Source organism: Coenobita brevimanus, chromosome 29 (genome assembly GCF_032717465.1).
Source record: "Coenobita brevimanus isolate Jiangsu-jjx chromosome 29, ASM3271746v2, whole genome shotgun sequence".
NCBI classification, from domain to species: domain Eukaryota; kingdom Metazoa; phylum Arthropoda; class Malacostraca; order Decapoda; family Coenobitidae; genus Coenobita; species Coenobita brevimanus.
Window position 1 is genome coordinate 44961796 of NC_136982.1, and position 54325 is coordinate 45016120.

Below are 54325 nucleotides of genomic sequence, written 5' to 3' on the forward strand. Positions count from 1 at the left end.
GTGAGCTCTTCACAGTTTAATTACCCATATACTGTACTCAGTACAGTACATACATTCATACTGCTCATTCTGAACCATACTATATTTTGTTAAAATACTGCAAAAAATTTAGCACAACTTACTGCAGGATACACCAAACCAAAAAATTAGATAATTATCATTAGAACTTTTGTCTTACATTATCTGACTGGAGTATCCTCTCAGTTTCTTGGGCCAAGCATCTTCCCTCAGCTGACTGCTGGAGGGTCATGGCTTTACCAGGTGAGTAAACTAGGTGAGATGAATCTTCTTCATACTAAAAAATGCACTTCTGTACACCTTTACTGTCACTGAATCAATTCAAAGGTAGGTTAAAACATTTTCTTAACTTTTAAGAGGTGGTCCTGTGTCTCCTTAAGGATTACAGTAAAAGTCCAATTCTTCGGCATCCAATTCCCCGGCAAATCTGACATTTCGGCAGTTTTGAGAAATAGTCCCATTTACGAAAATCTCTGATCGTTCGGCAGATTTTCCGATTTTTTTCGTCAGTCTTGAAATTCTCCATGAGGACCCTCTACTGCTGTGGACTTCTTCCAGCAGTAGCAGAGTCAAGTCAACCCCTTCTATTGTACATATGTAATTAAGGAACCTACTATAAGTTTAGGTAAGTGCATGTGAACTTGTAGGCCTACTGTACCATTACATTTATATACAGTATGTTCACTAATTTCTTTATTTTCCATATTCATGTATAGTACTGTATTCATTACAGTATTGTACAGTATCAAACAGTATACAGTACTCTCTCCAAGGACATTTGTAATGATATGAGTAGTGATGATAGTGTTCACCGAAACATATAAGGTATTGAGTGGGTAGGGTTTTTGATAATTCGGCAATTTTGATTTTTCGGCACTAGCCTGGTCCCATAGATGCCGAAAAATAGGACTTCTACTGTACCTATGAAATACATTGGGCAATTAAGGGGAAATCTCCAGATTCTGTAGTGTACTTGTATGGATGTGAATATTTACCTTCATCCAAAATATCATGTATAAATTTACTTATTCAATGAAAATATGATGTGGATCTTCTTTTCTTACTTTGCTCAAAATGTCTGCCATAAGAAGATATCAGTTACTCAACAAAATATTGTACCAATAAGAGGTAAAGGAAACTGAAAATATTTAGCAGACACCACAACTGGAACTGAAGTACTTTGAAGTGTTTCCTGTTTATATATCATCATTTGCTTACACTTTTCTTCTATGCAAATGACCCCTGGGGTTATCAACGATCCCCAGCGAAGATTAAATAACAAGGGGAGGAAGGGATTAATCAACGACAAGTGTAACAGAAGAAAACTGTCAGCAAATCGTGATTCAAACAGAAAACACTTCAAAGTACTTGAATTCCACTTGCGGCTTCTGCAAAATATTTACCAAGGTTGCAGCCTATTAATTACTACAAAATTAAAGCAATAGTAAATATGGTCATCTATCTATCTATCTATTGCCAGACGCCTCAATCCCGTTTGGGGTGGCCACAAACAAATCGCCTCCAAGTCGCCCTGTCCCCCGCCATTTCACTCCCCTCCCCTGCTCCCAACTCACACCCCCCTCTCTCATATACCTCTCCACCCCATCCCTCCATCTCATCCTCGGCCTCCCCCTCCCTCTTCTCCCCTCCACCTCACTCACATACACTCTCTTCGTCAGTCTTTCACCCTCCATCCTCTCCACATGGCCAAACCACCTCAGTGTGTTCCTCATAACGCTTCCTATCACATCCACATCCACACCACAATGCTCCTTTATATCCTCATTCGTCAGCCTGTCTCTCCACGTGACTCCACAGGCTCCTCTTAAATAACTCATTTCCACTGCTCTCACTCTTGACTTGTGTCCTTCCAACAATGTCCAAGCTTCACTTGGTCATGTTGTAAATATAATCGACAGAGATTCACGTTGTTGTTCTGATATCAGTTCTTACACCTATCTTACTACAATCTGCACAATATAACAATCATTTGTTTCGGCACTCCTCCGGATCGTTGTATAGTTCTACCCAACGAGACAAGCAAGGATGCTACAGTTTATCCGAAGATTTTCCTTACCTTTGCTACAGCTCTACTTCAATGCAAGTTATCAAGTTAACAGGATTCTCAAATAAACGAACAAAGTCTAACTGCTGGATGCAATATGAACTGCACACCAGGCCTACTGACTTCACTCTACTTACGATAGTATAAGACTGGCTATCAAATACAGCGTCCTACACGAAGCTCCTAAACAGCGAACGTAAACAATCATGGCCACTACACATGGATGACTTAAGGTGGAGTTACACTACAATTAATTTCCTTAAACGGATTATCTGCATTATTGAATTTGATAAAGAACTAACAATGGTCATATTCAATTTACAGATAAATATTCAATGACTTTAAAAAGCCAAGAACTTACCGCAACAATCACAATGTTTCCATACTCACATCGACCTGGGCCAGCTGGTAACCAACAACAAGAATTTCGGATTGAATAAAAGTTCGGCTCTCAAACAAACTTCAATACTTATATAAGAGAATAGAGAGTTGTCTTATACGATCATTATGCCAGTTTCTATAGACAAAGAATCAGAAAGCTAATGGTCTAAGAAAATTCTGCATGGGGCAACTCTAAGTCTAAACCATGTCTAAAAAAAAAAAAAAAAAAAAAAAACTTTTTAATTCACATTATTTTCAAAATGTGTAAATATATGAAAGAATGTGGTATATTTTCAAATGGGTTACTTAACTGTACAATACTATACCAAATGGTGACAATCGTCCACTCGATGCAGCAGCAGTCGCCAGTCTGCCTCGTGCCTACCTTTTTCTACGAACAGAGGGTTAAGGATTATAGGTGACACGGAGAGGTGGAGGGTGGGAGAATGGAGAGGATTAGCAGAGGAAGGTAAATCCAAATGAATAAAAGGATTTGAATACAAAGAACACCCATAGTGGTTTGTTCTGTTGACTTATAACGCTAATGTCATCAGTTAAAAAAAAAAAAATCTCATTGGCTGTTGAAATTTTTTGGAATGTTTATATGGAGAAATGAATTCTCCGAGCTAGACCTTCAGAACCCAGCTAGGCGACGGGAAAGTGCTACTTCTCCCAGCAGAGCGCTGCTCTGGCGGGGCGCAAACTCTCGACCCTTTTTCTAGTCTGGTGCTCTACCGCTACCAGTGAGCCACACTACCCCCTCGTCATTGGCCGTTTGTAACGGGGAGACGTATGAAAAATCTTAGATTTTGCTCAGTTGCTATAATAGGGGTCTTCATGACAGTTATCACAGATATCCTTCAGCACAAAAGACCTTTCCCATGTCGGATAAGATCATCTAGAAATAGCAAAATGCCAGCTCAATAATGTCATCAGATTCAAAGGATAAATAACGACTGGCCCGCTTGCGGTTAACTTCATGACTGAAAACAAACGTTTATTAATGCTGTAAAATACTGTAGTCATGATTATCAGTTTCGGACTAAATGGTGTAAACATTCAGTATTAGTAACTTAGCACTTTTTGGCTAGTTCTGGAGATATCTGTTTCTATTTAACAAGACTTGGCAACGCCCATTTATAAGAAATCTAGCGCTATCCTAAAGATTATTTTACACTTTTAACGATATTCTAGACATTTTTGCATTATTTCTTGCAATCGGCGGGAGTATAATTTGTATCAAATATTCTAGCCCTTTTTGCGCAAGTTTAGCAACTCCTTGTGGAGTTGGCTTTGGCAATGCTAGGAACATGGTGTTTGTGCAGGTGCAGGAGAGGTAATATAAGTAAGTTGGGAGTATAATATGTAGTGAAATAGAAACTAGGACTTATAACATGGGATGAAACTTAAAATATCGGTAACTTCATATTGGGGATGAGAGAAATGTGTTGCTGGTTGTTGTGGAAAGGGACGTACTAGTGCCACTTCGATCGCTAGGGTGAATGAATCTTGAGATAATTATGAATTTTATTGGGCGGTTCTTAGATGATATTGCAGTTTCAGAGTGACTGTGATAAACCCCTCATAATGAGCTCTTGATAGAGTTTTTGAATACCTACTTTCATGCTTTTCTTTTTTCTTTTTAGGAGTATTATTTCATGCTACTGTTTTCCCTGTTATTCTCGTTCTTTTATATACTCTTTCAATCACTGTGGGTGAGGACTCATGCTGATATCTGCATGGAAGCCAGTTACATGCTAGCCAAATCTTTACAACTCAAAAGTCAAGTGGCCACCCCTTATGGGATTATGGCGTCTGGCAATAGATAGATAGATAGATAGTCAAATCTTGCCCAGGTTGTAACAAATTCTGCTTTCCATGTAGAGGTAATGTAAAGGCCCAAACTGAAACTTAAGAAATTAATCACAGTGGTCTGGCCGGGATTTGAACTCAGGCACTGAGCAAAAGAGAGGATCCCTGCTCTGCCTACAGGCAACGCGGGCTTTTATACACCCCATTACAATAAGAGTGAATGGAGATTTGAGTGATGAGTTTTCTGTATATGTTGGTGTGCATCAAGGGTTAGTTTTGAGTCCCTTGTTGTTTATCAAATGATAGAGAAACACTCCTGCTAACCTAAAATCATTAATATGTGTTTATGTCTTCTCAGCTGGATTATATGATACTCAGGAAATGAGTAAATATCGAGAGAAATACTGATAACATTCACCAGCTTCTCACCACAATTTAAAATCTCCCTCACAAATAAGCAAGTCACGATCACGGCCAGGAGGCTTGTACCCACAAAGCCACGATTGTGGCCAGGAGACCTCAAGGGGTTAAGGCTCTCTTCTTATTTTTTATTTTTTTTATTTTTTATGACAGGTATTGATAGTGGCGTCTGGCAATAGACAGATAGATTGATAGTACCAGTCCTTACGCAGTCAGTGCATATTTGAAGGCAGTGTGATTTTTGTGGGTATATATAAGAACAGATAATGAATTACAAATACAAAACACCTTATATTACATGATACTGTACTGTACTCTTTATTACATGATTTTTCTCCTAATCATCATGCTTGTGCACTCCAAAATATTCTGTTATCCATGAAGCTTTTGCCCCAAGCATTTTGGATTGGAGTCTGTACTGAACCTAATAATATAATACAATGACATTACTGTAATGTGTTACCCATTTTTGTCTTCCAGGCTCTGAAATACCTCTTGATAAAGCACAGAAGAAAAACATTATGATGCATACAACAGGAACTCAAAGACAGACTTTGAAAACTCTAAAAATAATGTGCTTTCTATAACTGACATATTATGACAGGGTTCAGGGGTTGAATGTTCAAAAACCCACATTTTTTATTTGTATTTTTAAGATATAATTGTGGTGAAATAGGAAAGCACTGTATTTTAAGAAATATAGAAGCTTTGTATTTTCTTGATTGTGGAGAAATAGAAAAATCGTTGTATTTTAAGGTTTGATTGTAGCGAAAATTCTCTGGAAATGTACTTGTAGAAAAATACTTTATAGGAATTAACTATGAGAAAATACCCCATAGAAGTTAACCAGCGAGAAAAATACTGTATAGGAATTTAGACATTTCGCAGTGAGAATTTGCTCTATGGAAATTTACCAGGGAGAAAAATACTGTACTCTGTAGGAGTATACAAGTGAGAAAAATACTCTGTTCGAATAAACCAGTGTGGTAATACTCTATAGGAATTCAGCAGTTAATCACAATGACTTCCATACAAGGGCTACCACCATTACCAAAGAGTTTAAGTGGGCTGTTATCGTTTACTGGAAAGCAGGACATTGCAAGTGCTGGTGGCCTTGGAAGCACGGTTGGTGGGGAACACTTTAGTACAACAGTTAAATCAGGTGTGGAATGTTACAGCCCGCCAGTCAAGCTAACCTCAGATCGGTACAGCCCTACAGTGAAATCCAGTTATGATCCCTATATCCCCCCAGTCAAAACTGGCACTGGTGCTGAACGTTACAGCCCGCCTGTCAGGCCAAATACAGAGCGTTATAGCCCCCCAGTTAAACCTAATACAGAACGCTACAGCCCACCAGTCAGGCCTAATACGGAATGCTACAGCCCTCCAGTCAAGCCTAATACAGATCGCTACAGTCCTCCAGTCAAACCAAACACTGAGTGCTACAGTTCCCCCGCCAGGGCTGAAATTCGAGGGAACCAAACAGATTCTTCACGTTCACACTACGGAATTGGCTACGGTGCGAGCGCTTTTGAACCATACTATGCCAATGGAGCTATTCAAGGCTTCACCCCAAGGTCCTCGCCACGGAGCCACTCATCCTCACCTCGCACGCAGAGTGCGGGAGGTGGAAGTGGTGGGGGAGGGACTGGAGGTGGAGGGGGAAGTGTGGTTGGGGGTGGGTCAGCTACCAAACCCCACAGCCCACGTGCCAGCCCACCAGTCCCAGGGTCTATTACTGGCAACAACCCCAGACTCAGCCCTGCACATGTCTCCCAACCCACACGCCAACGAAGACCATCTAACCTAGACTCACAACTGGCTGTGTTAAGGCGGGAGATGGTGAGCAATTTCATTTTATGGTACATCATTACCTTGTCCATTTGCTAGCTGTCAGCTGCTCGTTTGTGTCATCTCTAGTGGTCTGTATCAAGTGCAATTTCTTCATTCTGTGCAAGTCTTTTCATCTCTCTCAACTCCATCCCTCCATCTAAAATACTATCATCCTTGAGATCTTCCTTTTCGTAATATGGTACAGGGGATTCAAGAGTTTGCCTAATATTTCATCACTCCTACTTGTCACACACTTATTCAAGCTAATAATCTGTCATTGAGACATGGTATGTTTGTGTGTCCATAGATGATTCTCTGATGAGTCAGGGAGGAACTTGTCAAACCAGCTTTAAGTGTGAAGTAGACACAGAGGAAAACTGGCAGACTTTTGTCCCTGGCTGTGCAGAGAATGGAGAAAAATAGTCTGAGATTTGAGCAGTACAGGTGAGTTTCAAAGACCAGTACTTGGGGTAAAAACTGATGTTGAAGTAAGCACTGTAGGTACAATAAATCCTTGTTATAAATTGATCCTTTTTTCATACTAAGACAACTGTTTAATACAGAAAAATTGCCTGTTCCAGCCTCATTGTTGCTTGTAAATTAGATATGCCTGTTTCCTCCAGTGTACAACACTATAGTACCAGTTTTATTTGGTGGCCTGTATTCTGATGAGTTTCCTTATCAAGTAGCTACAGTTATAATTATGGTGCTGTACTAGATGCTTTAAAGACTGGTGTGATCCTGTTAGGACACAAGTCAAGGATGAGAGTAGTGGAAATTAGTTGAGAGATGCATATGGAATCACCTGGAGCGACAGACAGTTTAGTGAGGAAATAAAGGGATGTTTTAGTGTTAATGTGAAAGTGATTAAAATTGTTGAGACATACTTTGAGATGGTTTGGCCATGTGGAGAGGATGAGGAATGAAAGACTTGACTAGAAGAGTGGTGAGAGAGGTGGAGGGGGATAGGTGTGGGATGCTGAGGATGAGTTGAGGGATGAAGTGTAGAGATATAAAGAGGGAGGATATGTGCTGGTTGGAGGGAGGGCAGCCAAATGGCAGAGGACAAAGCAACATGTGGCTACCCATAATGGGATTAAGGCATGGCCATAGATAGATAGGAATACCTTCAGTGGAATTATCAGATAGATTCTAGCTGATTGATGATATAAAGCATATAAGTGTGTATGTTTAGGTCTGTGAGGTGGATTCAGGATTCTGGGGGCTTGAATGGTGGACAAATGAATGTGTGGTCCAGTTTATTTGGCAGATTTTTTATTAGCTTCTCCTGTCAGGTTTTTTCTTGCTGCCTGGATGCTGCCTCACCCTATCTGCAAATAAGGGTGGAGGGGGAGAGAGATTGGATGATGATGGTAGTTTTTCTTTTTTGTGTGGTAGGTTGGTCTACGGCAGTTGGACATGTCTCTGCTGTGCCAACTGTGGTCCCTGAATGAATCCATACAGGAGGTGAAGCAGATAATCAACGATCGTGCCGCCACGGGTTTGGACTGGGGAGGGGGTGACACGTCAGCAGAAGACACTGATGATTATTATGGGATCCCTATAAGGAGACCCAACCCTTATCTACACCCTGTTCCCGAGCAGTACCCTCAACTTTCACCATCATCGTCAGAATCCAGTTTGGAGTATGGTAACATTTAGATGTAGATTGTTTTGAAGTCCTACAGTGGGACACCTTCTTACAGTTGCATTGGTGTGCTGTAACTGGGTGGCTCTGGTACTTGGTATACAAATATCCTTCAGCTCCCTCCCTACCTCCCCCTAAAAAAAGAATGGTGAACTGCAGGAGACAGGCAATTAAATGACTCACCTAAGTTTGCACAAAGGAAAGAATAACAGTGACCCCCATGATTATTACGGAATCCCTCTGCAAAGACCTGACCCATACCTACACTCTGTTCTAAAGCAGTACCCTCAGCTATCACCAACATCATTGCCAAATCCAGTTTGGAGCCTGGTAACATTCAGCCACTACAATACAATACCATCATTTTTCAGTTTATTCTTGCTAACTCCAGATGATTCATTCAGCTTAGGAAAGAACTCTCATATTAAAAGCAGTAATAAGGGCAGTATCTAATCCTTCCAATTTGAAAAAAATTTGACGAATAAATTCATGTGGAGATTGTAAGGATAGAGCATAAGAACACATCATTAGACTGAAGGGGTTAACTTTTACAGTGTGATGAGGAGGTGTGTGGTTACTTTAAGATGTAGAGATACTGTGTTAATAGAGATCTGGCTAAGAAAATAACTAGATAGAGGGGTTGATATCAGGTTGAATTCATCTGACCAGTTCTGTACAAAAGACAAAAATAAAACCGAAAATGATAATTGTTTAGATTAATGGAGCGAAAAGGGAGATAAAAAAAAATGGGTGAAAAGATCTGTGAATGTGGAACAGCACCAAGAGGTATGGATAATCACAAACTATGGTAGGTTGCTAAACAATTTTTCATGTCAGTGTTTTTTGAAAACTGAAAAGGTTTCATCAATCTAATGAACGAAAAAGAAGGATGTGTGAAATGCCAGCAAGACACTTATATATAAGGTAAAGGTGATGTGCCAGGTGAACTTAATTTTCTTATATTAGTGTTCATATCTGGAAAGATGCCATTACAAATTATTACTAGTCCACTTATAAAGTGTTATACAATAAAAGTCCTCTGATCCGACCACCAATAATCCAAATATCCCGATACTCTGAATATTTCAAGGCAAAATTCTTTGTTTTTCTGGTCTTTTTCTGAATTTTTTTGGGCTTTATCTAAGGATTTATCTGGCTTGGACATGCCATGGACGTGGATGTACCTGCCTGCAACTATGCATTTCCGGTCAGTAACACAATAGCCCATATCATTTTAAGTGTTTATTTAATGGTCATGTACATATTTCTAATGTTTTCAAAGGTCCCTCCCAATAGTCTGAAAAAAACAATAGACCCTCGGTCGCCGGCCATTCTGATTACATGACTTTTATTGTAAATAAATCTTGTGGTTGGTGGGGGTATTCACCATCCACTCACTTCATTTACTGCAGCTCTCAGGTGTTGCCCTTTCCTCTCTTCCTTCTTTCCATCCTTCCTCATCTTTCTTTCCTTCATTCTTTCCTCTTCCTTCTGTGTATGAGTAACTCTATACTGAGTGACAAGCCACATAGTTTCCTGTAACCAGGAAACCATTTATGACGCTGGGTGGTAACCATATACCGTAACCAAATTCTGGTGCCTGGTGGTTTAGTGGGCAATTAAGGTTTCCCAATCAGATTGAGCCAGCACAGGTTTATATCCAAGGGATGGTTGGGATTTATTGTTCACATAATGCCATTCGGATGACTGAGGCTGGTCACTTTCATCTTATATATCAGGACCAACTTGCCAAGCCCCGGGCTTCTATGCTTCGCGTGGGGCAGCACTGGAGTAGATGATGAATGAAAAATAAATAAATAAATCTTTCCCTTATGTCTGATGTAAAATATGGATTTTAAATTTTCACATAATTCACTGTCTTTCTGCCATGCACCACAATTACAGTATGCACAACATCTAAACACATCAGCCAACAGTGATCAGTTTTACACCTGAACTTGAACAGGCACCAGTATTATGAAGTCCAGTCATTGCCAGAGCTCATATTTAGTGCAATACTATATTATATGCTAGGTAAATCCTGTTAGTAATTATGGTATGTTTTAAATGCCATTAGGTCATAAATTACTGAAACAAAGAATACCACCCATACATTCTCGATGTAGCTGTCATAAAAGGCAATGAAAAGGTTATTGCTGTGAAGTACAAAACCGCTCCCTTTTATATTGGAGTAGAGATATGGCACTTGGGTGTGGAAGGTGAGAATTGTGAATATTGGGGGTAGGGTTGCAAGTGGCAGACCAAAAAAAAAAAGACCTGGGACAAGATCACTGAGTGTGACCTGAGGGCTAAGGGACTGAATAGGGAGGCTGCCAGAGATCAAGCAGCGTAGAAAGCCACCATGAGGTGACCAAGACCGACGCATGCAAGCATGTAGGCGTGTCCATAAACTGAACAAGAGATGTGGTAATTCCACCTCCTACCACTCATGTTCAAGGTAGCTGTATATACAGGGTGGTCAGTAAATAGCGCTCCACCAGAAACTTACCTGATGGTATCTTACTTGTTGTGAGGATGTCTCAGTCTGCTGATGAGGGCATGAGTGTGGCAGTGGGAGTAGGAAATGAGTATATGATGATGGGTAAATATTGATAAGACTCCTTGAGCCATCCCCACAGCACATGTGAAGTTGTCTGATGGAGTGGAAGAGCATTGTATTTGGACCATCCTGTATATCATGAGACAAAATTTGACCTTTGAGGCTTAACTACTGTAAAGTGAAATTCTCCCCAAACACAAGGTCCTCTTTTACCCTTGTATGAAATGTCATCTTTATATTGTTTCATTGTAAAATGTCATAGGGCCATTTTCTAAGTAGCATAGGAGGCTTTGTAGCATCTTTTCCACAGCAGTTTGCTTAGTCTGTTGCACTTAAACATTCCCCTCAGTTCGTTTTATATAATTTTTCTGCTTATATCATTTCATTGACACAGTTTGCATCAATAACTTAGTAGATATTCGGTTGTAGTGTGCAGAACAGTTACTATGGAGGAGGTGATAAGACATCTTCAAAGCTTCTCATAATACAAGCCATTGTATATTAATGAACTGGAATATGCCATCTCATTCAGTATTCATTACCATTACATTCTGCCCATTGTGCATACCGGTATATATAATTTCATGTGCAGTGTTGTTTATTTGTCTATATTGTACTTTTGTACTTTTTGTGGTTAGATTAGTTTAAATATGTTTGGTTATGTTTTTTCACTGGCTGGTTACCTCCCTTTGAGTGGTGGAGATTTTCCATACTGTACCACTGAAATATAATATACCAATCCAAGGTCTAAATCACTGTTCAGCATTCCATGTTCAGTCTATTCCAGAAGCATGTGATTGGAAGATTTTTTTTTTTTTTTTTTTTTTTTTTTTTTTTAAGTGTTAGAAAAAGAAAAGAGTTGATCTGTTGCTGTTGGAAAGAACAGAGAGTTAGAGCACATATTGTGCATATGATGTGAGACATCTTCCGTGAACATGAGATGGTGATAGGTAGATACTGCAATTGTTTGTATGTGTATCATCATTGTCATCATCATCATCATCATCCCAGCCTCTTCTTTAACCACCTAAAGATGGAATAAAGGTGTCTGTATACATGAGTAAATAAGGAATGTGGCAAATCAGTGGTCGATACATGCATTCCTAGCATTACATTTTTATATATCTATTAATCGTCTAGGGCTGGCACATGATGTGCACAGAAAATTATAATAAACTAGGTTTCGCTATGTTGACAGTTCTTGAATATTGACGTTTGTTGTTGAAAAGATTTCCCAACTAGCTGATGACCTTCACGTGCTTGAAGTGTGCTGAGTAAGTTAAAGAAAATACTCAAAGTATGGTGGAACCTTTACCATAACCCTTTCAATTGTTCAAGTGCCCACTGCCTGCAAGTCACTACTGTGACTCATAGTAGATAGTAGTATAAGGTGACAGGTCTCTGGCACTTGTATCATTTGTTCAAGCTGCAAGTAAGAATATTGCTTTGTAAGGTCACATTACCAGTATTCTATCTACTACTATCTACTGCCAGAAGCCATAATCCCGTAAGGGGTGGCCATTTGACTTTGAGTTAGTTGTTTTACGGGAAGCGGCCCTAACCCTCCACCAACCCACTTGTTGACACGTAGGGAGCACGTATGGTTTGGTTATATGGTTAGCAACCCAGCGCTGTGAATGGTTTCTTGGCTTACAGGAAACCATTAGGCTTGTCACTCAATGTAAAGCCACTTGTAAAGGAAAGAAAAGGAATAAGAAGTGACAGGAAAGATGGGAGAAATAGAAAGAGAGGAGGGCTGGCACACATTTGCATTATCTGTTCATTTACATTCATTCTTCATCATCATTTTCCACACCTATGGATCAGGTGAGGTACGTAAATGAATTGAAATATAGAGCAGGATCCAAATCAGGTATAAGAGGCAAAGGGATTTACTGGATAGGGCATCATTTTAAACAGCAATTATGGACATATGTGTGAACTTCAAGCCAAATGCATGAACTTCAAGCCAAGATGTCACAGAACATTTACAGTAGAGTATTAGTGTTCTGACAGAAGTAAATTGTAATATATTGTAGTGAAAGATGAGGATGGAATGGATGAAATACAGGAGGCAGTCTTGTGGCAGAATATCCACAAGACAGTCATATTTTAAATGGCTTTTATAGATACTGTTACACCTCTTCCTTTGTGATTTATTCTGCACATTACAACTCAATATCCTCTTGTATGTTAGTGATGCAGACTATTTCAATATTAAAATAGACAAATGAGGAGGTAGAGGAACATTGTGACATTGATGTGACTGAAAGTGTTAAGAGAAATACTCTAGAGATGGTTTGGCCATGTGGAGGGGATGGAAAATAGAGACTGACTAGGAGCATGTGGGTGAGGTAGAGGCAGAGAGGGGGGAAGGGTAGACCAAAGATTATTTGAGGGATGGAGTGGAGAGGCATATGAGAGAGGGTGTGGTTTTTTTGCAAGAAAGAAGGATCCAAAGATCAGGAGCCCGCAAACCGTTCCTTCCAAGAAAAAAAAACAACAAACAAACAAAAGAGAGCCAAATTCAAGATACTTTCATTTTGAGATGCCTGGACACACTGCATCTGAAAGACAGATCATAAGAAGTAGGAAATGCAGACAGAGGGAGACAGTTCCAGAGTTGGCCTGTTGCATAAATGAAGGACTGGGAGTAACAGTTAACTCTTGCATTAGAGAGTTGGACAGAAAAGGGATGAGAGTTTGTTGCCAGATGGGTGCTACGCACCTGTCGTAGAGGTGGAGGGATGCAAGTAGACAGTTCAGAGGAGCAGTGACCACTGAAGTAGCGATAGAAAAGAGATAAAGATGCAACAGCGCGGCGAAGAGACAAAGGTTGAAGGGAGCCAGTAAGAGGAGAAGAGTTAATGAGATGAAAAGCCTTTGACTGCACCCTATTGAGAGGAGCTGTATGTGGGGAGCCTCCCCAAACATGAGAGTTGTACTCTACACAGAGGTGAATAAAACCTGTTTATAAAGTCAACAACTGTGCAGGGTTGGAGGGAAGTCAGCCAAATGGCAGAGACAGGATGGCACAGACAGTTTGTCTGTGGGCCACCTGTTACAGGATTAACGCATGGACCTCAGCTCAGGCTGGGTAGCATTGCATTGCGAGCCACAGCTCAGGCTGTGCTGGCCATGCATCTCCGTAAACAACTTGACCCCTATGCAGAGTTATGCAAGGCACTATGCAAAGGAGGAGAGGGTTTTTTTTTTTCTTTCTTCCTTTTTTTCACCAGATGATGCCCTGGATGTTTATATTCTTTATAATAAACATTTTTTTTTTTTCAATGCTCCCATATGTAAACGTTCACATGGCCCTACGCAAAGGTGGAGAGAGAGATTTTTTCCTTTTTACCAGATGATGCCCTGGATGTTTCTCTTCAAGTTTATAATAAACAATTTTTTTTTTCATTTTTTCACAACTCCCATACATAAACTTATGCATGGCCCCATGCAAAGACGGAGAGAGAGAGATTTTTTTTTTTTTACCAGATGATGCCCTGGATGTTTATCTTCAAGTTTATAATAAGAAAAAATTAAAAAAAAAAAAAAAAAAAAAAAGTTTCCTTTGTTTTTTGTGCACCACGGGGTGAGATAAAAAAAGGTAATCGCACAATCCATGGGTTAAGGCATCTGACAACAGACAGACAGATAGAAAACAATACAAATAATATACAAGAGAATATCAAGGGCTAATATGCAGAGTAAATCACTACAGAAGAGTTTCCTGTTCTACCTAGGATATTGCACATACAGTGGAGCCTCGTGATTAGCAGCAGCATCGTTTGCCATTTCATGGTTAGAGGTGGCCTGCAAATGTTCCCAAACACCAGGTTTCAAGCAAAGACCCCTCCATTTGCTGTGAGAAAAATGTATACAAACTACGCGCATGGAAAACACTTGTCACTTGTTCACCACCACACATAATGTGTTTATACCTGCTCCCTGAGCCTCCCCCCTCCCCCTTTTTTTTCCCTCTTGCCATTTGTGTTCCAAGTAAGAACCTCTCTCTAGCCCTCCAAGTGAGTTTCCTTGCCTATTATGTACAGTACTTTGTATCCCTTTGAGATTTTCGGCCCTCCACCGATTGTGTGTCTGCCAGATTCAGCCGGGCGCACAAAGAGCGTGCCATCGTGCAGTGGTATTTGTACTTGATCGGCCACTGTACACTAACATTTTATGGTAGGCTAATGAATGTGGTACCATTAGTTGCTCTTTATCGTAGTTTGGCTGAGAAAGGTAAATACGATAGCTAAGGCCAATAGGACGAGTAGAAGTTAGCCGAAAAGGAAAAAATCGCACATCCTTTAGTAGAAAAATATTTGTAAAAAAAAAGTATTAGAGTTACATGAAATTTGATAGCACCAGGTCAATCTACAGTAAATTCCCTTTTTATTGATATATATAGGTTATGGCAATTTATTGTAGCATTCGCAGAGAAAAGCAAAAGCTCTTGCTGTCTGCACTGGCAAATATCCATGCTGGTAATACCAATATTATTCATGGTAAAAACCTGTTTATTATGCACATTTATCACTGTTAAAACAAATAGTTGGAAAAGGATAAACAGGATAGTGTATGTGTAACAAACCCAGATAGGGGATGGAAAACATGCAAAAAAAAAGTATTGTTTCGTATGACTTGAATTCGAGTCATCAGAATCTCAACGGTTGGATTTATGATGACGTGAAATCGCGTCATCAGAATCTCAAAGGGTTAATACTAGTTTCTTTTCAGGTGTAATCAGTAAATTTTACATTGCATAAATGGGTTTTAGGGAGAGTTGGCATGGGACCTGGAACCAATTAGCCTATTTCTCATAGAATCAGTGCCCCAACCTTAAGTGTTTGCATGGTTTGCGGTACTTTTCACAGAACCAGTTAGGTGCGAAATGCAGGGGTTCACTGTAAGTCTATCAGAATTGGTAGCTGTATGAACACCACCTGTTCGGGAAGCTCTTTAAAAGGATATTGGTGTCAATATTAGCTGTATGTAAATATTGTGCTGTTATGATTGTGTTGTAGCTATGTTAGACTCTGACATTTGGCAGTACTTATGTTTATTTCAATGATGGATGATTATAGGGTTTAATTATTGCCACTTTCATATTTTTTTACTTATGAAGTTTGTATTGTATGAGAGATGTCACAATTCTTGTAACTAAAAATACTGTATATGTGCATCAAGCGCTAGTGAATTCCCCATGGAAGAACTGGCACTTTTGAGAAACAAAAGACTAGATGATGATGATGATTATTATTATAGGTATTGATTAAAAAATGGAGAAGAATACTGTATGCACATTTCAAGTTATATTACAGTAGGTATTTACTGAAAGAAAAAAAATTCTATGTGCACGCTTTTTTTTTTCTTTCTTTCTTTTTGTATGTTATATACGGGATGATTATTACATGTTGAGTGAGGGAGATTACAGTACATTGTAAGTACAGTACCACTTTGTTAACTTGGATTAATTGTACACAGTATCAGTTTGATCACCAACTTTTATAAGATAATTTAGTCAGTTTATTTTAATGTGGTAGAACAGGGCATTCCCACAACTTGCATAATTGTAGTTGCATGGATTTCAATGAGCATTAGGTGTGAGGTAGGAATGAGTCTCCTTGGTTAGTAGTCAGATCAACCCTCCAATATGAAAAAACTTTGCCATCACCTGACCTGAAAAGCTTTAGGGAGCTTTGTAATGTTAGATTAAACACTATAGTAACCAAGGACACTCATGACCACCTCAAAAATTATATGGTTCATTGAATTTCATGCAACAATTACTTAGAATTCAAGTGATGAGGGTGGCCATTTATATTAGATGAAAATGAACTGGCTACAGTTCTTTCCATGGTAAAGCCTGAGGCTGCTGAATGAGGTGTTGAGGTGTTTCGTCTAAAAATATCTTACTTAAGTTGCATGTGTTGAGTATTATCTTGTAGACAACATACAGTTTTCTCACTGAAGTTCACTTATTTATGCTGATATTCTTAAGTGTACTGACAGGTAAAATGTACTGTAATTTTGACAGTGGTAAGACACATTGTCACAGCAAGACCTCCATCATCCAGTGGTTATGAACTACCGCAGTTAAGCACTAAAATGTACCTGACAACTTAAATATTTGCTCTGGCTAACATAGTTGATTTTACTCACCACAGGGAAATTGCCTTCATTCAAGGATTTAAAAAGTTTAGTGCATGTTTCACCTCTTACTAGTAGTTCATGACATAGGTTTGAAAGCTATGACTGGAATAATCCAGTCAGTCCAAGGACATAGGTTTTATTTTATTCTGATTTATGTTAGAATCTGCAGTAGTCAATCATGGTATCAAGTTTAGTTCACATTAGCTTAGGACCTCTGTGGTAGCTGAGTGGTTAGCATTGCTGGCTACAAAACTGCCAGGTCAGCAGCTAGGGTTTGAATCCTTGTGCAGGCAGCTGGAACTACTGAACTTTTAGTGTCCATTCATCCTCTGTGGGTTGGTAGGTAAAATGAGTACCAAAGGGAAACATCCTGTGGAGGTAACTGTGGTAACCTGGATGATGCATTGGCCTTGTATCCCAGGACACTGGGGAAAGTAATCTACCACAGACTCAAAGGTCTTAATTACAGGGATGAACACTGGCAAAATAACTCATGGTGTCTACCCTCACCATTACCTTTATGTCAGACAGCTTAAAGAGAGGAAGAGAAGTGTTCTAAGACAATATTATCACAATTGATCAACTATCATTAACCCCAGTCCAAGTTACATGCAGTTATAACCAAGATAACAAAGTGACACTTATTACAGAGCAGTATGTGTTCCCAATCACTGATTTTAATATAATTACTTTAAATAAGATTGTCTATGTTTTGTAAGATTGTCTGGCACAGGTTATTAAGCATTGTACCCTGCATGTCAGCACCTGAACCCTGTCATATTCTTAAGCAACTATTTGAGATATACTGTACTTGTGTATATTACATGTCTTTTAACTTTGTTGTCATAAAGAAGGAGTTACTTTTAATTGTTATGTGCATTGTATGGTTGCAATAGATATAGTATCACTGGACACTGTACAGTATATGCATTCTACAATTCTGATAAGTAAAGTATCATAAAATGGCTCACAGAAAGCGCTGTGTTCCTCAGTGGCTTGAAACCTTGGAGAATAAAAGCCCAGGTAGGCAGTGTAAAAAAGCTGCTTCATTTCCTAGGACTGTAGATTATGTTATGAGCCCTGCAGAACTTAGAGAAGCAGCTATTAATATCTTAGAGGGTGAGAACCGAAGGATTAATGTGGCTGTAATAAAGACTGAGCCAGTAGAGAATGATGATGAAAATACTCAAGGACATGCCACAAGCATTAGGAAGGATTTGTAGAAGAACTTGGACTAGTAACTTTGAATATTTTAGATGAGAGACAAGTATTAACAAGATTGTAATACAGACAGAACTAGAAGAGAATAATGATGAAAATACTCATAGACATTCCACAGTGGATGTGTAGCAGGACCTAGACAGGCAGCTTTGAATATAATAGAAGATGAGAGGCAAAGGAATCATGAGGTTTTAAAAAGTCTCGAGTTGCTAGAGGATGATAAGTTCATCAGGACACTCCACAAACATTAGCAAGGATGTTTATCTCTTCAGTGGGGAAGTTTGACTTAAGTGTTGTTATGTATTACTGTATCATGAGTAAAAGTTCAGCAACAGTTCCCTGTCAGCATTAAGTTTACGAATGTTTCTGTTCCTCACCGAATGTCAGTTTTGTATTGTATTGTTTATACGAGGTGCTACCCAAAAGTTCCAGTATTTTGAACAGAGGGAGTCAACCGTTTGCAGTTTTGCCTTTTGCCGCTGGGAGTCAGCAGCACCCCTTGTGCATCAGTGTGGCTCCAGCCATGTCTGTGAGCGGATGCGTTGTTGAGCAACTCTTACTATTGTAACGTGATGTGTAAGTGGTTTGGCAGTTTTGCAATGACGGACCCCACGGAACAAAGAACCTGCATCAAGTTCTGCTTCAAGATCAACAAGACGGCTGCAGAAACTCACTGGTTGCTTCAGCAAGCCTTTGGTGACAATGCCATGTCCCAGAGCAGAACATTTTTCTGGTACAAGCGGTTCAAGGAAGGACAAACATCCATCGAAGACAGTGGCTGTTTTGGACGACCGTCAATGGCAGCAACACCAAAAAAACATCAGAAATGTTCGTCAGGCTGTCCTTTCAGATCATAGACGAACTATTTACGATGTTTGTGATATCATTGGACTGTCATACGGGAGCGCGCAACGCATTTTGTCAGACGTGTTGGGCATGAGACTCATCACTGCAAAATTTGTGCCAAGACTGCTGAGTGATGAGCAGAAGGCACATCGCATTGCAGAGTGCAGGGAGCTCAAGACTCAGGTCAGAGATGATGCCACCTTCATCTCCAAGGTCATAACTGATGATGAATTATGGGTTTATGGTTATGACCCAGAGACAAAGCAGCAGTCATCGCAATGGAGGTCTCCCAATTCACCGAGGCCGAAAAAAGTGCGTCAAGTTCGCAGCAACGTCAAGTCGATATTGACTGTTTTCTTTGATGTCCAAGAGATTGTTCACAAGGAATTTGCCCCACCCGGTCAATCTGTCACCAGAAAGTTTTACTGTGAAGTTTTGCAGCATCTGAGGGAGAACATCCACCACAAATGTCCAGAACAGTGGAAGAACAAAGACTGGGTCCTGCATCATGACAATGCCCCTGCCCACAAATTAATTGTTGGCTGGCAGTTCCTGGCTTCCCCTAACACAGTAGTCATTCCCCACCCACCCTATTCTCCTGACCTTCCCCCCTATGACTTTATCCTGTTTCCCAAGCTGAAATTACGACTGAAAGGGCGTCGATTTCACTCGATTGAGGAGATCCAGATAGAATCGCAGAAGGTGCTCGAGACCATGACGCCTGAAGCCTTCCAGTGGTGCATAGACTCGTGGAAAAAATGCTGGGACCACTGCAAACATGCCCAAGGGGACTACTTCGAAGGCGACAGTGAGAATTAGGAGGTAAGGTGTCTTATTTTCCTACAATATTTAAATTACTGGAACTTTGGGTATCACCTTGTATAGGCTCCAACGTGCTTGCGTGTGTCAGCCTTGGTCACCTAATTGCATATATTTTTCTGTTGTCTACTTTGTATTATTGTCAATCCCATATGGTGTTGGAGAGGAATTTCTTCACACACTGGCACCAGTATAATTGGGCAGCACTAACTGATGTACAGTTGTCCCTCAGCTCCCTCCTTGTCTTCCAAAAGGAGGATGGTGGGCTGCAGGAAGAGAGCAGCTTAACCTTGCAGTCCACCAGGGGCCACATCATCATCTACTGTATATGCAAATTCCTCATGTAACACCATACATTACCACAACTACCAGGGAAGTGTCGATAAATTTTTGTTTGTGGTAATGTCGCACATTCAATTAGTGCAAGAGGAAATAAGTCCTGGTGTTATACTTGTGTGATATGGTTGTAACTTTTTTGGATGTGATTTTATCATTTTACATTTCTGTTATGCATTTGTAATTAGCTATAACTGAACAAAGCATTTATCATATTTATTTCAAGATGTATTTTAGATATGGCAGAAAATGCCATATGAAGTGCTGATAGTGATGACAGTATGGTTTACTAAGTTACTGATTGTTTATTTGTGATGCAGATTAACTTTACATTGTAGTATGATGAAAAAGAACCAGATGTACAGAGTGGTACATAAGCATTCCACTACAAACTCACAAAAGTATGTGTTGTGGGGATGGCTCAGTCTACTGGTGTGGATTTGCTTGTGGCAGTGGCAGTAAGAAATTTATAAATGATACAAGATTGACACTGATGACTTTGACTGAACCGTCCGCTTTACACACGAGAAATCTGCCGAGTGGATAAGAAGTGTTATATATGGACCACCCTGTGTATCTTTTTTTTTTTTTTATCATCAGTCTTAGGTTGTATTCATGTAGGAGTACCAGTAGGTTGTATGTTTCAAATTAGCAAAAGTATTGTGATAGCAGAATTGGGATGTTATTCACTTTGCAAATGAACATTCCTGTTGGTACAGTATTACACAATAGCTCAATACTTTAATGTTATTTTATTTTTTGTAATCAGCTGTTATAATTATTGCATTTTCTACATAATGGGATCTCACTTTCCCAGTAGGTTTGAGATAGTGCTTCTTCTGCATGTTTATCTTTTATTTCAGAGCCATGTCTAAGAAATATGGTTTTCCAAACAACCCATCACTTTCACATAGATCACTCCAAGATAAACTATGAAATGATTGCTGTTAAAGTATATGTTATTGTGTGAAACCATGGTATTGTAAAGAATGCCTGGTTATCCTATAGAATGTCTAGCATTTTTTTGACAAAGTACAGTATGAAATAAGCTTATTTCATTCTGACCTTATATACTTTACCTAAGGATTTTAACCCCCACACGCCGGGCAATATTTAACGCAGTTGTTGCATCACTACGGGCAATTTCTTGGAAACTGCTGAAAATTGCTTGTTTTCAAGCTTTAATATTTTGAAAAGTATAGCACTTAGGGAAACAAATTAACAACCATTTTACTCACCAACTCTTCCTCTTGTGAATGAAACCATCCCCAGGTCTGTAGACCCTTGCGATGATGAGTAATGACATGAGGAAGAGAACTAATTTTTGGCACGAGAGAGGAGCTGTTTATGCGTCTGCCTGTGGCGCCGACTGTGGCTTTGCTCTCAACATGATAACTTACTCCTACTAGATAAATTAGACATTGTTGCATCCAAGGCATGCCTTCTGGCACTATCACTGAGCCCTTTTCTAGTATCCATGGAAAAATGCTCGGCAGGGGTGGATGATGCAGTTGGCTACAAGTGGCACGGACAGAATCAGACAAAGAGGAACCTGAAGAAAGCATTGTACACCTGGCAAAGGCAAGGGACATACCTGTACTAACTCTCGCCTGTGTGGTATAGTGGGACTCCCTCCCTACCCTTTGGTGGTGAGATGAAATGGCAGCCGGTTCAAACGGTGGTGGGAAGACACTTGTGTGTACAGCAGCTACCCGGCGGCCCCGTGGAAGCAAGACTGTGACGTGTATAGACGTTACCCGGCGAATGGGGGTTAATAGATTGCCTAGCATTTTGGGGGGGGGAGGGAGGGGGGCAAAGTATAATATAATAGACAACAGGGGGTTAGGCTGGGATAATCTAGGTCAAGTTTAAGTTTGGTTAGGTTAGGTTAGGTTAATTTAGAACACTAAGTTATGTTAAGTGTATATGTAACTTAACTTAACCTAACCTAACCTAGCCTAATCTAACTTAAACTTAACCTAGATTATCCCAGGCCAACCTAACCACAGCCCAAATTAACCTAATATAAATGAAAAGACTGAATTCACAGTCTGCCTGTTTGCTGCAGTTTGTTAGTTTCACAGGTTGCCTAAAACAAGAGTCAGCAATCTATAAATACAGTGGAGTCTCTTTTATCCGAAATTCTTTTAACCATAATATGCCATTAACCTCAAGTTTTACTAAAACGTTCTCATTTCGATCAACCGCAAAAATCTGAAATCTATCCAAAAATTCAAACACGGCTGGCTTGTTCTGCGTCACTAGCGTTAGTTTACGGTTGCTCCGCTAGTCACTAGGGTGAGCGTTATTTGAGTGAAGATTAAGTTGACAGTTTCTATTACAGTTACAAAAGTGCAGTTAAATACATAGCTACTACAGTGTATTAAGTGTTTTGGTGATGGTTGAGTGACTTTTGGCGTGCTGGTGGTGGGCTAGACGTCGCCAGAAATGGGTGATGGGTGAGTACAATACTGTTCCCTTGTATCCTACATGTTATTACGGTATCTTTTATCCGAAAAAAATTGATTAAACGAAACTTTGAAAGTCCCATGATTTTCGGATAAAAGAGACTTCACTGTACCTAGGAAATGTGTACAGATTATTTTATACCTTGTCTTGAAGTTTTAGGCATTCTATACGATGACAGGTTTCCCCACTTTTGTGGTAACATATATACATACCTTGATGATTGAAGCATTTGTGGTGATCTCTGATCATTGATCCAGGACTATGGGTTGTATTTGAAGTGGTTTTGCAGATTCTGTGACTCCTCTTGCTTAGTCTTTTATTCTGCACATCACACTCAGTATCCTGTTGTATGTCATTGATGCAAACTACATTGATATCACAACAGTAAAAATAGCATGCAAGAAAATGTTAAGGTCTATCTATCAACAGATGCCTTAATCCCATATGGGATGACCTCAAATGAATTGCCTCCATGTCACTCTGTTCCCTGCCATCGGACTATTGTATCAGTTCAAGGCTGGTAGGCACTGGCGACCATAATTCACTATTTGATGTACTGCTGCCTACTTCTTCCTTCACCTTTATCATTATTTTTCTGTTGTCTGCCCTCCTCTCTTCCTGTTTTTCTGATCTCACCTGTCACTTTTCATTAATCATTCCTTTTCAGGTGGCTTTACATTGAGTGACAAGCCTAATGGTTTCCTGTAAGCCAGGAAACCAAATACAGTGCCAGGTGGTAACTAGATAACCAACCCATATGTGTCCTCAGTGTCAACAAGTGGGTTGGTCGAGGGCAAGTGTCCCTACCAATAAAACAACTAAATTAGAGACAAACAGCCACTCCTTATAGGATTATGGCATCTGGGTATAGATAGATAGCTGTATTTGTCTGTGTAGCTATCAGTACCAGTAATAAGAGAACAGTAGGGTTATGCTGTTATCCCATTTCCATGTGTAATATGGTACTGCAGAACTCAATAAAGTTAGGAAAAGTAAATATGGTGTTCTTACTACCTGCTTATAATGCAAGATAGTACTGAATAATTAAATAAGCATTATGAATAAATCCTACCCCACAAAAAATCATCATCCTTCCTATTCTCCTGTCCACTGGGGAGGTGAGGTAGCATTCAGAAAGTGAGAAAAAAGAAATGACAGTGGGGAAACCAATTAACGGCATGCCCAATGATATGGGCCACACACTCATTCACCCACCATTTAAGCCCTTGGAATCCTGAGTACCTCATGGATAAAAAAAAAAAAATATGTCCTCAACTAACCAACGATGCTTAGGTGATACTCACCCTGATGGTGAGCTCACTGAAGTTAATATTCAATACCAAGGCATCATCATACCTACTGCAAGCCTTATCTACAGACCACACTGCTTATACTGCATTTTACAAAAAGATAATAAAACAACGCATAGAAGATTTCGTAAATTCACGTCTTGCATACTGTACACAACCATTTAATGTTACATAATAAATTTGCAGCCAACTACCGAGTCTTGTTGTTTAGTCCAATAATGTTGAGACCCTGTAAACAATAAAGATTAAGTTAAAAAAATAAACTCAGTATTTAATGAGCATACCAATTATGCTAAAATATGTTGAGACCCTGTAAATAATGTAAAAAATTGAGAACAGCATTTAATGAAAGTATCAATAATGCTTTAATATAAAGTACTGAAACCCATAAATATATGAAACAGCACAAAACTAAACACACAAATCCTTACCGTTTTCATGCCTGCTTTGGTAAAATTTGCAAAATTTACAACAGCACCATCTACCATCCGCACACACTTGCCAAGCTTATGGACATCAGATAATCGTCTATTCATGAAGTCCCAAGTGTTCTGGAAAAAATAAAGTACAATAATCTACCATCCTCAACATCGAGACCTCTTTCTACCTATAAATGTGGTGAGGGAGGGTCCAGCGAGCAAGAAATAAACCAGATACAGTAGAAGGAAAGCAAGTAAATCTCCCAGAATTAACATGTGGATTGCATGTCACAGCTCAGGCTGGGTAGCATCATGTTGCGAGCCACAGCTCAGGCTGTGCTGGCTGTGCATCATCATGAACTACTCCACCCTTATGCAAACTTACGCATGGCGCTACGCCAAGACGGAGAGAGAGAGAGAGACTTTTTTCTTTTAACCAGATGATGCCCTGGATGTTTATCTTCAAGACTTTAATAAACAATTTTTTTTTTTTTTCATTTTTTCACAACTCCCCTACGTAAACTTAAGTATGGCCCTACGCAAAGATGGAGAAAGATTTTTTTTTTCACCAGATGATGCCCTGGATGTTTATCTTCAAGTTTATAATAAACAAAAACAAAAACAAACAAAAAAATCTTCATTTTTTGCACACCATGAGGTGGGATAAAAAAAAAAAGGGTAATTGCACAATCCATGGGTTAAATAGGCCACAATCTCATTCACTGGCTATTCAATCCCGTGAGCTCTACCAATGTTGCTACTGTCATATTTGTATGTACAGTACACACTGCATAGACACAGTATGTACTGTACACACAAATAAGGGGTCAGGTGTTACACAATCCTACACACTACACATATGCAGACATGGCTGCATATATACAGTACACTCAATCCTCGTAAATCGCATGTTTATAAACCAAGAATTCGTAAATCATGGCTAAGTGGCTGTCAGGCTGCCGACACCGTTAAATCGTTGTTAAGTCACAAAAATCGCGGACCTAGGCACCGAAGTGGGCCTTTTCCGAGGAGAATCGTAAACCGCAGCATTCAAATTGAAAATCGCGACCCAACAACCAATCACCGAGCGTCCCTGGTGGCATATGTGCATACTAATGCCGCCATGTTGTTGTTGTTCTTGTCCTGCCAGTCCGCACACAACAGACCGTCGCCGTGGAGTACGAGAGCTAACTGACTTTTTTGTGCAACTTCCCCCCGCCTCCTACTTGCCATGGCCTCTCCCAACCCCCCAATGAAGTGCTCTAAGCAGTATGGCGTCAAGAAGCTGCCGCAGTTGTTGTACAGTAAATGTTTGGAGCTCATTCGTCGTGTTGAGAGGGGAGAGAAGTTTTCAAAGTTGGTGAAAGAGTTTGGGAAGAACAAGTGCTGAGAAGTTCTAAGTTCTTCCCAACACCATCCCACTCCATTCACTTAAGCAATTTTGTCATAGGATTAAGGTGAGATCCCTTAACATTGCTTATTTCTATTAAATACATGCACTGAATATTCCTAAATTTGTATGTTTGTGTTTGATGGTGCCTAGATAGGTGTAGGTAGGGTGCTGTAGGAGGTGGTTGGCCAAAGTCCAGACCCAAATTCATTTTTCACATAAGAGTTATTATTTATAACCCATGGAATCTGTAAATCACGGCAGTGGTCCAGACCCAAATTGCTGCGATTTACGAGGATTGATTGTACAGTATATAGTATACTGGACATACAAATATGATAATGATAAAACCATCTCAAAAAAATACACGTGTTGTTGTGATAGACATAAGACTAAATTTATGGTGAGCTGGATGAGGAAATGAGATGGGTTCAACAGATGATGAGAGTATGGATATAATAAAACACTGGTCCCTTCACTAAAAGATGAATGTCCTAACTATAATAAAATCATGCAGCTGCAAAATATATATATGAGTAAAATTAACAATGCATCATCTTATTCACAGGGTTAACACTTGCAGTCTAAATAAGTAAAATTAACAAAGCATCATCTTACTCAAAGGGTTAACACTTGCAGTCTAGGTAATACATACACATTTATTTTTGCATAAAATACCTCTCAACCTGAAAGAACTAAATGATATTTCTCAATTCAATACATGTGGAGAGGATGGAGGGTGAAAGACTGACAAAGAGAGTGTATGTGAGTGAGGTGGAGGGGGGAAGAGGGAGGGGGAGGCCGAGGATGAGATGGAGGGATGGGGTGGAGAGGTATATGAGAGAGGGGGGTGTGAGTTGGGAGCAGGGCAGTGAAATGGCGGGGGACAGGGCGACTTGGAGGCGATTTGTTTGTGGCCACCCCAAACGGGATTGAGGCGTCTGGCAATAGATAGATAGATAGATTTTTATCAACACCATAAACTATTCGAGATTACAAGGAAAAAAAAATTACAGACTGTAGCAAAACTGAGGGTGTGAAGATAAAATGTTTAAGAGATACCGTGAGCGCGGAAACAAGGGAGGGGTTCTCCCAACACTCGGGCATGGCAGAGCAAGCCCATATCCTGAGTACAGTACTCATCTGCAGTTGGACGCAGCTGGCGTCGTCCAGTAACGAAAGGGCTAAACAGGGAGTCTGCCAGAGAATGAGCAATGTGGTATGCTGCCATTAGGTGACCAAGGCTGCAGCCACCTATCATTTATAAAGGCTCCAGCATGCAAGCGTGCTGAAGCCTTTATAAATGATACAATAGGAAATGCCAGTGAAAAGATGTTATGGTATGGTACAGAATATCCTTACTTATCAATGACACAGAATGAAGACTAAATATGAAGCACAAAATTTATTAATATCAAGATACCACTGCACTAAAGATCACAATACATCAGTGCATATTCAACTGATGATTAATCAAATACTAACCTGAAAGTCTTCACTCTTGTCTTGAAGCATACACAACTCTGTGCTTTTGTAAACTGCAGCCAGTAATCCTCTTTTGGTATACCAGTTGAACTATGGAAAAGGAAATACCGGTATAATAAAATATTGGTTTCTTTTACATTAATCAAGCACCAGTGGTTGTACTAATCAAGCACCAGTGGTTGTCAATATCAAAATTATAAGTTTCTATTGAATAGGATCCTTATTTGAAAAACTAAAAACTACTGTATAAATGTTTCACTCTTATGGGCCACTTCTAACATCCACATGAGTGGCATGAGCATGATTTCATAATTGTATCTATTGTTAAGAAACACGAGAGACTGTCTCATTCATTTCGATTTCTCATCAAAATCAATTGGACAGATGTAGAACTCCACTGCACTGTACTTACAAACAATTAAAAATACTGTATGTAAGTTTCATTGAAGAAACAATCTATGGTGGCTTCAGACTTCTTTTTTCCCTGTTTTCATGGTGTTCAGCATCTCTAACTGTTGTTTGATACCGGTTTCTGATTTTTTTACCATGTGCTGATTTCATCTAGCCTAACCTGTTAGCATGTGTTAGGAGTGCAATGCTGTATGGCAGTGAGACTTGGGCAGTAAAGGAAGAGGATATGCATAGGCTCTAACATACAGAAATGACAAGGATTAAATGGATGTTTAGTGTGTCCTTGAATATAAAGTTGGGGGGAGGGGGGGAGACTAGGATTGCAATTCATCCATCCATCCATCATCCAATTCTACATTGCCTCATGAAGAGTGTAGTAGCCCGGGGCTGGGCAAGTTGGTACGACATTTAAGATGAGAGTGACCAGCCTCACTCTTCCCTGAGTGGCATTAAGTGAGCAATAAACAACTACCCCTTGGATATAAACCTTCATCGGCTCAATCCAATTGGAGCGCCGTAATTACCCACTAAACCACCGATGCCAAAATTTGGTTATATGGTTACTACCCAGCGTAGTAAATTGTTTCCTGGTGTACAGGAGACTATTTGTAGAAGTCACCCACAGGCTGAAGGAAGAGGAAAGAATGAAGGAAAGAGAGACAAAAGAGGACGTATAACGTCACCTGTAGACAGAAGGACGAGGAAAGAATGAAGGAAAGTAAGACAGAAGAGGGAGTGTAAAGTCACCCGTAGGCAAAAGGACAAGGAAAGAATGATGTAAAGAAAGACAGATGAGGATGAAAAGAAAGAAGGATGGAGGAGAGGTAAGGGCAGACACCCGAGAACGGCGCTACACTGAATGAGTGGATGGTGAGTGCCCTCACCTACCACAAAATAATAATAATAATATTAATAATAATAATAATCAGCCGTGGCTCAGTGGGTGAGGGTGCTCCACTCTAGCTGAAGGGTCAGAGTTTCGAGTCCACCCAAGGATAATTGGTGGACATCAGGAAAAGCATCCAGACATACAGTTCTTCGTGCTCCAAACCTAAGTCCTCTACACATGGGCAACGCCTTAGTTCAGTGGTAGATGGGGACACTCACCATCTACTCATTTGATGTAGTGCTGCTCTAAGTAACTGCCCTTTCCTCTCTTCCTTCCTTCCATCTTCTTCTGTCTTTCTTTCCTTCATTCTTTCCTCTTCCTTATGCCTATGAGAGACTCTACACTTAGTGACAAGCCAAAATGGTTTCCTGTGCACCAGGAAGCCATTTACTATGCTGGGTGGCAACCATACAACCAAATTATGGCACCTGGTGGTTTAGTGGGTAATTAAGGTGCTCCAATCGGACTGAGCATATACTGGTGTATATCCAAGAGATGGTTGGGGTTCATTGCTCAGGTAATGCCATCCAGGGATGAGTGAGGCTGGTCACTCTCATCTTTAATATCAAGACCAACTTGCCTAGCCCCGGGTTCCTATGCTCCTCATTGGGAGACATAGGATTGGATGATGGATGGATCTGTATATTGCAGTTATATAACTTGGGGGGGGGGGGGAGATGTATGATATGTTGAACCACTCTGTGTCGGCACCATGAGAGAGCAGGGACCTACCCACTCCCATCAGAATGTATCAAGAGAGTAAATGAAGGCTGGGCATCCAGTGTTTCCCTGAACCCCTTCCTACACATACAGTAGTTTATAGGCAGGGTGTTTTTTGTTTTTTGTTTTGTTTTTTCAGGGTTTTCTTTGTGTTTATCATTACTTTGGATATTCCTGTGTGTATTTTGATGTCTAAATATGGCAGATTGACTGGAAAATGGTGCCAAAATTAGGAGGGGTACTGTACATACAGTAGTGCATAAGTAGGGTGTTTTTTGGTTTTCAATTATTTTTTGCATGGTTTTCTTGGTGTTTAGCATTACTTTTGATATTGCTGTGTGTTTTGATACCTAAATATGGCATACTGACCTGAAAACTGCCAAAATTTGGAAGGGTACTGTACATACAGCAGTGTATACATAGGGTGTTTTTTTGGTTCTCAATGTTTTTTTTTTTGCAAGGTTTTCTTGGTGTTTAGCATCACTTTGGATATTCCTATGTGTGTTCTTATGTCTAAATATGCCTGAATGATTGGAAAACACTGCTAAAGTAAGCAGAGGTACTGTACTAATAGGTTAGGTATAGGTTGGAGGTTGGGTATAGGTAGGGTCTGGGCATAGTAGGTGGGATATTGTTCATTATCAGGACATTGCCACTACCCAGACATGCCCATGGCCCTATTACGTTGGATAACTGAGAGATTATTGCATATACAAAGCTAATGTGGTTAAACATGAGTCAGTACAACAGCTTACAACAGCAGAGTATGCCACATGGTGTAAATAGAAGCATTTTTGTTCTGAAGGTGGGATGTCTTATAACAGAAAGCATTTTCCCCGTGTGGCAGTAACCTCTAATAGTTAAGTCCTACACATTTCCAGAGCTAAGCAAGTCTGTTCTAAATACCATGAAACCAGACACCCTTAGTTTCACCTGCAGTTTATCTGTATTTATGTCCTACACCTTGCAGAATGCATTTTCTTTTTTTATCACTTGTCTTTTAGTCACTGCCACAGCAACATCAAGCAAGCTAGCAACTATTTCTTTTTTATTATTTGCAAACGAAAGATTTAACTTGATCATGCACATCTTACTTTTCCAAATAACCTTCTCCTTGGAGGGCAGAAACTTTGAGTTTAAGATACGAATTTTTCTGGAAAAAATATTTGCAATGGAAGAAGACTCCACTCTCCCAGATCTGTTATTTAAAGGTTAATGTAAATCAAAATTTCCTTTTCCTATATGGTTGACCTGAAGTACAATATACTGTACTAAATGCTTTTTATCTTACATCATGTGATCTGTCTCCAGCATGGTACCAAATGGTGTCCACAAGGCTGCCAATGTTGTTAAGAGCTTGTAGTGCATTTGTGGGCGATGTATGTAGAGCCAAAGCCTTGTGCCAAGTGTCAATATACTCAGTGTTCATCCGCAGACGCTCCTCTACAGCCTCACCAATGAAGGCTGTCATTCCTTTCTTCCTGTTGGTCATATAAAAAAAATATTAATAAACAGCACAAAATGTAAGACTGACTAGAAAAGAATAAGCTATGTAAGTGAGCTTGAGAGGCAGATCAAAGATGAAGTTGAGAGGTATAACAATGAAAGCACTGTAGCATGCATCTGCGGGAGGGCAGTCTGATTGTAGAGGACAAGGTGACGTGGTGATGATAAACTTTTCTCATTTCAAAAGTAGGGACATTATCACTATTAACCCTTTGAGATTCCAATGATGCATTTTCACGTCATCTGAAATTCAGCCTCAGGGATTCTGATGAAGTGTTTATGCATCATTTCAGGATATTTTTGTAAAATATTCACCATAAATTGCATTTATGCATCATAACAAAGAGACTTGAGCATAATGTCACGGAATGGTTGCTCCATGCGCAGTGGATACTGCAAAGCTGGTCTGACTCAAGACTCTGTCTCTTTATTACTTTATTCTTGGTGAATATTTTTCTACAGCAAGGTACAAAATTATTGGTTTTTGCCTCACTTCAACTCATCACTTTGACTTTTCATTTTCTTTGTTTTCCATTTTGAATCATACGATAAATTACACCTATTCAGCTTCAAAATAACACCACAACCACCATCGTATCATAAAAAGTGTATTTACACAGACTGATCAAAGAAAAAGATCGCGAAGCAAATATGCGACTGAGACTCATATAATATTGTGCATCTCTTTCCTTTCTCTTTACAGTGCAATAAAATGCAGAAATAACCATATTCTATATATCATTGTAAAGATAATTTATCATAGTTTTGCATGGTTTAAACCAGATTCATATGTCTTGGTTAATTTTTTTTTGCCGAATATTTTTCTACGGCAAGGTATAAAATTTTTGGGTTTTGCCTAATTTCAACTCATCATTTTGACTTTTTATTTTCTTTGATCTTTTGTTTTGAATATACTGTACTACAATAAAGTACAGCTATTCAGCTTTAAAATGACACCAAAACTAACATTCCACCTGGAAAAGTGTATTTACACAGGGCGATCAAAGAAAAATATCCAGGCGTGAAGATGTGGGTCAGCATGAGAGTGGCTGACTCTGGCAGACATAATCTCCCTGGCCCGGAAACCTGATAGGGTTAAACAAGAAATCTAAAGCTACAACTCTACACTATCACTTACAGTTCTGGGTTGTCGGTAACCTCTTTAACTCTGTAAGCCAGGACATCATCCAGCTTATTATTACATTGTTGATAAAAGTGGTTCACCAGCTCCACACCCCCACCAAGGAACATACCATGAGCCATGCTGGAGTAACCCAATGCCTCTGCTCCTGAAATATATTTAAAAAGTAAAATCAAATAAGAGAGAATGATAACTGATATTAAGATCTGGATGGCAAGGAGAAAACTTAAGCTGAATGATAATACAACTGAGATCATCATCATCAGAGGAAACAGAAGGGGTGATAACACTGATAATACCCTGGCTTTGAACATTGGTGTGTCACAGCTTCATCCAGTCAGTTCCGTTAGTAAACTGGGTGTTTATTATATATAATTCAAAGGTAAATTACAAAGAACATATTAATCAAGTTGTCAGAGGGTGTAACTTGCATATCAGAAATCTGTACTCTGTGAGAAAATTCCTGAACAGACATTGCCTCTTAACATTGGTCCATGCAATGGTCTTGTCTCATGTCGATTATTGTAATTCACTGTGGATTGACTTACAAATAATATACGGTACTAACGAAAGTTAGTCTGTGTTGAACAGGGCAGCAAGGCTTATCTTTGGTCACCCCCTGAGAACCTCGACTACCCAGTTCCTAACTGAGCTGCACTGGTTACCTGTAAAGGCCAGAACTGAATTTGAACTATGTCATATTACATTCAAGGTTCATTAGTTTGGTGAACCAAAGTATCTTGCTGAATTGTTGAAATTCCCATTGGCACCTTCAGGTGTGGTTACATAGTGAAGATGATTCCTTGTGTCTTGACGAGCCTGGAGCCATTCACCAGTCATCTTTCTCTGATCGTTCTTTTGTGTACAGAGCCCCTAGGTTATACTGTATAATAGATTGTTGTTGTCCATGAGACAACTCTCTTCTGCTGAATCCTTTAAGAGACAGCTGAAAGCCTTTATCTTTTCAAAATGCTACGACTTGGAGAGAGATATTGCACTGTGACAGATGATTATAGGGTTTAATTATTGCCAATTTCAAAATTTTTTTTTTTACTTATGAGGTTTGTGTCGTATATGAGAGATGTCACAATTCTTGTAATTGTAAAAATAATGTATGTGTGTGTGTCGTGCGATAGTGAATTCCCAGTGGAAGAACTGGAGCTTCTGAGAAACAAAAGACCAGATTATTGTTGTTATTATTATCATTATTATAATTATTATCTTTGTTTGGTAAAAGCCATGATGCCTGGGAAATTGCTGAACAACATAGTGTTCGGCTTAATGTCAAAGGTCTGGTACCAATTACAGTGTAGTTCGTTACATTGAGGGCGTACTGAACTTCAGATTCCAGGATGGACTCAGTAACAGATGTTATCAAAACAAAAACCTATTTCTGACCAAGTTATGAATATATCAAATAGGTATCCTAAGGGTTTAACCCACTGCAAAACTCTTAAAACTGACATAAATATTATGTACATACAGTTGACTTCTATATCAACTACTATCTACAAAGGTATATATAAATGGTCAAATAAATAATACTGCCACTTCTATCACCACTACTACTATTAATAATAATAAGTAAATAATTCACAAAATGAGTCATAATAACCATGGTCCTACCTTGCATAATAGCTTCCTGTGACCAGCCATGAGTATGCACAAATGGCAGAGCTGCATCAAGGATCTGCTTCTTCACATAATATTCACCATCTTCTGTTTCAAATTCAGAATCTCCCTGAGAAGATTCTGAGCTTTTGTGTTCATCTCCTTTGAACTGTTCACTCTGCTCAGATGCCCATTGTCCTGAGTGCGTTTTCAGCCCCCTTGTATGTTCTGAAATAAGGCTTGTTACTTAATACATAATACTATTGTACATAGTGTGTGGTTATATGTTTAACTGTTCTGCTGAAGAGGGATGCCTGCATATAGTGGCACCAACATGACAGGACAGTGGAGCTGTTTTTTTTTTGTTTTTGTTTTTTTTAAGGAGGAAGTAACCAAAGGAGCCCATAAACCATTCCTTCCAAGAAAAAAACAAAGACAATACAACTGAAAGCCCAAGTCAAGATCCCATTCATTTTGAGATGCCTGGACACACTGCGTTTGAAAGACTGGAAATAACAATAATAATAATGATAGTCTGGTCTTTTGTTTCTCAAATGCACCAGTTGTTCCTCTGGGAATTCACTAGCACTTGACACACATATATCATTTTTACAATTACAAGAATTGTGACATCTCTCATATGTGATACAAGCTACATCATATAAATATATATGAAAGTGGTAATAATTAAACCCTATAATTATCCATCATAGTACCTCTCTCCAGGTCATAGCATAGGAAGTAGGAAATACAGACAGAGGGAGACAGTTCCAGAGTAGACCTGTTGCATAAATGAAAGACTGAGAGAAATGGTTAACTCTTGCATTAGACAGCTGGACAGAAAAGGAATGAGAGTTTGTTGCTAGACAGGTGCTACACGCCTGTCATGTCGCAGAGGTGGAGGGATGGAAGCAGGTAGTTCAGAGAAGCAGTGACCATTGAAGCAGTGAGAGAAAAAGAGAGAAAGATGCAACAGTACAGAGAAGACACAGAGATTGAAGGGAGCCACTAAGACGAGAAGAGTTAATGAGACAAAAAGCCTTTGTCTCCACCTTGTTGAGAAGAGCTGTATGTGGGAAGCCTTCCCACATATGAGAGTTGTACTCTACACAGGGGTGAATAAAACCCATGTATAAAGTCAACAACTGCGCAGGGGTAAGGAAAGAGCAGAGTCAGCTTAGCACACATAATCTCTTGGAGGCCGATTTTACAAGAGATGTAATATGATCTTTCCAAGATAACTCCCAAGAGAATGAAACCCCAAGTATGTTTAAGGATGACACAGGATTGAGCTGGATATTATCAAATATTACTGGGTACTTTTCTGGAAAATTTTGTTGGGTTGATAGTGTAAAATCTGAGTCTTTGATGCATTAAAAACAACAAGATTACTTTTACCTCCTAAGTTAGAGATCCAAGCCAACTCAGACATTAGGTGTGCCATAGCCTCATCCCTTGTTTGCTGAAGTAACTGCTGAGATGGACTTTACAGGAACCGAATGGAAAGGTGAAGGGTGGAATCATCCGCCTATGAGTGGATAGGGTTAGATGTACAGCTTAAAAGGTCAATGATGAATAAAAGGAAGAGAGATGGTGATAGGGCACAGCCCTGAGGAACACCACTATTGATAGATCTAGGAGAAAAACAATGGCTGTCTCCAACAGCAGCTATAGAATGACCAGAAAGGAAGCTATAGATGAAGGCACAGATAGAAGGATAGAAACTGTACAAGGGCAGTGTGGAAATTAAAGATTTATGCCAGACTCGATCAAAAGCATTTGAAATGTCAAGTGCAATGGCAAAGCTTTTGCCAAAGTCCTGAAAGAAGGATGACCAGGAGTCTGAATGGTAGGTGAGAAGATCGCCAGTGGAGCATCCCTGACGGAACCAATACTGACAATCAGAAAGAAGGTTGTGATAGGAAGGATGCTTTAAAATTTTTCTGTTAAAGAATAGTCTCAAAAACTTTTGAGACACAGGATGTTAAAGCAACTGGGTGATAGTTAAAGGGTTGGGAATGGTCATCCTTCTTTGGGACTGGCTGAGTGTGAGCAAGGTTCCAGCAAGAAGGAAAGGTACAAGTTGACAGACAGTGATGAGAGTTTAGATTGAGAGAATACAAAGAACAGTAACCAAGATGGCAGATTTTTCATACAGAGAGAGGTTGGAAAAGCTGGATTTGCCTTCCTTAGAGGAAAGAAGAAAGAGAGGAGACATGATTGCAGTGTTTAGGACCATGATAGGAGTAGATAAAATTGACCGAGAAGATCTGTTTGTATGAGATAAGAGAGCAACAAGAGGACACGGAATGAAATTGAAAAAGTCAAGCTGCTTGAAGGATATCAAGAAATATAGCTTTCCTACCAGAAGTATAGATTTATGGAGTAGCCTGGACATCCAGTCTAAAAACTTAAACGAGTTTAAAGCTAAATTTGACTTACTGAGAAACAGCGATGCGAACCCACGAGCATAGCATACTTCATGTGTATCTCAATCAGGTATATTGGGTAAATACATAAGTTTTTGGAACGACTTAGACAAAAAGGTGGTGCAGGAGAAAAACATTCATGTGTGTAAAAGTAAACTAGATAAATGTGGATATGGAGATAGGACAACACGAGCATCGCTCAATTCCTGTATACTACAAATAGGTAAATACACACACACACACACACACACACACACACACACACACACACACAAAGAAGAGCGTGAGAAAGATGGATACTATCTGTTGCTTAGTGAGGACTGAGAAATATGGAAGGCAGACACAGTGCTGGCAGAGGATTGTCAGAAAACTTTTACTCATGGGTGATAATTTGACAATGCTGTCATCCAACTGAGACTGCAGTTCTGCATTAAACTTACTCATTGGTGCTGAAGAGGAGTGCCTTCCTGTGGTGGCACCAATATAACTAGGTGGTGGACCTGGAGCTCCCTAGCTATACAAATACCCCTCAATCCCCCCTTAACCCACCAAATGAGGCTGTTAGACTGCACATGGGAATCTTCATCATTCAGTTCATTGGGTTCATGTCCTGCTGAATCTGGACAGTGACATGCACAGAAAATAGGGGAAGGGGGCTCTATTAAAAAAAAGTTGTGGCATCACCCCCTTGCTGGGTACTACTTACTTAACCTTCATCTTATCTGCATTTATTTCTGACCATCACTGTTCATGGATATTTGGATATTCATTAAATTCTGAACCAATCTGCAAAAGTCTGTTTCCTAACAGCAAGCATCACAACATTTTCTGCATAAATGTCCCATGATTTTCAATACTTCAAAATAACAGAATTACATTTCCTCATCATAAGTTAGGCATATAAGGTAGCAACTGCAAATAACTCTAATGTACACAGTAAACTTAAGTGTTGGAGAGTGATGCTTTCATGCAGTGACACAAATATAACAAGGCAGCTCGAATGACTGGTTGAACAAATGTCCCTCAACTCCCTCCCCTTCCAACAACAGAAGGATGGTGGACTGCAGAATAAAGGCAGCCTTCAGTCTACTCAGTTCACTTTCAAATGCCCCAGGGGTTGCAACTATCACTACTGTTAGCTACTACCATAATTCTCTGCTCAAATACAGGATGGTCGGTATCTGGAGCTCTTGTATCTCGTGTGTTGCGGGGACAGCTCAGGCTACTGATATGAGGAGCAAGACAAGACACTGAAAAGCACGAAAATCATACCATCTTGTACTAGGATGATTGTGTATTTCCTTCCTTGCCTGATATGAATTAAGTATCTGGTGCAAGTCAGAACATAATACCTAAATGTTCTAACCCTCCTTTAACTCACTGAGCCATGGGAAGTCTTTCCACTTTGCTTCTGCCATCTCCTAAAGGTATTATTCAGCTTAGGAAAGACTTTTCAGACAGGTATGAAGGTAATGGAGAGAGTTCTAGAAGGCATGTGTAGAGAAAAAGTGAATATTGATGAGATGCAGTTTGGGTATATGCCAGGCAAAAGGACCTCTGATGCCATATTCATTGTTCAACACCTTCAGGAAAAATATATGGCAAAGAAACGGGATCTGTACTTTGTTTATATTGATTTGGAGAAGGCCTCTAACAAAGTCCCTCGGGGAATGGTAAGATGGGCAATGAGAAGGCTTGGGATTGAGGAGTGGCTGGTTAGTGTGGTTATGGCTATGTATGTGGGTGCTCACACCCAGGTGAGAGTGAATGGAGATTTGAGTGATGAGTTTTCTATGAATGTTGGTGTGCATCAGGGGTCAGTCTTGAGTCTCTTATTGTTTATCATAATGCTTGAAGCCCTCTCACAATACTTCAGAAATGGACTTCTGTGGGAGATGTCATAAACCCATGATTTGGTGCTGACTACAGTGAATAAAAGGGAGGTAGGGGAAAGATTTAGGAAGTGGAGAGATGGTATGGGGCAGAGATGGACACCACAAACGAAAATTAAATTCTGCAAAACAAATCCACAAACTCAAAAAATGGCCTTCCATAACCTCAAAGCTGCAAAATTTTTGAAATTTGCAGTTTCATAAATGCAAAAACGCAAACGCAAACCATTTTTATCCCTTTCAGTACCACGGCATCAGCTTCATTTTATTCTTGATACTATCTATCCATCTATTGCCAGACGCCTCAATCCCATACGGAGAGGCCACAAACAAATCGCCTCCACGTCGCCCTGTCCCCTGCTATTTCACTGCCCTGCTCCCAACTCACACCCCCAACTCTCATATACGTCTCCACTCTATCCCTCCATCTCATCCTCGGCCTCCCCTTCCCTCTCCCCCCCTCCATCTCACTCACATACACTCTCCTCATCAGTCTCTCACCCTCCATCCTCTCCACATGGCCAAACCACCTTAATGTGCTCCTCCTAACGCTTCCTATCACATCCACATCCACACCACAACGCTAACATTAGAGGATTATATAAGTTTAGGATGATATTTTTCATAATCAAGGGGTTAATAATCATCTCTAGGTGCTCATCCACTATAATTATATCTTTATTTATTCTGACTAACAATAGGTGACTTTATGAAGTTTGAAAATTGTCTACAGTAATGAATGGGATATATAAACTCATAATTCGAGTAAAACTAAAATATATATTTCAGTTATTATTATTAGTATATGAGACTATTTTTATTACAAAACAAGGGTAAATCCTTCACTACTGTAAATACAGTAAATGAATTAAACTATTACACTTCACAGCTCACATCTGACAAGTTGACATGCTAGTCCACCTCTATTCTTTGGCCCTAACCTCCTCAGTCCTCACTCTTTAGTCAGTCAGACTCCTCCAACAAGTGAGACAACTCCAACATACAGTATATCTATCTACCTATCTATATTGATATCACATGGGGAAAGGTGGTTGGCTGGTCAGAAAAATGGTAAAATTGTGTTCAGTTTCATTTTGTACATTTCTTGTTTAATTTGTTATTTATCTACCTAATGATTTTTGCTGAGATTAAAATACTGGCACTGGCAATGCTGTAAGTCTGACAATTTGAAATTTAGACTAAAGGCAATATTCTAGGTGGGTGGGGAGGTTTCATAGCACATCTTTGCACTTTCATCTTGTTATTGACTTCTACGTTAACAAGTCTTTCTAGTACCCGGATGTAGTTTACAACAGTAGCATACATCATAACATCTAAGAATCAGGAAAATAAATTGATCTTGAATTAGGCTTTACATTTTTCTTTATTTAGTGGAAAAAAAAAATCTGTGCAGGCTTTTAACTTTAGACTCTTATTTCTTAACCTTCCCACAGAAAGCTCATACAATATACCATTAACCCGTTAACTGCTCTATACAGCCTGGGCTGTTCCGAGAGCGACTGCTCAATACAGCCCTGGCTGCGCATGTGAATTTCGAATATAGTGCCATGGTGACCAATGCTGACCCATGCAAGCATGTTTGAGTCTTCAAAACCGAAACCGAAAGAGAAAACGAAAACCATACATTCCAATAGGGAATCAGACACTTCAATGTTCATCCATGGCTTTACAAAGGTAAATACAGTATTGAGCTAATATTTCGTTATTATATACTTTGGCATGTGTTCTCTCAATTCCTCAGACAAAATTTGGCCTTTGGGAGATTTAATTTTTACCCCTATGTCTGCACACCACGGACACCTCCAAAAAACTGCCATGCACAGTTAACAGGTTAAGATAATGTAGTGAGGAACCCTCCAATGTAAAGCACAATACGACTTGCTATGATGATGATATGCTTTATTATTTAATCACGAGCATGAATGCTGCCCCCTCCTGGCTTATACCCATTTTCATTCCTTTCCTGAGAGCTTGGTATGAAGCCTGTGAATATCAAAATCAGATGAATCTGATCTTCAGCCTCTCTCTCTCTCTCTCTCTACATTCTTTTTGAAGGAATCATAAAATTATCGTCCAATGCGTTCGATAATGAAAAATGCTACTGTACATCATACTGAAGGTGAATTTATTGTATATACCCTGTATACAATATTTATTGTACATCTGGCAACAGTGCAGGAGTGGTGAGCGGTGCTGTCGAGCCGGTGACTCTCGCAGACGCCACCCACCAGGCCAGGCCACATAGATGTTTGTGGGCATATCTGCGTTTGTGGAAGAGCTTCCACAAGTGTAAAACCATGAATCTGCATACCATTTGTCGCAAACAAAATCACACTTCCACAACTGCGGAATTTGCAGTTTGCAGAAGTGACTGTGGAAGTGCCCAGCTCTGGTATGGGGCACAAGGGCTTGAGAGTAAATGCTGCTAAAACAAACGTGATTATATCTAGGGAAGGTGGCAGTACTGTCAAAAACAGGGAGAGTGGCCATGTATGGTTTGCCACAAGGGCATGGGAAGTAATTCCATCTTGTACAGTGTTTGTGATAGGTGGGTGCATAAGAAATGTAGTGGTATTACAAGTAAACTGTGAGATAATGCTAATTTCATGTGTGCAGTGTGTCAGGGAGAGAATGTGGAGAATGTCTGATGTGATAGGATTGATCTTGCTGGTATGTCTCTTTAGTGTGTGGAAGAGTTTTGTTAATTGGGAGACATGTTATATGCCAGAGGTAGAGCTGGAGCTAGCTCTGTGGCTAGAGTGAGGAGAGGTTGGAAGAAGTTCAGGGAGCTGTTGCCTCTCCTGACACTGAAAGGGTTCTCCCTCTGTGCTATGGGATCTCTGTATCCAACATGTGTTAGGAATGTAATGCTGTTTGGTACTGAGACTTGGGCAGTAAAGGAATAGGATATTTGCAGGCTCAAATGTACAGAAATGACAATGATTGAGCAGATGTGCAATGTGTCCTTGAATGTGAGGCCTGGGGGGAGCTAGGTTCACAATGGATGAGTGAAGAGGAAGGGTGTGACTGAAGTGGATTGGTGTTGTGATGAGGAGAGGTAAATTGAGAAGGTTTGGGCATGTGGTGAGGATGGGGGACGACATTAGGGAGAAGAAAGTGAGAAGTGTGAATGTTGGGGGTAGGGTTGTGAGAGGAAGACCACAAAAATCCTGGGAAGAGATCACAGAGTGTGACCTCAGAGAAACGAGAATGAACAGAGAGGCTTCCACAGATCAAGCAGCATGGACAGCTGCCATTAGGTGACCAAGGATGATGCATGCAAGCATGTTGAACCCTAAAAAAAAAAAAAAAAAAAAAAAGAAACTTGCTTTTAAAGGACATTACCCACACTCAATGCGATTAAGGAAGGTGGGGTTCCTATGCTGAATAAATAAAGTTTAGCAACAGCCATAATACAAAACTGAAGTGTCACAGTCTTCTATTATTTGTTAAAGCATTCCTGTACTGTACACTGTACTTCAATTATGTACAAATCCTATTTTGATTGGTAAATGGGGAATTTATCTTGAGTACAAATACATTATGCTGGTCTATATCCCATACATTCATGAAGCTTTATCTACAACCTCTTTTGCTCTAACTAAAACACACTGTATCATATCTAAAGAACATATTGCTGTCTGTACCACACTTTTTTCTTGTTCCACTGGCATGCTGGGCAGCATTGTGCCAGCAATATACACACTCACGTCTGTGTCGTTCTCTCTAGGGTGTTCCAGCTCTTTTAGTTTGAGTTCATAGTGACACCTGGACAAGTCAAGACCTTTCTGAATTTGTGGAAAATATGCATTCTCTAAATATGGTACAACATCCTTAATACCACTTGCACTGTCTCGATCACGAAGGAATATGAAGATAAGGAAGTTGAGGGCTGGTACGATGCAGTCACTCCACTCAAGCAGGTCAGTTTTTTCAGCATCGGGTAGGGAACACACCAGTTTTGTTAACTTTATCAAATGCTTTCCACTGAAATTAGGATCAATGGGTTTTTGCTTCAGGGAAAAGGCAACATTTTCCTTCAGTTCATGAATTACCAAACCTAAGGCACCGGCATGTTTTATAGTGACAAGCAAAGCATGGATAAGCTTCCTTCTTCCAGTGCTGTCAAATTTGCTAAAGTAATGTTTAAACTGTTCAAGAGCCAGGATGCGTAATTCCTTGTTATTACAGTATATCATTGTTTTAATTAGCAGTTGCGGAAAGGAGGAATGAGCCTTGGCTTCCAAACATGCACTTGGCAATGTCTTCTCTTCAATTTTACCCAAAAGACGTGTAGCTAGTATCAGTCCTTTATGTATGAGAGGGTCTTCTTTCTCTTTTAATAAGTTAACTAAAAGAGGCACACAGCTGAGATACACATAATGACTGGAATAAACCTGGGGCAGGCAGTCACTGGCCATGTTCTGACCCAGAGCACAGTAGAAGAAACAGGAAAGAGAAAGTTGGGAAACTTCACTGATTCCTGATGTATCTTTCTCCTTCTCTATCTCCTCTTCTTTATGTACATCCTTATCCTCATCTTCATCGTCAGCTGTTTGCTCACGTTCACAGTCCGCATCTCCTTCACTTACCAAGACCCTCTTAGAGTTATCCCAGACAATGTATGAGAAGAGCTTAAAAGGATTTAACAAGAGATCTGCAACCATTCCTGTCAAATGTGCACTTGTACGATACAGGGAATTCTCAGCTTCACCATCAGTGCAGTACACATCTAAATATGCTAGTGGTTTATGGTATAGTTGAAGAAGAAACATGGCAAGATACTCTCTGGATGGTGTCTTTCCTGACCATACAAGATCACCATTTATTACTTTGTGATAAAACTCTTCATAGAAATCCACAAGACACTCAAAGTTTCTTGACACATCCTTGATCTCTGGGTGGACATCTAAAAGCTTCCTCTCCTTCCCCTCCAAGCCAAGGTTTGTTGGTATGTTCATTGCTGCCAGGCGTGAATACAGTGTGTTGAAAACCCACGAGAAAGTGACTGCCCGTGTAGCCTGTGACACCTGCCTCATCAGTGTTGCGTGGATGGGCTGGAGCATTGTGCGGAAGTGTAAAGACGACGTATTCATCTCTAACTCTTCAAGAAACACAAGAACTGCTTCCTTTGGGTTGGCAACTGAGGCGATGTATACTAATAAATCCTGGACACATTTCTCCCCATCAAGATCAAGATTCTCTGCCAACAGTTTTGTTATTATTGGAACAAGCTCTAGGCTGTTGCCTACAAGGTATTCGTGGTGTCTTTCTTCTTTTATTTCACTAAGTGCACCTTCATAATCACCATTTTTCATTTTTTCCCAAAGGTCAGATCCAAGATCTTTCTGAGGAACATCATTCTGACCATGAGCAACTTCTGTATCACTCACTGCTGCCATTTTAATTCAGAATACAGTTGTCACTCAATATTTCTCAACAAAGCAACAAGATGTAAATGACTTGGTCTTCTCTACCAGTTCCTCACGGCCTGGTATATTGTCTCTTTTTGTGTTTCACCTTCAGTCTGAAAACAAGGAAACACTTCTTTCAGCAATAACTTTCACAAAATTATCATCAACCTATTCACTTCAGTACTGTCAGAGGCAATCACATTCTCTATTATGGTACACAACATACAGTAAGACACCTTCATGTATTTCATCTTTATTTATATGATTGGGCAATGAAAAAAAATAAAGCAATCTGAATACAGAATGTGTATTAAAAGACATGATATAATTTTGTGAACCAGACTGCAAGTACTGATTCAGCTTTCTCCAGTATATACTGATGTACATTTTCAAGTGACCTATTGCAGGGCGAAGGTCACATAGGCTATAACGACTGCAGAAATGATATGGGACAATATTAAACCTCCACAAAGACGCATTTATGATGGATATGCCACCAAGAAGACTCCCTCCCCCAATTTGGGGATAACAACATCATAGAGCACACTGACATAACCAACGGATGTGGGTGCAAGGAAAAAAAAAAAAAAAAAACATTTTTTTCTTACTCTCCCTCTACATATGATTAGGTAAGCATGACTGGGTAAGTACTGTTAAGCAACTAGCCTGCCTCTGTTATAATGCAGTGTATAAAATATTACATACAAGCAGAAACTGATAACTACAGAAGTTAACCACAGTAATATATATATTTTTTTTTATGCTAGGAAGAAGGAACCAAAGGCCACGAGCCTGCAATAATTGTTCCTTCCGAGAGAAAAACAAAATACAAGAGACAGCCAAATTCAAGATATGATCATTTCGAGATGCCTGGACACACTGCATTTGAAAGTCTGGAGATCATAGGAAGCAGGAAATACAGACAGAGGGAGACAGTTCCAGAGTTGACATGTTGCATAAATGAAGGACTGGGAGTAACAGTTAACTCTTGCAGTAGAGAGTTGGACAGAAAAGGGATGAGAGTTTGCTGCTAGACAGGTGCTACACACCCGTCATAGAGGTGGAGAAATGCAAGCAGACAGTTCAGAGGAGAAGTGACCACTGAAGTAGTGATAGAAAAGAGATAAAGATGCAACAGTGCGGCGAAGAGACAGAGGTTGAAGGGAGTCACTAAGACGAGGAGAGTTAATGAGATGAAAAGCCTTTGACTCCACCCTATTGAGAACAGGGCTCAATCCAACAGGAGAGCCTTAATTACCTGCTAAACCACCACGCACCATAATCTGGTTGTGTGGTTACAACCCAGCACAGTAAATGGTTTCCTGGTGTACAGGAAACCATTTGGCTTGTCGCCAGTGTAGAGTCTCCCACAAGCAGAAGGAAGAGGAAAGAATGACGGAAAAAAAAAAAAGACAGAAAAGGGTGTGAAGAGTCACCCATAGGCATAAGGAAGAGGAAAGAATGAAGGAAAGAAAGACAGAAGAGGAAGGATGGATGAGATGAAAGGATAGATACCCAAACCAGCTCTACACTAAGTGAATGGATGGTGGGTGCCCCCACCTATCATTATTAATGATAATAATAGTAATAATAATGATACTCCAGAACAAAATTTCAAGTTGGGCATTTGCTATCGGAAGAAGGTGACCTGGTAATTGACCCACATGAATATGCTACATTCTTGCAAACCAATATGATGCAGTCTACAGTAAACTAGACAACACAATGATCATATATTCTTCATGACTGACCCAACGCACAATAGCAACATACCCTGACTGACCTTAACTTCAGTGAAGAAGATGTTATCAAGGCAACTGGTGAATTAAAGTCAAGTTCTGCACCTGGTCTGGATGGAGTCCAAGAAGTGTTACTAACGAAATGTAAAGACACTCTTGCATGACCCTTATACCTTCTCTGGCACAAATCACTGGACTCTGGGAAAATACCCAAAGAACTCAAAAAAGCCACTATAACACCAATACACAAAGGGATAGAAAAAGGTCTTTCCAAAAACTATCGACCAGTGGCCTTAACATCCAACATAATCAAAATATTTGAAAACATAGTAAACGGCCATACCACGTTGAGTACACCACTTCACGTCCGATCAGCGAAGTTAAGCAACGTTGGGTCTGGTTAGTACTTGGATGGGTGACTGCCTGGGAACACCAGATGCTGTTGGCATCCCTATGTGTCAAGTGGGGTTGGTGGAGGATTAGTGCCCCTCCCTGTAAAACAATTAACTCTAAGCCCTTGGCCACCCCGTGTGGGATACATGGCTTCTGGCAATGAATGAATGAATGATGAATGTTACCGGCAGATTGTGAAATCGCTCATTTCATGAATTATGGTTAGCAAGGGGTGGCCATTTGAGTTATTTTGTTTTACAGGGAGGGGCACTAACCCTCCACCAACCCACTTGCTGATGCGTAGGGAGCACATATGGTTTGGTTATATGGTTACCAACCCAGCGTTGTCTATGGTTTCTTGGCTTACAGGAAACCATATGGCTTATCACACAATGTAAAGCCACATTTAAAGGAAAGAAAAGCAATAAGAAGTGACACGAAAGATGGGAGAAATAGGAAGAGAGGAGGGCAGGCACAGAAAAAGAACAATAAAGGCTAAGGAAGTAGTAGGCAGCACTACATTAAGTGTAAGGATCATGGTCGCCACCACCTACCACTGGTTAGTTTAGTTCAGGTTTATTTAGGTTAGGCTGAATTACAATAAGGTTAGGTTAGGTTAAGGTTTGGCTAGGTTAGATTACTTTAGGCTAAATAAAGGAATGGTAACTTCCTGCATGTCACTTCGTGCATCCGACACCTGAGTACACCCAACTCTGCAGGGCAACATCAAACTCTATCCTGGACCAGCTGGACCTCAAAGGGCCACAGGGCTAAGGCGCTGCGGTTGACCACCACGACTGTGAGGCCTCAGCCTCTAGACTCCTTCAAGTAATTCAAATAACCAATCATGAAGCAAAAATGACAGCCGAAAAGGCTTATCATGTGGTGACTGCGACATCAATTAAAAAAAAAAATATTCTAACTTCAGGCAAAGCTTAAATCACGTCATTTGGAAATTTTGTGCAATCTCTATCTACATACATACCTTAGGTAACTCGGATTTGCAAATGATCACCTCTTGCGTTACCATTTCATTTGTTTTTATTAAAACAAGTTGCGTGAAAATACAAATACTACATATTCTCGGCTGCTAATAAAATGATATTTAAATATGGCAGAAATATAATACAATCCTTACCAAGTGCCCTGGAGGCTCTCAAAATGCGCGAGAACAGTGTCTGTACTCCCACCAACTTCATTCTTGTTGTAGAGATGCCAACAGTTTTTCTCAGGAGTAAGAAACTGTTCACCTAATACCATTATGTCATGGAATCATGAGAATTGTGACATGTTAAAAATTACTATTATTAGTTTGGCAGTGTGGTTGCTATATATAACAAGAAATATATCAGCCATTCGATATTTATTGCAAATGGTGGACAGCCTGCAAAGTAGCGCTGTCCATTCTGCATCCTTACCGCTAGATTAACATGTATATTTAGCAGCAATTTTTAACGTTTAGCGGAGAGAAATGCAGGTATATCAGATTTTTCTACATTTTTATATACATATATGTATATATATATTTATATATATATTTATATCAGTGACTATAGGCTATTTTTGGTGATTTCCTGGATTTTTTCCCCCCCCGACATTCTAGCGGTTTTGAAGTGGAATTGGCAACCCTGCAGTGCAAAGGTTCAAGATGGCTGAGCAAAGAAACAGTAGATGAGACAAGGGCCTATGTTACCTCACATTAATGGTATCTAATGGCTGTGTACTGCGATAACGGGACGCCTACCGGCCGTCACGAGGAAAGATGATGAAAAAGGTGAGTCTGACCCAGCTGCTAAGCCGGTCTCCACGACATAATGGAGGAAGCAGCGGCGGCATTAATGGAGGAGGGGGAAGGAGGCCCAGCAGTGCCAATGGGGAAATTTTGGGAGGTACGAATTCCACGACTCTGCCTTCTTCCTCACCAGCGCAACCAGACGCAAATAACATCCAGGAGAAGACTGTCGTTAAGAAAAAGACGAAAACCGGGATACTCCAGACGATAAAAAAGAAAATCAGTGGCAAGTTCGACACGATCCAGAGCCACTCCTCCAACACCCCCAAGAAAAGCAAGAGTTTCGAGGGACTGTCGAATAGTTTTGGTGACTCCTTCTCCCAATCAGTCAGTGAAGAGTCTTCAAGCGATGGAATCACTGCCAGTGGTGGACAATCTCACAAGGGGAAGCACAATAAGCGTGCCATCCGTCCTATGCACACAGCCATTACCAGACAGAATTCCTCGTCTCACGTGCTGACAGATTCTGAAAGTGAGGTGCTGTGTAAGGGCAGCCATGGTGGTGGTGGTGGTGGTGGTGGTGGGGAAGGAAACAGGGTTCCAAATAGCAAAACTAATGATTTAGGACCAAACGTGCAGTCACAGCAAATCAGTTCCATTTCGTCGTACCATACAGTGGACGCCAAAACCCCGATAGTCTTGTTAGAAAACTCCGTAGTGTTAGGAGGCAATGGGGTGGATGTGAATTCGGTTGTGCCACAAATTCTAGTGGAAAGTGTCGGGGATAAGGAAGTGGAGAGTGTCGGAACTAAAAAGGGGGTTAATGCTTCCTCCGACACAGTGACACCGAACTCCAAACAAGCCCCCAGTAGTGAAAAAAGTGCTGAGAAATGTGCCATATCAGAGACGTCCTCGCCCCAGCCGAATCGGACGTACAGTGAATCGTGGGACTTTACGAACATGAACTTTGACGCCAGTAAGCGAAGTTTAGCTGAGGAACTATTCAGGCTGGCCAGGTTCGGGTGGTACTGGGGCCCAATTACACGAGCCGAGGCTGAGGAGAAGCTAGTGGACCAACCTGATGGAGCCTTCCTTGTTCGGGACTCATCAGATGACAAGTACCTGTTGAGTCTCAGCTTCCGATCATTCAACAGGACGCTGCATACCCGGATTGAGCACAGTAATGGTGAGATTGTGTGATGATGTTGTTGTTTAGGTGTGATGGCATGATTGTGTGATGATGTGATTGTATGATTGTGCAATGGTGTGATTGTCAAAGGTGTGATGGCATGACTGTATGGCTGTGATTATGTGATGACATGATTGTGTGGGTGTGATTGTATGATGACATGATTGTGTGGGTGTGATTGTATGATTGTGTGGACCAGTTAAGATAGTGAATGCCACATACCCAGATTAAGGGTCTTACTAATCTGAATAACAAATGACACCGAATGACAACGGTAAATATAAATAATAGCTGCTTACTACTGTCATTCGTCATTCAGATTAGCCTGGCCTGGAAACCGAATGACATTATCACATGGAATGACACTGATATTACCTGTTATTCCAGTGTATACCCTCTGTCGACACTTCATTGCATTTTTAGGAAACCGAAAAACATTAGTATCACATGGAATGTGAACATGAAGGCCACACCAGGCAAGTGGGCCTAATTGAAGGAAAAAATCTCCACCAGGTTAATGTGGACAGACTATAGTTTTATCATGTTATTGCAGGTTGGTTCAGTTTCTACCCCCATCCTGAACATGAGGGCCACACTAGTCTTGTGGGTCTCATTGACCACTGCATGAGCCACTCGGAGTCAGGGGTGTTCTGCTACTCTCGTGCCAGAGTGCCAGGATCGCCATCATTTCCTGTGCGTCTTACCAAGCCAGTCTCCAGATTCACTCAGGTGATAATATTAATAATAATAATAATAGTAACAATAATAATAATATGAATAATCCATCCATTCATCCATCCATCATTGAATCCAGTTTGTACTGTATTTCCCCACCAGGAACTTAGGGGCCTGGGGGTACGTTACTGGGTTCAGACAGAAAGTGAGAGGGACCATATTCGTGAAGGTATACATATACTGTATATATATAATTTAGAGATACTGTCAGGTTGATATTCTGTAAAGTGAACCTACTTAATAAGGATACTAATGTATTTTCTTTCATCTTTTAACGTGGGCCTACTGTATAATTACTATCTTTACATCTTGAATGCCAAGCAGCATCAGTAGATTAACTCCTGCTGAGCTGCAGACCTCATATGAGGTATAGTCAAGGTCTGCACTGGCCATGATTCAAGCCTCGTATGTGGCACAGTCAACGTCTGCAGTGGCCATGCTGCAAGCCTCATATGTGGTACAGTCAAGGTCTGCACTGGCCATGCTGCAAGCCTCATATAAGGTACAATTTGCATTGGTTAAAAAATAGTGCCTTATGTGGAGATGAACTACCTTACAAAGGGTCAGCACAGGTGGGGTTAATTATGGTGCCGGTTACAAACAAGTGCAATGGAAAAGATGTAGAACTGTTGCTTTGTTTTTTTCTGCCACTATGCAAAATAAGCTACAAGAAGACAAAAATTTAGGCATAATTAAGGCAAGAGAACTATATCCGTCAAGGATGAAAAGTTAGCATTGCCGTTTTCTACCACTGAGCTTTATGGAATAAGCTGCAAAAGGAGAAAAACTATGGTAGGTCAAGCTAAGGTGAAAGAATTATGTCTGTAAGACTATACCTTTAATCTATTGTTTGGCCCCAGGTGCGGTCGCTGCAGTACCTTTGCCGGTTCGTGATCCGGCAGTACACCCGAGTGGACCACATCCAAGCCCTGCCACTCCCAAAACGAATAAAGGGCTACCTGGAGGAAGGGCATTACTGACACTGGATGTCCTGGTTTACATTTATACCCCTAGAAATCAGGGTGATGTCCTTTTTAGTTTATTCTTGTTCTTTCTGCTGACAGTTTTATTCAGTGTAGGAGAGCTTATGAGTAAGGAATAAATTGTTGTGGTCCCAGGTTTATTTGAATGTGGACCTGGTGGACTTCAGGCTGAAGTTGCCCTTCACTTGCAATCCATCCTCTTGTAAAGGACAGGGAAGGAGTTGAGGGACATTTGTACAGTACTGTATAACCAGGCAGCGGAGCTTCCCGGCTATATTGGTGCCACCAAAGAAGTTAATAGAGGCTATAACTAACCCATCCAGTTTGAAAAGTCTCTCCTAAGCTGAGTAGAATTGCCAGGAGATGGCTAGAGTAAATTAAATGACATCCCTGGGCTCAGTGGGTTAATGTATGGTCTGCAAGTTACGCCATCCTGTCTTGTGTGTTGTGGTGATGACTCAAGTCTGCAGGTGTGAGAAGCAGACATTTAGGATGCTTCATGAAAATACTAATCAGCCATACATTCAGTGGATGTTAATAAAACATACACAATAATACATGAAAACCATTACAGGAAGTAGATTTTGATGCATAGTAGACACTGGAGGTGCAGACTGTGCCCTTCCCATTATACATGAGAACAGAGCTCTGTAATATGTGGACCCCCCCTCCCCCTGTATGTATTGATTGAGCTTGAAAATACTTTTTGGGCATTTTTCTTCAGGCATCATAGAATCAATCACAGATTGCAGCTGACAATATTTCTCTATATTAGAGCAACATTCTTAACTACAGTGCAGTACAAAAAAGTAAGATTGTACATTATTATTATTATTATTATTATTATTATCATCTTTTATTGTTATAAATTAGTACTGTATTATGGAATCTATTGTTGAAGAAGTACCCTTCAGTGTTATTTTGAAGATGAAATCAAGAATATTCCCAACAGATTAATAAAAGGAGCATTAGTTGTGTTATGAGGTGTCTGTTTCCACATGATATATCAGCAGTCTAACTAGAACAGTACAATTATTATATTCCATATACCCTTTTATGCACAAGGCTTCTTAAGCATAATTTTAGTAATATGTATATATTTTTATATATACAGTAAAACCTCCATAAATCAGAACCCATTTAGTCGGGATTACGCTTAAGTCTGCATGACATATGACATTTGTTGGTGAACATAATTTAAATTTTTAGAAAAAATTGTCATAAAAATCCTGGAAAAAAATCCCCTAAGTCATAAAACTTCATCTAATGGAAACTCAGTCTTGGCATGATGCATTAGGTTCATCATGTTCTAGCCTGAGAGGGCCCAGTGAATCAACATGCAGCCTCCTAAGCAGTGTCCGCAGAGTTGCCTGCACAGATGTTCTGCAGTGACTGATAATGATTAATTTCACATACAGTAGTGCTTTACAGTAGTGATTGAGGCCTGTTTATAAACTGTATATAAATGGTAATGGCATTCTTAAGGCCTGTATGTAAAGTGTACGGTAGTGGAATTGTGATTATGGTTAGAAAATGTTGCACAGAAGTGAAAATGTTGCACAGAAGCAGTCATGTGCCCTCCTGACACCTCTATATCCTACCAAAAGCCCCTCCTTATGTTTGAATTATGTCCTTTGCAAACATGGTAAGTGATTATATATATATATATATATATATATATATATATAGAGTGGGGACGCTTACCATCCACGCACTTGATGTAGTGCTGCTCTCAGGTGTCTGCCCTTTCCTCTCCTCCATCCTTCTTTCCATCCCTCCTCTTCTGTCTTACTTTCCTTCATTCTTTCCTCTTCCTTCTGCCTGTGGGTGACTCTACACTGAGTGACAAGTCAAATGGTTTCCTGTACACCAGGAAACCATTTACTGTGCTGGGTGGTAACCATATAACCAAATTTTGGCTCCTGGTGGTGTAGTGGGTAATAAAGGTGCTCCAATCGGATTGAGCCGGTGAAGGTTTATATCCAAGGGGTGGTTGGGGTTTATTGCTCACGTAATGCCACTCAGGGATGAGTGAGGCTGGTCACTTTCATCTTAAATGCCAGGACCAACTTTCCTAGCCCCGGGCTCCTACGCTCCTCATGGGGCAACGTAGGATTAGATGATGGATGGATATATATATATATATATTATATATATATATATATATATATATATATATATATATATATATTATAGTCAGGATGCCTCACACTTTCCATAAGTCGGAATTTCAGTGAAATCAGAATGGCTTCAGCTCGTAATATTCCGACTTAGAGAGGTTTTACTGTATAACCAATCAAGCTGCTGTTCTGTTAACTGTGATGCACTTTTTATTAATATATATATTTTTTGCATTGATTAATTCCATCCAGTATTAAATTACAAGGTCAAAGGCTGTTATGAAATTAGAAAAAGGCCTTGATCCCTTCAGTCTGGTGGTTTATTATCATCTTTCATTCTTTTTGCTACTGGTGATTTGATTTAAATAAGAACAGACCACTTTAAGTAAAATTGTCATCATCTAGTGGAATTGGGCCACTCCTTATGACTTGAATACTAAGTTATGGTTGCATGAAATTCACCGAGCATTAGCAGTGAGGTAGGAACGAACTTCCTTTATCAGTCAAATCAACACTCCAGTCTGGCTACACTTAGCCATCAGCTGAGCTTAAAGAGGTAAAGAGCCCTTCTCAGATTGTATGCTATAGTGAAGGGTTAAATGAAGACCGCATCCAACCTCTCCAGCTTGAACTCTGTCCAAAACGAAATAAAACTGTCCACTGATAGCATGACTTCTACCACTGGATGATTTAATTTAACTTAGGGAACATACCTCTAGTATGGAAGGGGTAAATGAAGGCCATATCTAATCTCCAGTTTTAAGTCTGTCCAAAACTAAATAAAACTGTTTAGATACCAAGAATAAGAGAAAAATACAATCATCAGATTGAAGGGTTAAAATAATGACAAAAGTAGTGTTTGAGTAACGAGAATTAAAGCAACTCGAGAGGCTTTGGAAGGCCTGTATGGAAAAAAAAAAAAAAGTTTACTGTATAGTTTTACAATTTTGCTGTTATGTTTCTGGAGAAATTATAGTGTCTGATGTTCAGCAATAACAAGATTATTATTTATTCCCCCCCCCCCCAGCTTAACCCCTTGTGAGGCAGGGTATAATTCTTCCTCATGTGATTAAAATATTCTGAAAGGGCCAGAGTGACACCATCTGGTGGTAGCTAGAATACTTAGTAAGGGTGGTTTGAGTTGGGAGGGCAACCTGTTGGTGGAGACTGGGCGACTCAGAGAAGATTATTTTTAATTCCTGACTGGATGAAGGCATCTGGCTTCAGTCAGGTAAAAAGATACTTAGATAAATAATTGGACATATAGAAGTGACATGCTTCAGAGCAAAGGGTTAATCAAGATCGTTTCCAGTCCTTGGCTGAGCAAAGGATATTCCTCAGCTGAATAACATCATCTGGCAATGTCCAGACTAAAATTGTGTGATGACCTGCCTTACAGAGGGTTAACATACAGACTGACAGTGAAAATATTCCATATTTATAACACACGTACTTGTAACCTGAGGCCCTCACTGTTATCTACAATGATAACTGTACTCACTGAGGCATTCAGCAATGCCATGAACTCACCGTGGATGCAGGAACTTGCGATATCCACTCTGATGGACAGAAGTGAAGTGTGAAGTCTATTGGAAGATAGAACTTAAGAGTGAGAGGAGTGGAAATGAGTTATTTGAGAGGAACATGTGGAATTAGGTGGAGAAATACCTGCTCTAATGAATGGATGTTAAGCTTATATACTGTTGGGAGGATACAAGTCAAGAGATTTATATATATATATATATATACACAGTAATCCCTCCACTATCCAATGTAATAGAGCCAAAGGCATGTCCGGAAAGTGGGCCCCTGGCTCCTGGACTGGAACTTAAGGACCCTAACCCAGCCTAACTTTGAAAGCTACCTAAATAACTCCCTACCGGACATGCACAGCACCTATTTAAACCTATTTAAGACCCTATTCACACCAATAATGGACATAAAGCATGAAATAAATGAAAAGGAACCAAAGAATGAGGAATTAGAAGTGGCTGGACCTCAGCCAGGGTACTTACAGCACGTCTGTGGCTGCCTTCTCTGGCTTTGGCAATGTGAAAATGCTCTTGAAGCACGTACAGTAATCCAGTGTTGTGCTGCACTTAATTCTTTGCACTGTGAGTTATAATTGTTTAACACTGCACATTGTTCTTAACTGAACCTCACCACTTTCAACCGCCAGTTTGAACCGCCAATTTGCACTCCACAGTTAATC

At 40.1% G+C, this 54325-nt stretch overlaps 4 protein-coding genes and 1 non-coding gene across 5 annotated transcripts; 3 read left to right on the forward strand and 2 right to left on the reverse strand.

The window, feature by feature from the left end:
* Positions 1–5716: 5716 nt before the first annotated feature.
* LOC145394966 (uncharacterized) lies at positions 5717–8191 on the forward strand. Its single transcript, XM_080268717.1, has 5 exons — positions 5717–5840; positions 6003–6057; positions 6145–6332; positions 6384–6538; positions 7928–8191. Exons 1-5 carry the CDS (start codon positions 5717–5719, stop codon positions 8189–8191), a joined length of 786 nt encoding a protein of 261 aa, XP_080124843.1.
* Positions 8192–24028: 15837 nt separating this feature from the next.
* On the reverse strand, positions 24029–46562 carry Coq9 (ubiquinone biosynthesis protein COQ9, mitochondrial). The gene is made up of 7 exons (XM_080268718.1): positions 46493–46562; positions 33482–33694; positions 31853–32003; positions 30500–30689; positions 27189–27278; positions 24326–24445; positions 24029–24123 (listed from the first exon to the last, which is right to left on the reverse strand). The coding sequence occupies exons 1-7, from the start codon at positions 46551–46553 to the stop codon at positions 24085–24087; spliced, it is 864 nt and encodes a 287-aa protein (XP_080124844.1). The 5' UTR covers positions 46554–46562; the 3' UTR covers positions 24029–24084.
* On the reverse strand, positions 41375–43210 carry LOC145394896 (glomulin). Its single transcript, XM_080268647.1, has one exon. It carries the CDS (start codon positions 43208–43210, stop codon positions 41375–41377), a length of 1836 nt encoding a protein of 611 aa, XP_080124773.1.
* On the forward strand, positions 45291–45409 carry LOC145395128 (5S ribosomal RNA). The gene has a single exon (XR_013896558.1). It is a non-coding gene; the product is annotated as a 5S ribosomal RNA (ribosomal RNA).
* Positions 46563–47019: 457 nt separating the features above from the next.
* Positions 47020–51344, forward strand: LOC145395069 (uncharacterized). The gene is made up of 3 exons (XM_080268831.1): positions 47020–48272; positions 48829–49004; positions 49871–51344. The coding sequence occupies exons 1-3, from the start codon at positions 47117–47119 to the stop codon at positions 49988–49990; spliced, it is 1452 nt and encodes a 483-aa protein (XP_080124957.1). The 5' UTR covers positions 47020–47116; the 3' UTR covers positions 49991–51344.
* Positions 51345–54325: the final 2981 nt, after the last annotated feature.

Bases quoted from the DNA above. Each gene is read 5' to 3' on its own strand.
- LOC145395069 (XM_080268831.1), top strand. From the start codon at position 47,117: ATGATGAAAAAGGTGAGTCTGACCCAGCTGCTAAGCCGGTCTCCACGA. The intron at 48,273-48,828 runs GTGAGATTGTGT...ATGTTATTGCAG, and splicing joins CCGGATTGAGCACAGTAATG to GTTGGTTCAGTTTCTACCCC. The intron at 49,005-49,870 runs GTGATAATATTA...GTTTGGCCCCAG, and splicing joins CAGTCTCCAGATTCACTCAG to GTGCGGTCGCTGCAGTACCT.
- LOC145394896 (XM_080268647.1), bottom strand. From the start codon at position 43,210: ATGGCAGCAGTGAGTGATACAGAAGTTGCTCATGGTCAGAATGATGTT.
- LOC145394966 (XM_080268717.1), top strand. From the start codon at position 5,717: ATGACTTCCATACAAGGGCTACCACCATTACCAAAGAGTTTAAGTGGG. The intron at 6,058-6,144 runs GCCTAATACGGA...TGAGTGCTACAG, and splicing joins CGCTACAGCCCACCAGTCAG to TTCCCCCGCCAGGGCTGAAA. The intron at 6,333-6,383 runs GTGGGGGAGGGA...GGGGTGGGTCAG, and splicing joins GAGTGCGGGAGGTGGAAGTG to CTACCAAACCCCACAGCCCA.
- Coq9 (XM_080268718.1), bottom strand. From the start codon at position 46,553: ATGAAGTTGGTGGGAGTACAGACACTGTTCTCGCGCATTTTGAGAGCC. The intron at 33,695-46,492 runs GTAAGGATTGTA...GCCTTATTTCAG, and splicing joins GAGAGCCTCCAGGGCACTTG to AACATACAAGGGGGCTGAAA. The intron at 24,124-24,325 runs GTAAGGATTTGT...TATTGTTTACAG, and splicing joins CCAAAGCAGGCATGAAAACG to GGTCTCAACATTATTGGACT.